The sequence below is a fragment of the Magnolia sinica genome, chromosome 12 (assembly GCF_029962835.1).
Source record: "Magnolia sinica isolate HGM2019 chromosome 12, MsV1, whole genome shotgun sequence".
NCBI lineage: Eukaryota > Viridiplantae > Streptophyta > Magnoliopsida > Magnoliales > Magnoliaceae > Magnolia > Magnolia sinica.
Window position 1 is genome coordinate 64,245,032 of NC_080584.1, and position 72,089 is coordinate 64,317,120.

Here is a 72,089-nt window from a genome sequence, read left to right on the forward strand (position 1 = left end):
CCCTCTTAGGTCTCCTCTTATATACCGGAATGGAATGCAATGATTTCTCGCATATATCAACGCCAAACACATCCTCATCATCCTTCTCAAACTCTTCCTTCTCATTATCTAACTCCTTCTCCTTCCAAAATTGAATCTTCTCTATACGAAACGCCTCCATTTGTCTCTTCAACTCCTTCTTACCCACCTCCAACTCTTCTCTCTCCTTCTTCTGTTCTTCCTTCTCCCTGACTACCATTTCCCTCTCCTTCTTCAAAACCACCCTCTCATTCAACTCTTCCTTCTCTAACCTCAAGGCTTCTTTCAGTTTTAGCATTAGTTCAACCTCCTTCAATACTACTTCTCTCTCCCTCTCCATCGATTCTCCTTTCTCTTTTAGCGTGCGTTCGAGAAGCTTCAAATTTTCCCTCTCTCTCTTCAACTGAAGCCTCTGCGCCTCCAGCTACTCCCTATCCTCCCTTGACTCCCCAGTCAATTGCAATCCCGCTCCCTCTCCCTCATCAGTACTCTCTTCCTCTCCCCCTTCTTCTCCCTCTCCCTGTCCTGATCTCTCTTCCATATCTTCATCATCTTCATCTTTAGTGCCCTACAAAATGAAGCAATGTATGTATCATATTATATAACATATCTAATTGAATACAAAATATCAACATAAAATAAGACGTTTCTGACATTTTACGTCAAATCTATCATGGACCAAATGAACAGCATCCGTACCCAGCTTGTCGGTGGAAGGTTCTAAGATAAGAATGATCTCAGTTTGCAAGAAAACATCTTCGTTTTTATATACAGAAACATATATATATATATATATATATATATATATATATATATATATATATATATATATATTTATATAGTTGAATGAGTGACCACTTAGCTTCATAGAAATTGACTTACATATTTACTCTCTAGAATTTGATGAATCTTCTTATACCTCTAACACTTTCATCCCCGATATTGTATGAATCGTGGAATTTGGGAGGGCACGTATGAAATTATACATTCTTGGAGAGCCGATACTCTCTCAAGGGCCCATATTTGTTACAATGAAATGATAAGGCGATCTTAAATAAATATAGTTTGCTATAAACTATGAATTAAAATAAACAAGGAAAGAATCCTTACTTGTATGAGAAATATGCAACCGGTGACATTGTAAAGAGGCCCCTGTGATGCCATGAAGGCACTCTCGATCCCTTCCGTCATCGTTTGAAAGGCCAAACTACCCCAAGGGTAGATATTAAAGGCTTCTAACGAGTCGACAAGGTTGATAAAGTCTGTACAGCATATAATCTTCGTGTCGGTTCTCCTAACAAACCACTCTACACATAATATTAGGGCTACCTTCACGACATCTTCGTGCTTATTGCTATCAACCATCCTATTGAACTCCTCCTGTATATGTTTCTTTAGGATAAGATATTCATTGAAGTATTTTTCTCTTATTGACTTCTTTGAACGATGGATATTGGGTATGGAGAGGTCACCAGTCTTCAGCCCTGTTATTAGGGTGAAGTCGATCTCGAAAAATTTTACACGGTTCCCCTATATCTTAAATACAAGATTGCCTATATATATCTCAATAAGTGAGTGAAAAATGGCTCCTACAAATCTAAATGATGGAATGTATAATAAAATGAGAATCGGGTCTGCCTAAATATATTTAATCTAGTGTTATTCATCTCTAACCCACACTTCACACTATCAAATCACCATGTCAAAGAACATCTGCATGAGATGGTGGGGGCTGACTCACTAAATCCCTTATGCAAGGGTTTATCATCTGCAAGGATGAATTGAAAATTATATTAATGATAACATTCAATATTTAATGAAACATAATGTGAAAGTTGACTTGTTATGGTGAAAATTTATAAAGTATGGTGTGAGTCTGCCAAGTCGGCGGTCAGTTTTTGGCGAATGCCAAATGGAAGTACAAGACTTATTAATGAATTTTCACAAGTTTTGGGCCTGTTTCACTCGCTTTGGGCCTGTTTCACTCATTTATCAGTCAATTTCATGTAGTTTGTCGGTAAATTTATACCAAGGTTGTCAGTGAAAAACATGTCAAAATCAAGCAGTCATCGACCATTTTGACGAATTTCATGTCAAACGGTCGACTCATAGGTGACATTTAACAAGTTGACGGCCAATTTCACTAAGTTATGGGTTAATTTTCAGAGTTATATGTTGCATTTTGCCCGAGAACGTCGTGAAATTGACCGTGAGTGGAGGGGATTGACAGTGAAATGCATGGAATTGACCGTGAAGTGAAGGAAATTGTCCGTGAAATGAGTGGAATTGAATGTGACGTGAAGGGGATTGTCCATGAAATGCATGGAATTGACCGTGAAGTGAAGTAGAATCACCGGAATTGACCATGAAGTGAAGGCGAATCACCAGAATTGACCGTGAAATGTAAGGAATTGACTGTGAAGTGAAGGGGAATGGCCGACAATGATCGTGAAATGATTGGAAATGACCGTGAAGTGAAAGGAATTGACTGTGAAATGCATGGAAATGACCATGAAGTGAAGGGGAATGGCCGGAAATGACCTTTAAATGATTGGAAATGGCCGTGAAGTGAAGGGAATTGACCGTGAAATGCATGGAAATGACCGTGAAGTGAAGCAAATTGACCATGAAATGCATGGAAATGACTGTGAAGTGAACCATGAAATGCATGGAAATGACCGTGAAGTGAAGGGGAATCTCCGGAAATGACTGTTAAATAATTGGAAATGACCGTGAAGTGAAGGGAATTGACCGTGAAATGCATGGAAATGACCATGAAGTGAAGTGAATTGACCGTGAAATGCATGGAAATGACCGTGAAAAGCATGGAAATGACCGTGAAGTGAAGGGAATTGATCGTAAAATGCATGGAAATGACCATGAAGTGAAGTGAATTGACCGTGAAATGCATGGAAATGAGCGTGAAAAGCATGGAAATGACATTGAAGTGAAGCAAATTGATTGTGAAATGCATTAAATTGACCGTGAAGTGCAAGGGAATGGCCAAAAGTGACCGTGAAATGATTGGAAATGACCGTGAAGTGAAGGGAATTGACCATGAAATGCATGGAAATGACCGTGAAGTGAAGCGAAATGACCGTGAAATGCATGGAATTGACCGTGAAGTGAAGGGGAATGGCCGGAAATGACCGTGAAATGCATGGAAATGACCGTGAAGTAAAGGGAATTGACCGTGAAATGCATGGAAATGACCGTGAAGTAAAGTGAATTGACCCTGAAATGCATGGAATTGACCATGAAGTGAAGGGGAATGGCCGAAAATGACCGTGAAGTGAAGGCATTTGACCGTGAAATGCATGGAAATGACCGTGAAGTGAAGGGAATTGACCGTGAAATGCATGGATTTGACCGTGAAGTGAAGGGGAATGGCTGGAAATGATCATGAAGTGAAGGGAATTGACTGTGAAATGCATGGAATTGACTGTGAAGTGAAGGGGATTGACCATGAAATGCATGGAAATGGCCGTGAAGTGAAGCGAATTGACTGTGAAATGCATGGAAATGACCGTGAAGTGAAGGGGAATGACCGAAAATGACCGTGAAATGTATGGAAAGGACCATGAAGAGAAGTGAATTGACCGTGAAATGCATGGAAATAACCATGAAGTGAAGGGGATTGACCATGAAATGCATGGAAATGATGGTGAAGTGAAGCGAATTGATCATTAAATGCATGGAATTGACCATAAGTGAAGGGAATGGCCGGAAATGACCGTGAAGTGAAGGCATTTGATTGTGAAATGCATGAAATTGGCCGTGAAGTGAAGGGAATTGACTGTGAAGTGAAGGGGAATGGCCAGAAATGATCGTGAAGTGAAGGGAATTGACTGTGAAATGCATGGAATTGACTGTGAAGTGAAGGGAATTGACCATGAAATGCATGGAAATGACCGTGAAGTGAAGCGAATCGACCATGAAATGCATGGAAATGATCGTGAAGTGAAGGGAAATGACCGTTAAATGATTGGAAATGACCATGAAGTGAAGGGAATTGACCGCGAAATGCATGGAAATGACCGTGAAGTGAAGCGAATTGACCGTGAAATGCATGGAAATGACCGTGCAGTGAAGAGGAATGGCTGGAAATGACCGTGAAATGCATGGAAAGGACCATGAAGAGAAGCGAATTGACCGTGAAATGCATGGAAATGACCGTGAAGTGAAGGGAATTGACCGTGAAATGCATGGAAATGACTGTGAAGTGAAGCGAATTGACTGTGAAATGCATGGAATTGACCGTGAAGTGAAGGGAATGGCCAAAAATGATCGTGAAATGCATGGAAATGACCGTGAAGTGAAGGGAATTGACCATGAAATGCATGGAAATGACCGTGAAGTGAAGCGAATTGATCATTAAATGCATGGAATTGACCATGAAGTGAAGGGGAATGGCCGAAAATGACTGTGAAGTGAAGGCATTTGACCGTGAAATGCATGGAAATGATCATGAAGTGAAGGGAATTGACTGTGAAATGCATGAAATTGACCATGAAGTGAAGGGGAATAGACGGAAATGACCGTGAAGTGAAGGGGAATTGCAGGAAATGACCATGAAATGATTGAAAATGACCGTGAAGTGAAGGGAATTGACCATGAAATGACGGGGAATGACCGGAATTAAGTCAGTTCATGGTCAATTTAACTCAGTTCACGGTGATTTTAGCTCAGTTCACGGTGATTTTAGCTCAGTTCACGGTGATTTTAGCTTAATTCACAGTCATTTTAGCTCAGTTTACGGTCCTCATCAATAACTCAGTGGGTCATCGGTCTGTTAACTCAGTCGATGCTCGGTCTCTTTCACGGTATTCGTTTAGTTTCACATCTCATTTCATTCTTTGTTTAAAAAACCCTCAATGTGGGCCATTTGAGTCCTGATTTTGCTCATTTATCAGGACATGCCATACCATTCAGTATTTTTTTTTAAATGAAAATGGATTGGGGACCGTGCGCATATATAGTATAATATACAATGGGGTCCACACAAAGAAAGCTCAATATTTTTTTAAAATGAAAATGAACTGTGGACCGTGCGCATATATAGTATAATATATAGTGGGGTCGACAAAACGAAAGCAGGGATTTGAATATACCTGCCATTCGAAGCTTCTTAGTTGGGGGGACCATTTTTCGTCCTATCTTGGGCTCAAAAAAGTTGAAAAGGACGTGTGTGGGGTGTGTATTCTCGACCAGATAAATGAGAAAGATGAAAACAGTAAAAGAAGAGTTTTAATGCTAGGGTGGACAATCATACACGGGGAGAAGTAATTAAAAAATGATAATCTATGGCTACAATGAAGGACCAGGGAGAGGAAAGAAGAAAAAATCAGGTTTTTTGGGTCGAGAAGCGGCTGACAGCATGAATAAGGTGCGTCTAATATAGGAGGGGCATTTTCGACCTTTGGGAAGCCGTCTGCATGTATGGGGCTTATTCTTGAGAGGTAAAAAGAAGTGAGTTTTAAAATGTGAATGGGCCATAAATGGGTTGTACAGTTGTAAATTTCTCAACATGGAAACGGATTGGCTACTCCCCCCAACAAGAGCCCCGTGGCTGGTGGTCAGTGCTCTGTGGGCCCCACCATGATGTATGTGTTCCATCCATTCCGTTCATCCATTTTTAAAGATCCTTTTAGGGCTTGATCCTAAAAATGAGAGGTATATAAATCTTAGGTGGATCACACCACATGAAAACAATAGTGATTGGATATCCACCATTAAAATCCTCCTAAGGCCCACTGTACTGTTTATTTGACATCCAATCTGTTGATTAGGTCATACAGGCCCAGATGAAGGGAAAAAACAAAAATCAGCTTGATCCAAAACTTTTATGGCCCCCAAAATGTTTTTAATGGTTGAGGCTCATTCAACACTGTTTCATGTAATGTGGTCCAATTGAGATTGGGATATACCTCATTTTTGGTCTCATACCGTAAAGTGATCTGTAAAAAAGATTAAGGGCATGTATGAAACACATACATCATGGTGGGCCCCACAGAGCACCGACTACCAGCCATTGGCTGGTGTCAGGGGGAGTAGCCAATCCGTTTCCCTGAAACATGGCCCCCAGTTGCGCAAACCGCGAACCAAGGTCTTTAGGGCATTAGACCTTATTCCAATTCTCAGAGACACATGCATGAAGTGTATGAATTCCCCGAGGCATGTGTTATAAAATACTAATTTCTGATTTTCCAAGACAATTAAGGCAACAATCCCATACTTTGTCACCTATTGCTAGTGGTTTTCCACACGTGTGGTGCAAACTGGACCCTGCACACGCAGGACTACGTTCCAGTATGAAATAGTTGTGCAAGATCTGAGCTTTCCATCAGGTCACTTACACTCCTTGGATCTTTTTTTAAAAAAAGATTCAGGCCTTTTCACACCTCGGGTGGGCCACATAATACAAAACAAATCAACAGCTACAAAAATTTCTAACGGTGTACCATATCTTGTGGCCCACCTGAGAAGTAGAAAGACCTTTTGTTTTCGAGGCAGACGATCTAAGCATTATTTCCAATAAAATGGAGAGCTTGGATCTCACACATATTGGCACGTGCACCTGTGCATATGGTACTAGAAAACCTCTCCATTTCCAAACCATAAGAGGCTGACATGAGATGCTATTACCTGTATTTTCTTCTAAAACAAGATTAATAAAGATAAAAACATCTTAATCTCCTTTCCCTTATAAATACCTCCTCTATTAATTGCATCAACTTCAAGTGTATCAATTTCATAGACCAAAATGGCTAAGTCTCATGCACCAATAGCCCTAATCAGATTAGTGAAATTGCATGTGCTATTTTTTCTTATGACCATAATGGGTGGCTTGGATGGCCAGATCTTGGGCCCAAAGGAGACCCACATGGTATTCTACCTTCAAGATTGGGAGACTGATAATGCGACCTCCGTCCCGGTGGCTGGGACCAACGGCACCCTCTCGAGCGTCCTAAACTTCGGGACCATCATGGTGGTGGATGATGCCGTAACGGAAGGCCCAGATCGGCAATCGAAGCAAGTTGGACGGGCACAAGGGATCTACGTGAACTTGGCCTTGGATGGATCTGATCTCCACCTTCTATTCTCTGTTGTCTTTACAAATGAGAAGTATAATGGGAGCACTCTAGAGATCCAAGGGGCAGATAGGTTCTTTCTGAAGTACCGGGAGGTTTCTGTGGTTGCTGGGACTGGCTTGTTCCGGTATGCACGGGGCCATGCTGTTTTAGAGACGGTCTATCTGGATCTTCCCACTCTCAATGCAGTGATCAAGTTCAATGTCACTGTCCATCATTATTGATTTTGGTCATTATGTTAGCTAATGTTAATCTATGAAATAATTACCTTTTAAGTTCTATAATAAATTTGGGATTTTTACCCCAAAATTCCTCCAGGAATTGAATTTTGCTAAATAGTGACTACTTTTAGAGAGAAATTATATTATTGCCCTTAAAAATAAAATAAAATAATAATAATAATAATTATTATTATTCTTAAATTTTTTTTTTTTTTTATCTTACAGCTAAGTAAAAAAGTTGAAAGTTGTGGCTTATAACTCATCCAACAGATGTACACCAACACTATTATCAGACAAATAAAACAAATGGCGGAGCCAATCTCAAGGTAGGCCAATTCATAAAAAAATAATATACACCGTTCAAAATATCTTAAATCAAGTATAGCCCACCGGATGATCTAAATGACCTGATATTTGTGGTGAATATTTATACACATATCATGTGGGCCCCACAAGTTTGGAGTCTCATTACTTTTAAAGAAAAAAATTTAATTGAGGGCATTTTTGTAATTTTAACCCTTAAAAGTACCTCCAAAGTGATTTCTAATTGTAGGGGTACGTATTATTTGATAAAATACTTATATACACCATTCAAAATATCTCAATTCAAGTATGGCCCACCTGATGATCTGATTGACCTTATGTTTGTGTTGCATATTTATACATATATGATGTGGTCCATCAAGTCTAGAGTCTCATTACTTTTAAAGAAAAAAAAAATTATTGAAGGTAATTTTGTAACTTTAACCCTCAAAAAGTACCTCTAGCGTGACTTCTAACTGTAGGGGGTATTATTTGATAAAATAAACCCCTCCCCACCCCTCTTCTCTTTTTTATTAAAATTAGGCAGATCCAGTGCTCAAGTGGACCACACCAAATAGTGAGCTTGTGTCGCATTAAATGCAAGAGCCATCTCTGGTGTGGTCCACTTGAGCATTGGATCTGCCTCATTGTTGGGCTCATACCTTAAAATAATATGAGAAAACGGATGGACAATCTGGATAAACATATACATCACAGTGGCCCCACAAGAACCCTTGTATGGATAGATTATTGTCCTCAGATGCAATCCACTTCCCGTGCTTGCAGCTTTCAGTGGCATATTATTCAGTAAGACTGGGCCCCAACCCATTTAATTTCAAGGGATGACATGACTCCCAGTCTCAACCGCTCAGCGCTGAAAGCTATAAATTGGTATGGATCGTGGCTCAATGTGGGCCCTTAACCTATAAATTGGTATCAGACATGGCCCAACCCATTAACTTTAATAAATGTTCCTCTTCCTCTGTTACTCATGATTAATCAAGGACCCAATACAAGAAGTCATCAAACATGAGTCCAACCTGAGCCATTTACAAATCAGGCTTGAAATCCAGGCTCAGACATTTGGGTTCTAAAGAAGACCAAAGCCTGGCCATAGATGGTTGGGCTGGGAGATCGATGGGTCAGCCCAACCATTGCACAAGGGACGACCAACCATACTGGCAGAATATATGTATATCAAATTTGGAATAGAATATAACCTGAAAATCGCGTAATTGAAACTATGCATTTGTTAGCCACCAATTGGACCGTTAAAACGATTCGAAGTGTTATTTTCTATCTCAATTCAAACACAGTGCCCTCATGATTTGGACCATCTGGATTAATCATCATCTCAGTGCAAGTAGACTGCCATCATTTCCCTTACAACGAATCCACTTTCCATTTAAGTTGATAGTGAGTGGCCAGCGAGAATTTTTGTAACACGTGTTGACAGTTGCAACAACATATTTATATCCAGGCACCAATGATAGAAAACTAGCCGCATATACTATCTTTGTTTAAGAATGTTGCTTTTGATAAAGAAATAAAGAAAAAAATGATAAATATCACAGACAAAAAGTAATGGGAACGTAATCGGGAAAGCTGAGGCACATTACAATAGCTGTATTGAAGACAAATATCCCCCCTACAAAAGTGAGTGAAATGGATTTCAACAATACAATTGCTCGCATCCAGAATAAACCCTTCGGATGAGGTGCAGGCACGATCTCAATATTATTTATTTATTTATTTATTTATTTTAAGTATACGCAGTGAGAAACGAGAAGCTTTTACGAAGAGGTAAGATGTAGACTCGAGGAGCATGTAGGTGATGTCATAATGACATTTTGGTACATGTCAATTCATTTATTATTGTATCAGTGCATGATAGCTCTCTGCTCATACATGTATACATGTAGCGTAATTTATAGAAGAAAAAAAAAATAAAAGAGGCCGAGTCTAAGACATACAAATCATGCTGTGCATGGCTTAAAGTTGCTCTCATGGCATATCCTTACTCCTAATAGAAACAATATACTAAAGAGTCTATTATAAAACTTTTAAAATTTCCACTCCTTTTCAAAGAGGTAGATCCAAATCTTAAGTAAACCACAAATAAGAAAACAGTATTAACTAAATTTCCACAATTAAAAACTTTTTAGAGCCCACTATAATGTTTATTTGCCATCCAACAAGTTGATAAGGTCACACAAAACTTATTGAAAGGAAAACAAAAATATCCACTTGTGACGAGCATTTAATCCCTAGTGCTTCCTTTGGTGTAGTTTGCTTGAGATTTAGATCTACCTCATTTTTGGTATCATACCAGAAAATGATTTAGGAAATGGATGGATGGCTTGGATAAAAGGGATAGATCATGGAGGGCCCATAGAGCTTTGATATCTCCTAGTTGGGTGGTGTTGGGTCGGTTGTGTCATGGGAATATATGATCAGTATATTTTAATTAACGTGTTCACCCATGATGCATAAGTAGCATCCAAACTGTGCATCTTGTCGGAGCATGAGCACACTCCCAAAATAATTCCTAAAAGTATCCTACTACTGGATGGTTGATTTTTATTTATTTATTTTAAATCAGGGTCCCTATCTAATAATTCAGGTGAAAACAATGTAAAATCACACCGAAAGTGCATGTATATTCACTTTCAATCACCTCGCCTAAGGTTTTGGAAGAACAGCGTATCTTGGTTACATCCTTAGAACTAGCGATGTGGGTGGTACATGACCACACTCCCACCTTGATGTATGGGTTGTATATATAGCTGTACACGAGTAGAGTAAGCTCGGTTACTCGCTCGACTCGACTCGATTCGGCATGCATTTGAGCCGAGCACGAGCATGAGTTTGATACTCGTTTTGATTACGAGTAGAGTACGAGCTGGGCAATACTTGACTCGGTACTCGACTCGATACTCGACTCGTGTGCTTGATTCGTACTTGACTCGGTACTCGACTCGTACTGTGTGGTGTTGATTTATTATTATTAGTTTTTTGTATAAATTGTTAATATATTTCAGAAATTGATATCATATATTGCTAATATATGTCAGAAATTGTTAATATATGTTAATATAGAAATTATTAATATGTTAATATAACTAATATATGTTAAATTTGTTAATATATGTTAATACAGCTAATATATGTTAAATTTGTTGCTCGAAAACCCTGCTCAAATTGGGCTTAAATTCGGACTCGGACTCGAACTCGACTCGAAAACTCGGACTCGACTTGTCTCGATTGCTGCTCGTACTCGGACGAGTAGAGCACGAGCAGGGAATCCATGCTCGATGCCCAAGCAGAGCCGAGTACGAGTAGGACTCGGGCAGTGCGAGCCGAGAATGAGCTAGGCAATACTCAGCTCGGCTCAACTCGTGTATAGCTCTAGTTGTATATCTACACTTTTCATATTTTTCCAACTCATTTTATGATATGACCACATTACATGAAATAGAGGTCATTAAATGCCCACCATTAAAAACTTTCTAAGGCCTATTATAATGTTTATTTGCCATCCAGTCTGTAAGATCATAAAGATTGGGATGAAGGGAAAACATGAATATTAGCTTCATCCAATTTTTTTTGTGGCTGAGAAAATTTTAAATGGTCACTCACCCCTATTTCTCGTGATGTGGTCCACCAAAGATTTGTATATGATTCATTTTTGGGCTCAGGCCATAAAATGAGTTGGCAAAATGGATAATTAGGGTAGATATACAAAGCATACATTGAGGTGGGCAATGGTCAGGGTACTATCCACATTGCTGGTTCGGAGGTCCTATCCAATCTAGCCATTTTGGAAGCTCTTAGGTTCCAGCGTCCCTTTATCCTCGTGGAGCGAACCTGATGATTGCGATAGACCACAAACACACGACATGGTGGCCTCACGTAATCAAATTTCATCTCATAAGTTTCTGTGGCGACCATCCTCCTCCTCAACGCCCCCATTCTTACCTTGGCAACGTCCCCATTCTTACCTACCATTTTTTTAAAATGTCCTATAACTGCCTCCAAATCTCCATCTGTTAATCTTTACTTGAGAAATTTACAGCCGTACAACCCATTTATGGCCCATTTACCTTTTTAAGCCCACTTCTTTTTACCTCTCAAGAATAAGCCCCATGCGTACGGACGGCTTTCCAAAGGTCGAAAATGCCCCTTCTTTTCCTTCCGCAAGAGGATCGGCTGGTGCTCGAAGACGAGCGCTGACGCGCCTCAAACTCCGAGCTATATGAACGGTTCAAAAGAGATCAAAGTTACGTGCCCAACAGTTATGTATTTGTTATATCCACTCCGTTCATCCATAGTTCGAGATCATCTCGGAGCATTTTATATGTATATAAAAATTCATATCCAAAGATCAACTGGACCACACCACAAAGAGCAGTGGGAAAATTGATTTTCACCTTTAAAAATTTTGTAGGGCCCACCATAACATTTATTTTCCATCCAATCTATTCATAAGGTCACAAAGACCTGGATGAAGAGGAAAAACAAATTTCATAATGATCTAAAACTTCTGTGACCCCTAAAAGGGTTTCAATGGTAGATGTTCAATCCTCCACTGCCTTTTACAATGTGGTCCACTTGATAGCTAGATCTGTCTTATTTTTTGTTTCAAGCCTTAATACTAGTTTTGCAAATAGATGGACGGTTTGGATATAACACACAACTCATAATAGGACCCACAAAAAGCGGTGGGGATTACAAGGGAAAAAAGAGAGTAAAAAAGTCATTAACCTATTGCTACGGATTTCCTATAGCTATGGATTATAACCGTAGCTATAACCGTAGCTTCCTACTATTTCTATATGTCCTTTGATATGTATCGAAGGTCTTTCGATATGTACTTCGACATGTATCGAAAGTCTTTCAATATGATTGAAAAAGGTCCAGAACTGTCCAGCGAGTTTGCCTAAAAAATCCTGCAATTTTCGATACATATCGAAGAGTATTCGATGTCTATCGAAGTTATTTTCCTATGGCTATGGATTATAACTGTAGCTATAACTGTGTCCGTTGCAATCTATGCACTTCCTTCTTCTTCTTCTTCTTGTTTATTATTATTATTATTATTATTATTATTATTACATGGAGAACTTTATTCTACCTACATTTTTCTCTAATACATATTTATATAAATATGTATATAAGCATATAATTTCTCTCTCTCTCTCTCTCTCTCTCTCTCTTTTCATTTCTTTCTATATTCATTTAACAAGAATATCTTTTAAACCAAAATTAGTTACTTGATATACCATGTATGATTTTGGGGTAGGAGAGGCTACTTTAGCCTACCAACTTGGTCATTTTCATAGATTCCATCAGGTCGATGGTCGAAAATCCATTTCATTCACTTCGCGGTCAATTTCATTCATTTCATTCACTTCGCAGTCAATTTCATTCACTTTGCGGTCAATTTCAATCAGTTCGTGGTCAGTTTCATTCACTTCGCAGTCAATTTCAATCACTTCATGGTCAATTCCATGCATGCATTTCATAGTCAATTCCATGCATTTCACGGTCAATCCCGGCAATTCCCCTTCACTTTACGGTCAATTCCATGCATTTCATGGTCAATTCCAGCGATTCTCCTTCACTTCACAGTCATTTTAATTCATTTCGCCGTCAATTGCCTTCACTTCATGGTTAATTCAATTCATTTCACAGTCAATTTCCTTCACTTCACGGTTAATTCCATGTATTTCATGGTCAATTCCGGTGATTCCCCTTCACTTCACGGTCAATTCAATTCATTTCACGGTCAATTCCCTTCACTTCACGGTGAATTCCATGCATTTCATGGTCAATTCCGGCGATTCCCCTTTACTTCATAGTCAATTCAATTCATTTCACGGTCAATTCCACTTCAAGGGCTATAAAGAAGAATTGGAGCCCAAATAGCTTTCAACCGAACGGGGTCGACCCCATCTAGACCTGGTTAACCCCATGAAATGCATGAAATTGACCGTGAAGTGAAGCGAATTGACCGTGAAATGCATTGCAATGACCGTGAAGTAAAGGGAATTGATCGTGAAATGCATTGAATTGACTGTAAAGTAAAGGGAATTGACCATGAAATGCATGGAATTGACCGTGAAATGAAGTGAATTGATCGTGAATTGTATTGAAATGACTGTGAAGTAAAGGGAATTGACTGTGAAATGCATTGAATTGACCGTGAAGTAAAGGGAATTGACCGTGAAATGCATGGAATTGACCGTGAAGTGTAGGGGAATCGTCGGAATTGACCATGAAATGCATGAAAACGACCATGAAGTGCAGGGAATTGACTGTGAAATGCATTGAATTGACCATGAAGTAAAGTGAATTGACCATGAAATGCATGAATTGATTGTGAAGTGAAGGGGAATCACCGGAATTGACGGTGAAATGCTTGGAATTAACTATGAAATGAAGGGAATTGATCGTGAAATGCATTGAATTGACCATGAAGTAAAGGGAATTGACCGTGAAATGCACGGAATTGACCGTGAAGTGAAGCAAATTGATCGTGAAATGCATTGAAATAACCGTGAGTAAAGGGAATTGACCATGAAATGCATTGAATTGACTATGAAGTAAAGGGAATTGACAAAGAAATGCATGGATTTGACCATGAAGTGAAGCGAATTGACCATGAAATGCATTGAAATGACTGTGAAGTAAAGGGAATTGACTGTGAAATGCATTGAATTGACCGTGAAGTAAAAGGAATTGACTGTGAAATGCATGGAATTGACCGTCAAGTGAAGCGAATTAGCCGTGAAATGTATTGCAATGACCGTGAAGTAAAGGGAATTGACTATGAAATGTATTGAATTGACCGTGAAGTAAAGGGAATTGACTGTGAAGTGAAGGGGAATTGCCTGAATTGACCGTGAAATGCATGAAAATGACTGTGAATTGAAAGGAGTTGACTGTGAAATGCATTGAATTGACCATGAAGTAAAGGGAATTGACCGTGAAATGCATGGAATTGACCGTGAAGTGAAGGGGAATTGCCGAAATTGACCATGAAATGCATAGAATTAACCATGAAATGAAGGGAATTGACTGTGAAATGCATTGAATTGACCATGAAGTAAAGGGAATTGACCGTGAATGCATGGAATTGACCGTGAAGTGAAGGGGAATCATCGGAATTGATCGTGAAATGCATGTAATTGACCATGAAGTGAATAGAATAGACCGTGAACTGCATGGAATGACCGTGAAGTGAAGAGGAATCGTCGAGATTGACCGTGAAATGCATGGAATGACTGTGAAGTGAAGGGGAATCGCCAAGATTGACCGTGAAATGCATGAAATTGATCGCGAAGTAAATGAAATGAATAAAATTAACTGCGAACTTATTGAAATTAACCGCGAAGTGAATGAAATGGATTTTCAACCATCGACCTGATGGAATCTTGGAAGAGAACCAGGTTGGTTGGCTAAAGTAGCTTCTCCTACCCCAAAATCATATAGGGTAGGTTAAGTAACTAATTTTTGTTTAGAAGATATTCTTGTTAAATGAATAAAGAAAGAAATGAAAAAAAGAGAGAATTTTTTTTATATGCTTATATATACATATTTATATAAATATGTATTAGAGAAAATTGTAGGTAAAAAAAGTTCTCCATGTAAAAAAATTAAAATTACATAGACCGCCATTGACTACAGCTATGGCTACGGTTATAGTCCATAGCCATAGGGAAAAATTCACCTTTGATACATCTCGAATACTCTTCAATATATATCGAAAATTGCCGAATTTTTTATACAAACTCGCTAGACAGTTCTGGACCTTTTTCCATCATATCGAAAGACCTTTGATACATATCGAAGAACATATCAAAAAAGCCGGGGCTATGGTTATAATCCATATCCATAGAAAACCTCAGCTTTTAGAATACACATTTCTGAAAAAGTAGGGGCATTTTTGACCTTTGGCAAGTCATATGTACGTATGGGGATTATTCCCGCAAAGTAAAAAGAAGTGGACTTAAAAATGTAAATGGGCCGTACAGTTGTAAATTTCTCCTTTACTTGGGTCATTTTTTGTTCATGTACCTTTGGCTCTCCATTTGACATTCTTTGGCCGGTGATGTTGTTACCTAGCAAGGGTGGCTAGTGGTCAGTGCTACGGGGACCCATGTATGTGTTTCATCCCCAGTCCATTCATTTTCTAAGATCATTTTCAAGGTTGATCCAAAAAAATGAGGTTGATGTAAATCTCAGGTGAACCACACCAAAGAAAACGGTAGTGATCACGTCAGCCGTTAAAAACCTCTTTAAGGCCCATTGTAATGTTTATTTGACATCCAACTTGTTGATTAAGTCATACCAACTTGGATAAAGGGAAAAAAACAAATATAAGCTAGATCCAAAACTTTTGTGGCCCCAAGAAGTTTTAGTTGTAGGAGTTCAATCAACACTATTTTTGTGATGTGATCCACTTGAGATTTGGATATATTTTATATTTGGACTCATATCATAAAATAATCTTAAAAAAATTAATGAATGACAAGAATGAAACATATACACCATGGTATGGGCCAGAGAGCACCAACTACTAACTATTGGCTAATGGCAGGGTCACTGGACATTCTTACCATGTGAATCTTAATCCCCCATGTAATGGATGGGTTGGATGGGTATAGCCAATTTCTGCACCGGTAACCTAGGTGGGGCTATGGTGATGTTTGTCATAAATCCACTTCATTCATCCATTTTAATTATGAGCTCATTTTAGGACATAATTTAAATAAATAAATAAATAATAGAAAACTGATCCAATGCTAAAGTGGGCTGCACTAGAATAAAAGTTGAGTAGGAACCATTGAAACCTACCTGTGGTTTACAGTGATGTCTACATTCCATTCAACATTGTTCATAGTGTCGTTACTACTAGGATGAACTGAAATGACAAATATTAGCCTGGTTCATAACTTCCGTAGCCTGCAAATATTTCAAACATGGAAGTTCAATCCTAACTTTTTCAGCCCACTTGAGTACTGGATCTGGTTCATTTTATATCTTTTTGTATTAAAATGAACTCACGAAACAGTAAGACAAATTGATTTATCACAGACATCATGGTGGGCACCACCTAGATTCCTAGCGCAGGGCTTTAACAGGAAATCCGCGTGTTGGGTGGCACTCATACAATACAGTTCATCCAAACACAACTAGAATGCATGCCGACTAATAATCTAACGAGACCTAATTAAAAGATTGAATGTCAAATAAACAGTACAATGAGCCTTAGAAGGATTTTAATGGCAGATATTTAATCACTATTGTTTTCCTGTGGTGTGGTCTACCTGATATTTATATTTCTCTCTTTTTTTGAATAAGCCATAAAATAATCAGTAAAAATGGATGAACGGAAAGAATGAAACACATACATCATGGTGGGGCCACAGAGCACCGACCGTCAGCCACGGGCTGGTGGCAGGGGAGTAGCCAATCGTTCTCGGATGTGACACCCACGTCTGACGCGGTTCTGTCGTTCAACCACTGAACAGTGGACACGTGGCAACACCTCAGCCACTGCTTTCCCACACTTCTTAGAAGCAGCTGCCAAGCACGCTCAGTTTTGTGGGTGTACATGGGGGACCTATATGCCACAAAAATATTGCTCTTACTTCGGCTAAAATAGACATAAGTAATTTCAACTGAAAAAGGTCTAAATACCGACCGTCAGTTCTTCAAATTCTCATCCTTTTCTGCCGTGTATATGAGACTCAATTAATCAATTGCATGTATTATTGAATTATGGGTCCAAATTGAAATGTAAACCAGTGTTTACCTTCGGGAGGCAGATTGAGTATTGTGATGTACGGGTTTTATCCACACTGTTCATCCATTTTTCCATATCATTTTAAGGAATAAAAGAAAAAATGAGGCAGATCTAAACTTAATTGGACCACTCAACCACCGTTGAAACGTTCATAGGGCCCACCGTGATCTCTAATTGCCATCTAATTTATTAACAAGGTCACGTAGGCCTGAAGGAAAATACAAATATTATCCTGGTCCAAAAACTAGTGGCTATCAATTTTTTTTAATAGTAGGTGTTTAAATTCTACTGTGTGGTCCACTTGAGCATTGGCACTCCCTCTTTTTTAGCTTGCATATTAAAATGTTATAGGAAAATGGATGGAAGGTGTGGATAAAACCCAAGGGGTCCCTCAAATCCCCTGTGCATTTGTACCTTCGGCATCCAGAATTCAGTTCGGGTGGCCCAAGTATGTACGGTGATGCTGACCTATGGGTACGTGAGTAGAGCTTTAATGACATCCATCCTATCTATCACATATATAAGGTACGCTGCCTCATGTTCACTCAGGAACCTATGAAGCGTGATAAAAAAAAAATTCAATTAGGCCGTTATCAGAAACAGTTGAGGATTTCCTTGAAAGCCAAGGATTCTGGGTGGGGGCCACTGCGATGTTTGTGAGAAATCCAATCTGTTAATTTATTTTTCGGGATCATTTTAATACATGCAACCTAAAATATTATGGATCTAAAACTAAAATGTGCCACGTGGGAGGAAACAGTGGGTATTTAGTGACCATCGTTGAAATATTTACATGGCCACAAAAGTTGTAAATGTACAATTTCTTATTTTTAATTTTTTAGTTTCATTTTTTATTTTTTTTGTTGCGTGTTTTCACTTCATCCCAAAGAAAATGACCTTATAAAAGATTTTGATGGCATATAAACATAAGGTCGAGCCAAGGATGGTTTCAACTCTAAGAATTTTTTTCTTACTGTTTTAGCTTGTATGGCCCATTTGAGTTTTAGATACTCAATTTTTGTTGCATGTTTTGAAATAAGTTTGAAAAATGGATGGATAGGTTGGATTTCTTGTAAACAACAAGGTGGACCCCACCTTGCTTCATCGCAGCTGCGTTGTAGGAAGCGGATTAGCTAGTGTACCAGACACCACCAACGTGGCTGGCGTGAATACCTGTCTTGCCAGGAAAAGCGCTGACGCTGCTCGAGCTCCTAGTTGTAGGAACCGTTAAAAGGATATCAAAGTTACGGGGGCTCAAAATAATGTATTTATTATATCTATACTGTTTATTAATTTGGAGAGGTCATTTTAGAACATTTACTAAAAAATGAGTAATATCTAAAGCTTAATGGACCACACCACAATTAGCAGTGGGACAATGATTGTCACCGTTAAAATATTAGTAATGCCCACCATAATGTTTATTTTACATCCAATTTTTTCATAAGGTCACATGGACCCGAATGATGAGTAAAAACAAATACCATATTGATACAAAACTTTTGTGACCCCGAGAGGGTTTCAATGGTTGAAGTTCAATCCCCCATTTTTTCCCGCGTGGTTGACTTGATCTTTGAATTTGCTTTATTTTTGGGAGAAAATTATCACTATAAATCTCACCTTTTATCTTGCATCTTTTATGAAAGATCTAAAACTTACCTTCTCAACTTAGACCTTGCCTGTACAGGGCATTTGAGGACGAAAATGGCCCTACTGATGATATCTATGGCTACGGTTCGTAGCCAAATGTCAACGGAAACATAGCTTTGAAAAGGATGGGTATTTTCATTCTCAAATGCTCGTACCGTACGTGCAAGGTCTAAGTTGAGAAGGTAAATTTTGGATCTAACTTAAAGACGCTGGATAAAAGGTGAGGTCTACAGTGGTAACTTTTTCATTTTTGGGCTCAAATATCATAACACGATCGCCAAATGGATGGACGGTTTGAATATAATACACACCGTATGATGGGACCAACGGAACTTGGCTCAAGCATTAATTGAAAAGCTATTAGAAGCCACTCTAATATTTATTTGACATCCAAGTCATTGATTAAGTCATACAGGATAAATAAAAACACATTTCAGCTTAAGACAAAACTTTTGTTATACCAAATAGTTTTCAACGGTGGGCATTTAATCAACACTATATCCTGTGATGTGGTCCAGTTGAGATTTAGCTCTACCTCAATTTTGAACTAGTATCATAAAATGATAAGAAAAAATGAATGAACAACACAGATGAAACACATCCATCGTGTAAGGCCTACAAAGCAATGACCCACTATCACTGGATAGTGCAACGGTCACTAGTCTATTGGCGTTATTTTCAACCCATACGCGCGTGTAAGCCTAGCCACCTAGGCGTCAGCATACGCAGTACTATGGAAATTTTGTGAAAGGTGAATCGCACTTCATAAACCCAAGAAGAAAAAAAGAAAAAAGAAAGAGCAAGTCTACAGCAGATGCCGATCTAACCGTCCATTTATTTCATTATTTATGGCCCCACCTTGTCTGAGTTTTTGCACACATGATCTACTGGCTGCTGTTGTCCTCGCGAGTGCAACGACCTTGCACGAGTTTTCAGGAAAACGGATCGGCTACTCCCCCCGGTGGCACTCATGGTCGGTGCTCTGTGGGCCCCACCATGATGTATGTGTTTCATCTATGCCGTCCATCTATTTTTATAGATCATTTTATGGTATGAAAAAAAAAAGAGGTATATCCCAATCTCAAGTGGACCATATTATAGGAAACAGTGTTGAATGAACGTTGACCATTACAAACGTTTTCGGGGCCATAAAAGTTTTTGATCAAGCTGATATTTCTTTATCCCTTCATCTGGGTCTGTATGACCTAATCAACAGATTGGATGTCATATAAACAGTACAGTGGGCCTCAGGAGGATTTAAATGGTGGATATCCAATCACTATTGTTTTCCTGTGGTGTCGTCCACCTGAGATTTAAATGCTTCTTAAATTTCTAAGATAGAACCCTAAAATGATCTGTAAAAATAGATGAATGGAATGTATGAAACACATACATCATTGTGGGGCCTTTTCTCTCGGTGCAAATCAATTCCTGCCCACCCACTGGCTCCACACAACCCGACATTGATCGCTACGCGAGCCAAACACGGACGCCTCGTGCGGGCGCCATTTTAGTCAACACCTGACCGAATTCGGTTAGGTCGTGACCGTGGGGCCCACCTTGATGTACTTTTTGTATATCCACGCCGTCCATCCGGTGTTCAATATTATTTTAAGATTTTTAACAAAAAAGGAAGCAGACCCAACTCTCAGGTGGACCACACCATAGGAAACAGTGGTGATTGAACGTATACGATTAAAAACATCCTTCGGCTCACCCTAATATTTATTTCCCATCCAACCTTTTGTTAAGGTCAAAATGATCAGTATGAAGGGAAAGTGCAAATATCAGGTTGATCCAAAACTTTTATGTCCCACAAGAAGTTTTTAATTATTAACTACCATTATTTCCTCTAGTGTGGTCCACCTGATTTTTTGATCTGCTTATTTTTTGGACATACATTCCAAAATGAGCTTGAAAAACAAATGGATGGCGTGGATATAAAACATATTCATTAAGTTGGGCCCTACGTTCACGACCTGACCAAAATCGGTCAGGTCCCAACGAGGCTGAATCCGTGCTGACGTGTAAGATAGTTTGTGGCTAGAAGAGGAGACTTCCGGTATGTCACAATGGATATTAGTCCGTCAATCTCACTCATCACACGTATTCCTAGTCATTAAATCCGACCATCCATCAGGTGCTCCACACACAAAACAAACAAATTACGAAATGGAGATCCAATCATCTGATTGAAATTGTCTTTAAGTTATAAAATCTGTTTGAAGGCCATGGATTGACTAGATGGATATTTCTCATATAAAATAAACCATCTAAAGAAGGAATAAGTAAGGCCCATTAGAGGAAAAGGGAAAAACGATTGATCGTACACCAATTAACGGTTGAGATTACTAGAGACGAATAAAAACTTAGTTAAGCGCGACGAACAAGAGCTATCCTCATTTCCTAAAAGTCACGGCTTCTTTCAGATAAGCGTGTCTGTACGGAAATTCAGGGAGCGAGTAAAAGGGCTACGACCGTTAGAGATCTTTCCGAACCCAAGAAATGCCACGTCTCAAAACCAGCTCTCCCAACCGCTACTGTATCGCCACGTGGTAACCATTTTTTTCTGTTGAGAGAAGGAATAAAAACGAGGACCCTAAGCCATCGTTTCAGCTCCAAAGCTTACACACCAAACACCAAAAGTTCACAGACAGAGAAAAAGAAATCTGTGTGATCTTCAAATGTTTCCTTTTTAATCTGATCTTTGTATGTTCAGATCAGATGGCTGAGAAAAACCCACAAAAAAATCGGCATTTTTTGGTGTTTTCCGGTGCTCTGATGCTCTGTTCCTCTGTTTCTTCCCCGAACTGAATTTCCCAATTCATATTTTCTCTCCATGAACTCATCAAGAGAAATCTCAACCGTATAATCGAAGATTTCTTTCATGGGTCGGATACATTCATTCTGTTGGTGCAGGATTGACCGTTGGATTCAGTAGATCTTTTGTTAATTATGGATCCATTGTGCGATTTCTGTGGAGTGCAAAGAGCGGTGGTCTATTGCTGATCGGACGCGGCCCACCTCTGTCTGTCTTGCGATGGATGAATACATTCGGCAAATGCGCTTTCCCGCCGCCACCTGCGGTCGCTTATATGTGACGGGTGCAGCTCGCTGCCTGTGATCATTAGGTGTTTGGATGTTAAGGCCTCGCTGTTCCAGAACTGCGAGAAGACATGTTGCTCAAGTGTGGTGCCGGCACACCAGCGGCAGATGGTGAATTGCTACTCAGGTTGCATGTCTCCTACAGAGATCTCGAGGCTGTGGTCTTGTGTGATTGATTTTGGCGATTTGAAAGAGGCGGATGGAAGTTGGGGAATGGAAATTGTGGCAATGAATGAGAATTATGGGAGCAGCGGATGGGCGCAAGATGAGAAAGGAAGTTCGGTTGTGTTGAATGATTTGGATTCTTGTGGGAAGTTGGAAAGTTGGATGGGTCCGTCTTCTATTATGCAGAATGCGAACTCAATGCCCGTCGGTGGAGATCAACAAGTGTTGTTGCAGAAGGAGCCAAACCCTTCAAAGGTGATTTCTTTATCTTTTTAATATGATGAATGAATTGCTAGAATTATAAATGACCGTGTTTGTTCGTTGGCTATGGGTGTGTTTGGATTCTCAATCAAAGTGAACTGCAATATATTCAATTTGCTATAAAGAAAATGGGCAAATTGTGGTGCGCCATTTTGATTCATGATTACAAGCCGAGCCTCATTTGCAATTCTAAGTATTCAAGACTTACTTGCAACTATAATAATTGCAAATTGGGTGTGAATCCATCTATCTTATCAGAATGGGGCTAATCTCGCTCCTCGCTTTGTTTATTTACTCCATTCAATTGGTCTATTGCAATCTATTTCAATTGAACATCCAAACATGGCATAGAATGAAGACATTGTTATGCAATTTCGGGAGCTGCAACGGCTTTGTGTTCTAATCTGTTTATGATTTAAAATACAGTGTTTGTTCAAGCAATTTTCTGAGCCAAACAAACAGTACAAGTGGGGAAAATTTTTTCTGATCAAAATTGTTCCTGTGATGGGCCCCATTGTGGATTGAAGATGCATCAAAATCTTCCGATTGGGTGGTCCTAACCATCCAATCAGTCCACCCTCAAATGTGGACCTTTGGTTGTAGTTACCCATTTGAAAGCTAAAAAGGGGATCGCAATGAGCATCCATTTTCGGGTAGATTTGTTCCCTCTCATGATTGAATGATTGAGATTCACAAAACTGGGTCCCGCCGAACAAGCTCTGGTTTCCTTTTAGAGAGCAGAGCTTGGTGCATGTTGTTTATATGGCGTCTTCACAAATCACGTTTGATATGTTCATGTGTATTACTAGAAATCTCTGAAATGATCAATGAAATGACAGTATGTGTTACAATGTACTATGGCCACGATCAAATTTTTTTTTTTTTTAATAGTCCGAACGGACTTGGTTAATCAATTAATTAGATGTTGTTATTGTGGTTTGATCTGAGCCACGATTGCTTTTACTGTAATGTGCAGGCGGGCTGTCTTCCTCTTAAAGAGCTTGGGGTATTCGATGATGATGATTTTTGTGAAAGTTTTAACATTGATGACATCGATTTTAATTTCGATAACAGTGATGAGATGTTAGGCTGTGTACAAAGTCAGTCGAGACATCTTTTTGAGGATGCAGGTATGGACTGCTTATTCATGGATAACAACTTCTCAGTTGCTGAATCGAGCAGGCTGAATGAAAATGTTGTAGAGGTTTGCTTCATTTCTCAAATTTCATGCTTTTCATTTACTTCTTTCAGCTTTTTTTTTTTGGGCCCAAGCTTTCCCCTTTTTCTGACATCAAGACTTCAATACTCTATTTCACATCTTTATTTTCACAAATTTCTTGAAAGTTATCTTCAATAGTTTCATTTATTCTCCAAATTAGTTTTCATTTTGGATAGTTTAATTATGTATGGGGTTCGTCATTTCTTTTTTAAATGTCTATTTGATGTTTTCCGATTGGATGGTTGGGAACTATGTCTGAATTTACTGGATATGCTTCACCCATGGGGTGGACGCATGATTTGGATGGTTCTGAATCAATGTGCATGTATTCTACATGGTGAGTCATCAGCAGTCAGGAAATTGTAGAAAATGCACAATAGTAGTCTATCCCATTTTGAATTTGTTCTGTCTTCTGATGACGTTTGGATGGTTTCAAGGATATTGTGTACTCAAAATTGTGATATTGTCCTCCAGAATAACTCGGCATAGAGAGAGGTCTTATGCTGAATAAAGGGAGAAGAACAAAGAAAGGGTATGAAATTAGAAGAAAGCACACATGCAACCTGTACGGTGGATAACAACAAATAAAATCTCTTAAATTGGATTATTTCCACCATTTGAAATTTGGCCTTTTGCTTTGAAAAAGGGATGGTGATTATAACCTTTGTGAAATCTAAGGTTTGATATATTCAATCTAAGAAATGTTTTGGGCATTCCCAATCAAAATGGAGCCCTATCATATAAACAGCTCGGGTTATTGGAATAAAAACCCTGATTCTAATGGATAAAAGCCCTGACATATCACATTGCAATACGCCTGCAAATAAAGATGTATTCGATCAAACAACTTTGTAGAATCTCAAATGCTTGTCTATTTGTGTAGGAATCACCTACAAGCTAGTGGGCCATAATATAAATCCTAAAATTCTACCTGATTGGGAGATCCCAATCCTTCAATTGATAGTGATGGCTAAAGAAATATACAACAACGGTCCAACTTCAGATTCAGCCAGAAAAAAAAAAAGAAGCCAAAGATTGATGGGTAGAATCTTCCAATCTCGGTGACATTTGGGGCATCCTCCATCCATGGTGGGGCCAATCAGACCAACTTCTGGACTCAAGAACTATGGGTCCTATCCCCATCCTTCAATTGATGGCCTACAACTAGATGGCTAAAGAAATATACAACATTCAGCTTCAGAAAGAGCCCAAGCTCAGATGGTTAGATTCTCCAATTTCAGTGACATTTCAGGCATCTCGCATCCATGGGGCCCATTGTACCAGCTTCTGGATTACTGAACTATGGACCCTATCGCAATCCAGCAATCAATGGCCTACAAATAGATGGCTAGATAAATATACAACAATGGTCCGAATTTCACATTCAGCTTCAAACTGAGACAAAGATTGGATGGCTATAATCATCCAATCTTGGTGACATTTGGGACATCGCCCATCGATGGTGGGGTCTGCCAGACCAATTTCTGGACCAGCAACCTATGGGCCCTACTTGTAAGGGCAGAAGTGCAGTAGGACAGTAAACATCCTGCAGAAAGAAATAGGATGCCTATGTATATTCAATTTTTTGTGCAATTGGAACTTGGTTGTGGAGTTTTCCATGATTTCCTCATCAAAAGTCTTGAAAATGAAATCTGTCATAGCTAAATCTTCTATGAGTAGTGTCAAGTTTCTACGTGTCTTAGGAAATACTGAAATCATTGGACTTTACCTTATATCATATATGGCTGATTTTCACTCTTCTGTTTTCTATCAGGCATCCTCTTCAATCCAACATGATTGCGTTGGCCTTCAATCTTCCCGTGTTCTTGGGCTGGCCGGTACTATTCAAGCTGTTTCCAGTGGTACGGATAGAGTTCTGTTCAATCCATGTGGAAATAGAAACTTCAACCTCTGTTTCCCTACCACACAGGTCCAGTCAAGCATGTCGCTTTCAGCCTCCAACCTCACTGGAGAGAGCAGTGCCACTGATTATCAGGATTGTGGAGTATCCCCGATGTTTCTCACTCGCGAAATGCCTTGGGATTCGAACTTGGAAACTCCTTGCCCACAGGCCAGGGACAAAGCAAAGATGAGATACAATGAGAAAAAGAAAACCCGAACGTATGTATCTCAACCTCATAGTAATAGATCTAGTTGTCCACTCTCATTTGAAAACCATTTTACTATGATTTCTTCTAGAGATTTGAATGAAGATATTTGAACATGATTTCTGATAGATGATTACAGTGTGCAAGATCCAGGCAGTTCACCAGCGGGGCTCAATGTAAACATACCCTGGCCCAAAAATCAGACTGGCCTACTCATGAGGTTTGTCACACATATGAGAAAAACGACTGACTAGAATGAAATGGAGACTGATCCATAATCAAGGCAGATGTGTGGCCTACCAAATGAAGGACTAATCTGAATTTAGGCCAGGGCATTTTCACTGCAGACCCCCAGCTGAGGAATGACCTACACATTTGCATGATGCCATGATGGCACATGTGAAGTGAAGAAAACCTTTGATATCTTCATGTGAACCCCCATAGCCTTACACATAAATTGAATTTTAAGTTTCTTACCTTTCTACTTATAAGAATAGCCGCCTATCTGTAGTAGGCTATTCAATTCAGATTAAGCATGACTTTATAATTAAATTTCATCTTATTACTAAGTTGGCTCCTATTTCGATGAGTGGGGAATCGAATGGATTTTGTGAATGTATATCCAAACACAACATGAAAATGGGTCTGGCTCAGTAAGGGCATTTAGGCATCAAACTCCCCTTTTGGAGGTGTGTCCAAACCCGCCCTAAAAGTAGGAAACAAAAAAAAATCCAATTATACATTAACAGTAGTGTGTACATTTTTGAAAATTTGAAATATTGGGAAATAACTAAGTACTTTTTTGCTTGTATGTCCTCAAAACTAAAATCTTAGGATGTTTTTTTTTTCTCTCCAAGGTCATTTCATAATTTCTAGAAAATAGAGGAATCTTAATCCAGATGCCTAGTTTTACTTGCCAAAACAGAAATATGCCACATTTGCCAATGGGGCAGTGTGCTGGATCTGGTGTTCATTACCACATTTCTGTTCCTTTCAAAAAATAAAAAAATCTATCCAGTCTACTTATCAGGTGGGCCATACCTGTATGTAGAAATGGATGTCTGGAACATGTTAACCAATGGTCTATGATCAACATGCATTTGATGCTCATCCAATGAGTGGGCTGCTCTTGTGTTTTAAGAAGGGATATGTGCACTGAGGTGACTGTCTGATGACTATCCAGATCCCAAACAAGTGCCACGATGGCACGTGTTGTACATTTGTATTTTGTACTTGCAGATGAATCCTGTGGAATTAGCATACATCCTAAAGTGCAATCTTAGTAAAAGAGTTGAAATTCTGGCTTTTCCCCCTTTGGGATCACAATAAGTTAATCATGTTCAAAATTTGCTTTCAAAAAGCCAAAATACTTGCAGAATCTGCTAGTTGTAAAATAACAAATTCTACTTTTGTGACTCCATTTAATAGTTTGGACGAGGAATTCTACGCCTAATTTGGATGATTGGTGAATTGCCCAAGTGCAGGTGCACTTCTGTGATGTGGGAATGGGCCCCACATGGGCACTTGATCAATCATGGCAAGCCTAGAGGCAGTTTCAGAGGTGCGAGATTTGAGCTTAGATATGTTGTTGGAAATTTGATCATCTTCATGAAGATTATAATATCATATATCGTAAATTCTGCTCATTAAGTTTTGTAAAAATAGCTAATGTATGCATTTTTACAGGTTCGGAAAGCAAATACGATATGCTTCTCGTAAAGCAAGAGCAGATACCAGAAAGCGTGTGAAGGGCCGGTTCGTGAAGGCTGGTGAGGCTTATGACTATGATTCTCTAGTATCAAGAAATTGCTGATTTACAAGATTTCTTTGCCTTAGGTTTTTTTTATTTTTTTAATTTTAAATTTTTTTTACAAGGCCTGCTTGTATGGAGGTAGCAAAACCGCCTGCCGCCAACAAGTCTCAAACATTCATTCTCCTCTCCTCTATAGTTAAAAATATAGCACTAGGTTCATCTACAAAAAGTAGTATCTTTAACAAAAAAAAAAGAAGATGATTGATTGCTAAGGTAGCTTTATTCATTTAAGCTTGTAAGAAGGAAATCCAGCTATCTTTCTCCTTGGTTGGGATATAAAGCTTTTAAAAGATATGTTTTGTTTCCCAAGTGAGTCACTTCTATTTCATTGATTTTAGGGTGGTTGTCCTTTTTTTTTTATATATTACTTTTAATTATTTTGGCTTGCTCGTTGGCTCAGCCTGGCTTTTGGGGTATCCCAATTTCATGGAGGGGCCTGTTAGACTGATTGGATGCTCCACACACACCATTTTGGGTCCATATACAATTAGTTACATGAACATTTCATCAACAACTAGTGTTGATGTTCTAGACATGAACTTGGTCAGAACTATTGAAAAGGGTGAGCTCTCAGTCCTGGGGCGTGTGAATAGGATTATGCCAAAATAAAAAAATGCTGAACAGAAATATTAAATATAATTGAATCAATCAAAGATCTCAATTGTAATTGTATTGAGAAATTGATTCAAATCTTGTTCAAAGGACAACCTTACACCAAAAACAAATGTTTATGGTAGGACAACCTGATTTCTTACATTTATATACATAATATTCACATTAAATGTTAAGTAGGTTTACTTACACGAGTACCCAACTCTCTTGATTTCTAAATATGTTGCAAGTATTAGATCCAAACCCAACCCAAAACCTTAAGTACAAAAATGGATCAAGATTCATTTAAATTATGCCAATTACCAGCAAATCTGAGCACTCATTAGCAAACCTTACTTCAAGAAACATACCTTTAACTGTTTCAAGTCCATCAATGGATAAATTTTTATTTTCAAAAGCTAAGGTTGAACCATGGTAATTTGGATCCGACCCATCAATACATGAGGCTAACCCTTGGGCTGTGCCCACTCACCTGGGTTCGAGAGTAGATATAGTTACACCATTCTTAGAATAGATTTTAGCATTCGCAGAAGATTTATCCGATTCAACAACAGCCCTTGGAAAGAAAAATCCTGGCTGTGTAGGTTGGGGAAGTTTCATAGATTCACTTCCGAGCATAAGAATGACGGAAGACATGGTGGGCCTATCTGCTGCATCTTGTTGAACACATAACAACCCAATGTGGATCCATTTGAACACCTCATTGGTGGGACATGACTCCGCTAACAAAGGATCAATCAATTCCATCGCTCGTCCATCACACCACAATCCCCATGCCTGCAATGTCAAACTTCATATGAGAAAATAAAAATAAAAAGGCAAATTTAATTTCTTTTTAAGTAAAGCCTACACAAATTAGGAGGCTTTGAGCGCCATTGGGGAGATGCTGACTGTTGTTCCTTTTTCCGCTTATGATCTCCAACAGTAGAACTCCAAAGCTGTAGACATCAGATTTCACAGAGACTAGCCCTCCCATTCCATACTCCGGTGCCATGTAGCCACTGTTGGCAATGAGCAGATGCAAACATGGATTAGAAGTATTATAGCTATCAAAGGGGGAATGGACCTTAGATTCATTCACATGTGATAATATGCATGGCAAAAGCGTCTTCCCATTTATCAGTTGAATCTCACTATTTCAATACCATGGTTAGGAAACCAGACAGGTACAATCAACTAGCATGTTACACGTTTATGTTGAATCACATAGGTTCAATCAGCTGATGAGAAACGAGTCTTGCTAGCAAAGCTCATGGGGCATTAAATGTATGTGGAGAACTAGAACGTTGCATGAGAACTTACTATGTTCCGACGGGTCTATTGGTATTGACCTGACTTTGATTCCCACCCAAAAATCGAGCCATGCCAAAGTCAGAAATCTTCGGGTTCATCTCATGGTCTAACAAAACATTGCTAGCTTTTAAATCCCTGTGGATGATTCTGAGTCTTGAGTCTTCATGGAGATAAACAATGCCCTTTGCAATTCCACTTACTATGTTACGACGTGTTTCCCAACCTAATTGAGCACTCTTGATTGAATCTAAAAACAAGGTGCAAATCAAGTCAGATCATGTTTAAGTTGTGTTTCTTAAAATGCAAGTGTAATTAAATTTTTTTAGTTGTGTATCTTAGAAACGCAAATTGAATGAAGGGCATGTTGAGATGTGGAATCTGTGCCACGACAGCTGGGGCTATTTGGATAGACAGAAACCCACAGATTTTATGACACAATGGTTGGAGTTATCTATAGTGGCAATTCCTTGGCAAAAGAAACATGATGAGTGTTGTATAATAAAAATAGAATTTCCATTTGTATCCAAATTACTCCCTTAATTTTAGAATCAAATTTTCCACATTCATGATAAAACTTATAGCAAAAGTTTCCAGCGCGAAACAACCCTCCTTTATCTAGGCTTAGGAGTGGCAATTAGAGCACAATACTCCCATGAGCTCTATGTAATATAGATTAAAATCCGAGACTTTAATGATCAGATAATCATTACGTTATTGACAGAATCCAAAGTCACATGTGTCAGTTGATTTTGGCCAGTATATTCCCCTGCTATATCCACCTTTCAAATGGTCATCTAGAGTGATTGGAACAAATCATTTGGTAGCTCTCAATTAGCGGCAAAAAGAAATTGCATCATATAGTCATTAGTGCACAAATGGAGGCTAAGGAAATTGCCTAAAGTTCATTTATTTATAGGTTAATCATCTTTAAGCCGCTACAACATTTTGTTGCATACACTGGGTCCTTCTTTTTCCATCCTCCATTGGTGGCCTTCTGTTCCTAGATAGAGTGGGCCTTGGCTCGTGGGCCTGCTTCCTTTTCTTGGTAGGCCCTCTCGAAAAAAAAAAAATTCTATGCCCACACAGCTGTACTTACATATCCTATATATTCATATATGCTGTCTTTAAAAAAAAAAAGGTGGTAGAGAGTTGGGAGAGATGTGACAATTCAGATGATCTGAGCAAACTAGAGTTTTAGTGAAATCAGGTGGCGTTGTTGAATTTTGGGGAATTTCAGAAAATAGCTACTGGAACAGGAAAGTCATTATGATTAGACTCTAGGTTGGTAAATCAGGAAAGCCATTATGATTAGACTCTAGGTTGGTAATTCTGCTACAGGTGGTGTTCTAGCTCTCAAAAGTTGTCCCAACTGCTGCAACACAGTGCCAGTTCTGCTATCATTTCTAAATAACCCAGCAATAGCTGTTGTTGCTAGCTTTGGGGCCCTGTCGAGTATCTCCAGTCTACTTAGAGTTGGGGCTCCTGACTGTCGGTCCAAATTTTTTTTGTTTTTATATAGCCCTGTTGTGAGGTGTGGCTCAGCTCTTTTGCCGGGAGGGTCTTTGGAAGTAATTAAGAGGTTTGGCTGCTTTATACGATATGTGAGGTCCGTTCTTTTTGTGGCACCCGCTTGAAGATTTGTAGAGCACCTTTTTCTTTTTTTTTTACAATTAACAAAATTACGGGTGGTGTACTCCACGTTTCTCCAAAAATAAAATAAAATAAAAAATAAATAAACAAATAAGTGATTTTTTAAACACTAGCTATGTTGTGAATATTTTAGGCCCCATTTCACTTGGATGTATTGTGTGTAGTGAAATTCAGAACTAGAGAAGGGAGTAAGAGTCCAAACCAAAGAGGAAGACATCAAGGCTGGTATTTGGCATGTATTCATAAATGAGCAATTTCTCTCCTCTGTCCATGCAGCAATACAAGAGCCTCACAAGGTTCCTGTGTTGAAGTTTGGCAATCAATGTGACTTCATTCTTGAATTCTTCCAGACCTTGCCTTGAGCTCCTTGATAGCCTTTTAACTGCTATTTCCTTCCCATCAGATAGCTTTCCCTAAAATCATTTTCAATCCAATGGTTGGTTAATAAGAAAAATCTATGTATCCTATTCTATTTAAGCAGTTCTCAACTACTAATAAGTAATCTTGCTTTTGGATGCCCAAGCAACTTGAACTGCAAATGTTCAATTGAGTTAAAATGGAATAACATAATTAATGTGGTTTTCTACCATTCATAATAAGGTAATAGCCCTTAAATTATTCCAATTACATTGAAGCTTGTTTGGATTGAGGAAAACAAATGAAAGGAAAGGAAAAGTAAAAACTTTCTTCACTTATAGGATGTTTAACTGTGATTAATAAAAAAACCAACATTGGATTCCAGTAGCAATCAGTACACTTTTCCATAGTCAATTTCCCCAATAAAATATATGAGGTGAGTATTGCCTCATATAAATAAGATTTTCACTCGGTATCCAAACAAATCTTGAAAATATGCCTGGCAAGTGATCGAGAAATTAAAACTTGCCATATTTCTATTTCCTAAGGTAATAATCCATACTGAGTTCGATTGTGCATCGAAATCACCTTAAGAGAAATGCATTTACCTTATATACAGGTCCAAATCCACCTTCTCCGAGCTTATTTTCATCGGAGAAGTTGTCTGTAGCAGCTTGTATTGTAGCTAAGTTAATGATTGGCAATTCTGAAACTTGATCATCATCCATGGCTGAACCATCTGGAATACCCAAGTAATGTTCTAATTCTTGGCGTTCTCCTTTCTCTGATGTAAAAATGTGAAATTGTGATGTTAGTCCTTACAAGACGATGATTCCACTAGATGGTGATTGAGGTCCCTTGCTTACCCTATCAATGGGCCTATGGCTACATGCTTTGATGATCTAGACCATTTATATAACTCTTAGTGTTATTGGTGCTTCATTTTGGACCTTCAAAAAATGATGACAATCAATGTCTATTTACAGCAGGAAACTAGTTCCTTAGATTTATCATCCTATGTTTCAAAACAGGTCTATCATGGAAGGGCTCAACACATTGATGGTATCAGTCTTCCATATTTCAGCTTCGGTGGGCCTCATCATGGATAGGTCAAGTGGAAAGGACGACAAGCACAATTAAGGCAAAATATATATGATCTTTAACAAGTGCATTCTAAATCTCTAAATGATATGGCCAAGGTCCTCAGCTGGCAAGCTTGGGTCGGGCCAAAAGTACATCCTGACGCCTTCCCATTGAATTTCAGGCCTGAAGTTTAATATAGGCTAAAGATTGGGCTAAGAAGATGTAAATGTGCCTAGCTTCAGGCATGGGCTTAGCTTTGACTAGAGAATGTTGTTAAATTAAAATATGAGTGCTTTTTATTTATGTTCTAGGTCCAGAAATAGAACCTTAGCCTGGCCCACTGGGCTAAATGTTAAACCCTATTCCAGCCCAAGGGTGATTTTCTTGATATATATATATATATATGTGTGTGTGTGTGTGTGTGTGTGTGTGTGTGTGTAGGCCTAGCCTATTGAGACTTCAAGGAGGCAATGACAATATATAAGTTTATTTAGTTGCTTTACCTTTGTATGGTATCTTTCTTCGCCATAAGTAGTAGCAAATGCAAGAACTAGAGAGAGCCAGTCCCAAAACTGAAGTAACAACGATGATGATTATAACCCTTGATTTGTTCCCTGTTGTAAAAGAAACCATTAATCATTTCCAATGCAAAGCACATAGTTACGGCTGCGTTTATTTGTTTACTTAAAAAATGGTGCAAACATGGGGAATTAGGCTTTGTGCGGCTCATGGAACCAAAATTGATAGGTGTGTGTACACATACTTTGGTGATGGTGGTGATTAGTTACCTCATTTACTCCTAATCAATGAGAAAAGAAAGGGGAGAAAAACGGGTGCTCAGGAGAAAAACGGGTGTTCTCAAAACATTATAGAGAACCTCATCAGTGAGACATAAACGGATCGAGCATAAGGCCTTTTTATCAAGAGTATTCTAATCTTCATCACTCATAGTCGGCTTTCGCTTCTCACGAGCACCATCTTCACCTTATTTGGTTAAGGAACTGATCATCTTGATCTTCCATAACTCAAAATTATTTTTACCTGGGTACTTTTCAATATCATGCCTAACGCTTCCCATTATTGTCAATCCTGCAGATTCAAGCCTGTGCCTCGACGATTGCTTTGATACTACTTGTTGGGATAAAGGGCAGAATCACACAGAGATGAATCTAGGATCGCAATCCAAAAGCACCAAGCAAACACGAAGAGAACTTAGTGATTTAATGTGGAAAACCCTTTCGGGAAAAAACCACGGCACAAAGCAACAAAAATTCACTATAAAAGCAGAAATTACAAAGAGAGAAGGCTTACCCAATTCAATCTACCTCGAATCTCACCCTTGCTACACCCCTTTGAAACCCTAGAACTATTTAGAAACCCTTGGAATACTTTAGGAAGCCTTAGAATATAGCTAGGAGCACCCCAGGAACTCCTATTTATCGTTGGGGAACTCTAACTTTCTCATCGTCTTGTAATAATCTAGAAACCACATCAAATTTACGCAGTCTCGCACAATTTGCGTAACCTTTGACTGGTTGAACCAGAGCTCGGGCTAGTCGAACGACACGTCGACTAGTCGAACTTTTCCTTCGACTGGTTGAATTTCTCGGAAGTTCCAAAATAAATTGTTGCTAGATTTTCACCTGAACTTTCTCGGGCTAGTCAAATTTTCTCAGATTTAAGACATCTGTTAACAACAGTGAATTATGCCATAAGTGTAATGAGACCAATTAACTACGAGCAGAGATATCAAAGGGTGAGACAAGTTTGGACACATGCCACTTTAAAATGGGAGAGATTATGCCACGACCGGAACTAGCTTCGAGGTTTGGAGGGGTTATTCTTTTGTGTCGATTGGAAGCTTCCACAGCCTTGCCTGAAGCTCCTTAAATAGTCGCGAGGAGCTCTTTGAGGACCAATTTTATGAAAAAATCTCTACCAGCCGCACTATGAAGCTACGCCGAGAACCAAGAGCAAGGCATTCAAAGGCATCAGAGTCTCTTATTGGACCACATGAAAGCTATACACAGAAACGGACCTTGGAAGATCGTTTTACCTAGAAGCGGGCTTTCCTGGTCCATTTTTAGGTAAATAATTTGTTCCAGTGATCTGTGTGCGTTAATTGGTGCTCATTCAAAATTGACAAGTAGGATTTAATCTCACTTAAGGTGGGGGGGCCACAACAAGAAATGGACCATGCAGGATCGGTTCACCTAGAAACAAACCGTGCAGGACCGTATCACCTAGAGACAATCGTTGCTGGACCGTTATCACCCAAAAAAAAATCATTACAGGATTGTTATCAGTAGGGGTGTACATCGAGTTGAACCAAGTCGAGCTGGCCTCAGCTCGACTCGGCTCGGCCACTAGCTGACCTCAGCTCGAACTCGGATCGGCTCGGTCCTTGAGCTTAATTGGCCAGCTCGGCTCGGTTCGATCAGCAACTCGGGCCAGTTCGAGCTGAGTTTATCATTGCAACATTTTCACAAACACCTGGACTGCACCTTCAAAATTTCACTGTATTTGAGAGAGCATCAATGGTTTTATAGGTATTTTATCAAACACCTTCTAAGCAACATAAAAATCAAGAAAAAAAGGGTGTTGGTTTCATATACATACCTTCCTTGCCATCAGCCACACTTCTTTGAGTCATTTCATCAAACGCTTGGTGTAACGTCTCGGGAAAATCCGTATAAAGACCTGAGTATCACCTCAGGCAGAAATCATTAAGGACCGAATTCTGTAGAAATTAGACGAAAATTAATTAAGTACTAAACTAAATTAATCGGTGAATTAGCTCGAACCATTATCTATACGAACTGAAAGACCCAAAACCATTAAAATCACTGACTCAACATTACCTAAAAACCTAGGAGAAATCCCAAAACCCAGTTGCTCTCGGGAGTACATTGAAACTTCGTATTGGACTTAGACCGCACATCAAAAGTCCGATTACCGCGAAACTATAAGGTTGTTACCACCTTATTGGGCTTGACAACCATTGCGAGAATCGAGCCCAAATAGTATCCAGAAACGCACAACTAGACCCGTGATTAAAGTGTGTGAGAAACGCGAATATCTTTTGAAAATGAGGCAGAACTTAAGTGAATTGGATCATTCGCTTACGGGCGAAATTAAAGGTTTCAAACCGTCAGTTTCTGACCAAACTATACTCGTAGATCAAGAAAATTTTCCTGCTCGTATCTGTATACTTGTGGCCCTGATCGAGGAATGACGACTGTTGAATAGATACAGGTCTGCCACGGTTGATCGACCTATCCAAATGCGTTGAAATCGCATCCTGGCCTAGATACATGGTTAGGGAACTTACGTTATAACATAGACAGGTAATGGACCTCTATATGAGCTCCGTTTGCCTGAAACAGACGCCTTTTGGCTATACCCTAAGTATACCATGGCCCTAGGGCCATTGACATTACTACTGAGCCTATATAAGGCCCTTAAACCACCTCACCCCTCTCTCATATGAATTTTCTCAAACCCTAGGTGAGAGAAGAGAGAAAAGAGGAGAAAAGAGAGAGAGGAGAAGAGTGAGAGTTTAGGAGATCGTGGCAGTATTTCTCTCTTGCAACTACACGCACTAGATTGCCTCTACATCTAGCTACACGAATCTTTCCAATGACGATTTGGGTAAGAAATCTTAACCCTAATTTTGTTTTAGGAATCCAAATAGAAGAATCGACGAAATAGCTAACCTGTTTTGTGATTTAGGTACTCGTTGTGCTATATTCTGGAACGTAGTGTACGAATCGAGTTCGTAACGGGCGTACTGACGAAAAGTGCGGACTATAAATGTTTAGGTTATGGTTTTTAAGGCTTTCAATGTCAGTTAATGATTTATGACTGACTTGATTGCTACCATATGCACTTAGATACGACGCTTTTCATATATCACACATGTATAAACTATGTTGAATATATAATGCATTCCATATGTTTGTTGAAATGTTTAAATGAAATTGCTATTATAATTTGTGCTTGCCATGACTATTAATCTAGGTAATATGTTTGTTGTATGTAGGACAACTCCTTTGTGAAAGAATTTGTCATAATATATACTATAACTAATTTAAGTCATGTATGTAATAATGTATAGCCTAAGTGTTTGATAAAATGTTTGAATGAGAAATTGTTGGACGAATTCCATTTAATAAGGGTGTTGAGATAGGATTCTCAATTACCTTATCTATAGGTACAGTTTCCTTCATGTAATCTATCTTGCTACTGCGTGATTTATGGATGAAATGCATATGTATGATAACATGTTTAGTATGTTTGTTAAAATGCTCAAATGAGAATTTTATTTGAATTGGTTGTTAAATGCTGTTACGACTATCACATGTGATCACCTATTGCAATTGAGTGTGATTGGGACTACTACGTAGTCCAGGCAATCGGTAACGGTTCTTGATTGAGTGACCGAACTAGTCTCGCCACACTGGATAAGTTCAATGAATCCGAGTCGTATGGTGATTGTCGACAGTGGTTAGGCCACGTAGAGTGCTTATGCGCTCCATGTTAATTAATTCAGCGTGCGTTCATACCAATCGAACTTGTCAAAAACCCGATTGGCCTATCGTATGTTTACCATGTATGGACGCTCTTACTTGAATCTAAGGTACCACTTACCAATGCAAAGCCCATTTCAACCATGGTACCTTGATCCGCTAAGACTCATGAGCCGGGCATGATGGTGTGGGATACCGTGGTTGAGCTGTCGGCCTACGCTGGGGTGACGAGTCTCCCCGTAATGTCCAGTGAGCAACCCAAACTCGTGAGCCGAATACAGTGGTATAGGACACTGTATTCGAGCTGTTGGACTATGTTCAGGTGACGAGCCTCCCGTAGTGACCTTGAGTATAATCAATTGAACTTGCCTGTCCACTGCTTCCACTAGGAGTGAGGCCCTACAACTTGTCTATCGTATGTGATTAACTAGGACTGACGACCCTAGATGGATCCCCGTTTGGATTAATGATATAAAGGGAGGTACCTTAGCTTCCCGAATCTGCTGTATGAATAAGCCTGATCAATTACTCGGCTAACACGACCATGCACCACATTGCATGTACTTTGGCGAGGAAGCGTACGTTTAGGGAGTTTGTCATGCGTGACCTTGAGATGAAGTCGCTAAGGGAGTGCAGGAGAGGGCATGCATCATTACAGCATACCATTCCTGTATTAACAAGAGTACTTAGGATATGATTGTTGTACTGCTTTATCATTACTACTTGACTAAATTGATAACATGTTAACATTTGCCTTATAGTACTACTGAGTTGATCACTCACTCCCACGTTGGGACGGTGTTTTAAAACACCAACTAGACTCTGTTGTAGTTGCAGATGATGATAAGGCTTACGCGACGAAGCCGAATTTCTTTGACGAGGAGGATGAGTTTTCCTACGTGCAGCTCTCAGGCGAGTCTATGTACACCTAGAGCTGCGTCGCTGGGATTACAGGGCTATAGATTAGTTAGACATTTACACTTGATATTTTGTGAATTTTAAAATCATACATGTATACATTCAGCCTGGTAACATACTCGTACTCTGGGGATTGAGAAACACTTATATACTTTATATATGTATCTCAGTCTTCTGCTTGTCTAATTTAATTATCTCTGAAGTATGATAAGCTGATTTAGTATAATCCCACTCATGATCAAGGCACTAATATGGACAACATTTAAACATCATTATCTATTTTGCATAAGTGATGCGTTGGATCTCGAGAGTTAAGCTTTGCTCGACCCTCAGAATTCAGGGCATTACACTTGGTGAGCAACATCAATATTAAAGTAACCGAGTCACCGAACTGGTTCGATCCGAGTTCGATTTGAGCTGGGTTTGATCCGAGTCGAGTTGAGCTAGGGCCAGCTCGCCCGAACTCATTTTCGAGCTCAAAAAATCAGCTTGACTTGGCTCAAACTCAGCTTCAAACCGAGTCTAATCAAGCTTTTTCGAGTCAAGTTGAGCGAGCTAACCGAGCTAACTCGGTTCGTGTACACCTCTAGTTATTAGGTAGAGTGGGGTGTCTACGGCCCCTAATTACTATAATTCTTTTCCATAGACAAGCTACATTTCTTGCACTAGGACTATTCACATGGTAATCAAAACATGCAATTACATGAGATACTTATTCTCTCACAATTTGACTAAAATTCAGTTAAGAAAATTATTATATGTGACAGAGGTCGGATCCAATACACAACCTTCTAAGTTAAACTTAACATTAAAAAATAAATAAAATGAATGAGAGTGCATCTAATTTCATTTAAATGTGTCCAAGTCTGATTTTTGAGCATGTCTAATTCACCAAGGTGCAATCTACTTGGATGCACTTATACAAACTTTTAAAAATCCATCCCTAAGTTATAAAGGGGTACATGTAGGGCCACCAACATGAACCACCTAATAAAAATCAAATCTTGGGTTACAAGAAGGCATATTCAAGATAACTAATGTAACTTATCCAAGTCTATATAACCCAACAATGGGTCATTCTTGTTAAACCATATAAGACTACATTATTAAAATTATAATTAATTTTATTTTATTAATAATACAGAAAATACATAGAAGAGATGAAAATTTTGTAGAGAACTTGAGAGATTTTAGTAAATACAAAACTTTAACAAATATAAAATATCCTAATATATAAGAGATTTTAGTAAATACAAAACTTTAACAAATACGAAATATCCTAATATATAAGATTACTGTAATTCATTTTAACATTTTCCTCAAAATCAAGTTTCTCTATAAAATATAATGTGAATTTTGAATTTTGAATGATATAATAAACATATATTCAAAATTAAAATAAGAAAACAATAAATAGTATGTGGCAATGAAACCACGAAAAACATGAGGTAAGTATGCACCTTTGATGTCCACTACGATGTGTATCATTGACACTTATATGGATGGACGGATGATCTAATGGAACTTTCTGTGGATGAGAGTTCATCTGTCACCCATTCGATGGCACACTAGATGATTTGACTTAAAAAAGAAAAAGGAAAAAAAAAAAAAAAAAAACAACTCGGTTCCAAAGTGGCTGGTACAATTACAGGTATTGTCCAAAACACCTGCTACAAATGAGTTGGGAGAAAAAATAGAGATTTTGACTGTACCGGCCTAGATGTATGGTCAAATTCTCAAAAGATCGTAGACATTTCAAATATTCCGAGGGTGGGCTTCTGATAAGCTTTGAAATTCCATCGGACCAAAATGCCCTTGTCCTTGGTTCAGTAGTCGTACGATTTTTGAGTGAATAAGAAGTTACGTCGTATTTAATTTTTGAGAAAGTGAAGTGGACAGAAGCCTTTTTGAGTGTGGGCAAGGCCCAACTCGTGGGGCCCACATTGATGTATGCGTATAATTCACGCCGCCCATCCTTTTTGCTATGTCATTTCAGGGCTACGACCCAAATATCAACCTAATCTAGAGCTCGTGTGGGTCACATAATAGAAAATAATGGTGACAATGGCACCCATTGTTGAAACTTTATAGGCTCACTGTGATGTTTGTCAGAAGTGAACACTACCCAAGTAAGGACTTTTTAGGCCCGCGGCGAGTTGGCCAACATGGTCGACGGAATGGATCACCCTATTGTGGGCCTCAATCCCTATTATTTGTAAATAATCAAGTTATTAATTACATCAAACTAGCAACTACAACCCTTACTACATTACAACCGTGACCTTTACCACATTACAACCACTACCCTTACCAATCGAACCTACGGAGAGATGGATGGTCTTATTGGGCCCATTGTGATATATATATATTTTATCCACGCCATCCATTCATTTTAAAAGATCATTTTAGGGAATGAGCCAAAAAAGAGCCATATCAAAGGCTCATGTGGACCACACCATAAAAAGCAATGAAATTAAAAACCTACCATTAAAAACCTTTTGGGGGCCATAAAATTTTTAGATGTAACTCAATTTTTAGCCCATGACATTAAATTAAATTCTAAATTTAATGGATGGATTCGATTCGACACATAAATCACGACAGGATCCATGACCCTTATAGTATGACAACCTCAACCCTTATTACATTACAACCACGAACTCTACACGCCACATGACAACCTCGACCCATGTAACATGATAATCACGACCCATATAACATGATAACCTCGACCCATATAACATAATAATCTCGACCCACTGAATAATGATATGTAACAATTTAGTGCATCACCCTTTATGGTCTTTTAAAAATGGTGAATCAATGTCACACCATTGACTAATACGGTATCAAGTTTAGAATAGAATTCTGTGAAGTATGTTATAGTTCTCCCGCTACCATCATACCTCTTGATCTTAGGTGCCTCTCAAAAATTTTGGGTACCAAAGAATCTATGAAGGGACAAAAGGTCCCTAAAATTTATGAACGGTATATTTATGCTTTGTTACCTCTGTGGCATGTTCTCCATGGCTCCAAACTATTCTTAAATATGCTCCCAGAGTGGTTCGATCTCCGAGGAGCTAGACTGAAGGGGTGTTGCACCTTTCAATTCTTGCATCACTTCTTCATAGTGCTCGACTGCGTTGATGCCACTATGGCTCTGTTAGGGGGACAGTGGATGTGACTCTCATTGGGCGGAGGTTGTTGAACTCTCCCAATTGCTATAGGTTAAGACTGGAACTGACTCTCAGTTGCTATAGGATGTTGCAACTGCATCTCGTTAGGGAGATAGACCTGGATCTCATAGGGGGAAGATATTGGAACTAGGTAGAAGTAAAATCGAAAACTAGGGTAGAAGTAAAGTTGAAAACTTTGTTAGAAGTAAGAGACAATGTAAGAACTAGAAGAGAGTATGATGAGTGATTGATTGTAGCGCTTAATGTTTGCATCGGCGTAGTTTAGCCAACTGATATGGCCCAGCCCTAAAGGGATCGTGTCATTCGGTCCTCAACCCTTTTGATATTGAGGGTCATGTTAGCCAGGAAGAGCTTGTTGAGGACTCATCAGCCGGATGCCTCGATAATTCCAGAGCAGATGAAATTGCAAGCATGTCCTCTGTTATATGATGTCCACACGAGATTGAGTGACGATTAATGAATCATTACTACTGACCATGAGAATGTGGAATGCATAAATTGTTTTTAGATACACACGCACACAGACCTATGTGGGCCCATGATGATTTGCATATATATATATATATATATATATATATATCACACACACATACACCGACCTATGTGGGCCCATTATGATGTGTGTCAAACATCATCCCTGTGCATTTGGTGGGTCCCCTTTAGGTTATGGGATATTCCAAAAATCGGCCATATATGGAACTTAGGTTGGCCATACCATCTAAAACCGTGTTAAGGCATGCCTAAAACATGTAGAAGCACTTGGTGGGGTCTACTTGAGTCTTGGATGTGGCTGAAACTTGGTATGACCCCTCATCCAAGTTGGACACGTACAATGTGTGAGCTGGATTTTTGAACCACATCTCAGTAAGCCCAATACATGGTTATGGATGTTTTAGTAGGAGGATAACCCAGCTCAACTGTTGTATGTGATGTGGCCCACCCAAGTTATGTATTGACTTGATTTTTAAGACTGTGGCCCACCATGGAGGAATGATGTATCTGACTGATGGGGTTGATGCTAGACACACATCACGGTGGGGCCCACACAGTTCGACCTCATGGGAAGTTCCCATGAGGTCGACCTCATAGTACTATTTCCATATATATATATATATATAGAGAGAGAGAGAGAGAGAGAGAGAGAGAGAGAGAGAGAGAGAGAGAGAGAGAGAGAGAGAGAGAGAGAGAGAGAGAGAGAGAGAGAGAGAGAGAGAGAGTCTTGGTCTCCTGCGCACCTTATCTATGGTCTTAAGGTGTGCCGATAGAAATGTGCCTCCCCATGATGTTTAAATGAAATCCAATCTGATCACTAGGTGGGTCACCCTATTTTAACTGTAGGGCCCAAACGACAATCTGGTTCATAATTCAGGTGGGCCAATCAAAGAGGAAATAGTTTGGTAGAGGGATGGCCCCCAAATTGTATATATACATCATCGCAGGGTTCTCTCGGTTGGCTATTTTTTTAGCCTTTTGCCTAAATTTGGATTACTCTCCTAATGCTTGGAGTGGATGTTTCAAATACATAATACCAGGGCCCACATGAAAAACCACCGGTTATGGTCATTCACCAATCCCTGACCTGCAACTAGTTGGGTGCTAAAAAAGCTCCTAGGGCCCATTATGAGCTAGGGCATGATCCCAAAAATGAGGCATATCAAATATTAAATGGACCAGACCACTTAAAAAAAGATGATTGGACAACCACCATTAGAAACTTTTTGGGAGCCACAAAAGGTTTGGATCAAGCTTATATTTGTGTTTTCCCTTCGTCCATGTTTATGCGACCTTATCAACAAGTTGGATGACAAATAAACATTACAGTGGATCCTAGCAAGTTTTTAATAGTGGGAATTCAGTTACCACTTTTTCCAGTGGTGTGGTCCACCTGAGATCCAAATATGCCCAATTTTTGGGCTCATACCTTAAAATGGTCCAGAGAAATAGACGGGCCATGTGGATGAAAGACATCTATCATGGTGGGCCACTGAGCTTTTCTAGCACTGACCTACCGGCACATCAACATGCATGTTAGGTATGCCAATGGATGACATTTATGGAATGGCTTATATCGCTCAGGTGGGCCCCACCATTACGCATATAAAAAATCCATTCCGATCATCAGGTGATTCAACCAATTTTAAGCATAGGGCTAAAAAACCAGCTATTCAAGTAGACCACATGATTAGAAACAGTGTAGAAGGCCATGCCCACCCTTCAAACTGTTCTCATTAGTGTGGCCCACCTAAATCACGATGGATCTGATTTTTTAGACTAAGACTGAAAATTTTGTGTGCAATATAAAGGTTTGGATAATTTCACACACAATCATCACCATGGGCCTTATAAAAAAAATCAATGGTGCAACTATTTCCTTTGATGTGCCCCACCTGAATCTATCTGGGCCCTAGCTCTAATACGAGCTAACACAGCTGATGGTAAGAATATATTATCGAAAACATTGTAGTAGGGCCAACCCAATCCACCAGTCAATCACCTCTTGGTGCGCACAAAAGCAAGTTGCGGCCTAACGGCAATGTTATATATATAGATATATATATAGGTCTAGCTGTGTGGGCCCCATCATGATGTATGTCAAACATCAACACCGTGTGTTTGATGGGTCCCCTTTAAATTATGGGATATCCCAAAAACTAGCTGTATAAAGAACTTAGGTGGGCCATACCATCTAAAATCATGTGAAGACATGCCTACAACATATAAAAATACTTGGTGGGACCCACCTGAAATTTGGATACATCTGAAACTTGGTCTGTCCCCTCATCCAAGTGGGACACACATAATGGATAGACTAGATTTGTGAACTACATCTAAGTGGGCCCAAAAAATGATTATGAATGTTTTAATGGAGGGTAAACCCTCTCAACTTTTGTATGTGGTGTGGCCCACACAAGTCATGGATTGACTTGATTTTTAAGCCTTAGGACCACTATGGAATGGTGCATTTGACTGATGGGGTACATACATCATGGTGGGGTCCACACAGCTCGACCTCATGGGGAGTTCTCGTGAGCTTGATTGTATAGAACCTTTTCCCATATATATATATATATATTGATGCAGGTGGATGTGATGAGGTCGAGCACTGTCTTCCTCATGGATGACTATTCTGAATTCATGGAACTTCTATGAACTCCTCACAGAGATACCTCACAACCACAAGGAAAATATGAAAATAGAAATAATTTCTAGAAATTTATAATAAATTGATTGGTGATAAAAAAAAATTAAAAAAAAAGAGAGCTTACAACCTCTTAAATAGGGACATGAACCCTAAGAAGTTTTATAATCAAACTATAAGTAAAAAATCACAAAAATCGTGACTTACCATAAATAATAAACTTACTATTTATAGGCAGTCATGATTCTTACTAGACATCATGGTTTTCGGTGAAAAATAGTATCATATATGGCTTAACCATGCTATTCTCCTAATTTTTTAAGCTCTTTTTTTTTTTTGTTGGTCACTACTCCCAAAGCTCAATGAATGAAGAGTTAAATTCAAATTAAATCTTACTATAAATAGTAAAAATGAAAATAAAATGGGATTTCTACTGTCGATCTAATTGAATATAGCAAATTTGGCATGGGTAACCCGGGATAGTGGGGGTGGGTGGCTAAAGTAGCTTCTCCTACCTCAAAATCATATATGATACGTCAAATAACTAATTCTAGTTGGCGAGATACGCCTATTTCAAGGTTCTAACGGTATGGATCACTTCCGCCTCCAATTGAGCCTTTTCTTGTCCATCTTGGCCATGACATTGTACGCGATCCACTATACATCTTATATATAATTCTTATAATGTGTTGAGAGTGTGGATTGTATAAATGTGACCATGGCTCCTAAGCTCCAATATATTCCCTAAGAAATAAGTACCTTTTATTCTAGAAATAAATTTTCAAGTACATGTTTGGGGGGTGCCTTTTTGATGCCTTCTTGGTAGTAAGATGGGAGAAGAATTCTTTTTGAGGCTAACAGGTCCCCATAAGACTAGTACTCATAATATGAATGGCAGTAGTGTAGGGGCTCCCAGCTAAAGAATATAGATGTAAAAAAGTGAAATGTTGAAGCCTAAAGGGCAATGTAAAGTGTTGAAATGTAAATAGACTTGTACCAAAAATTCTTCAAATCCCGTATTTCAAATCAGGCCCAACAGTGGTTAACAATTTCCAGTAGAGTTGTCAAATCTATTAATGAGCGCATAAGAAGGCTCGTGGGCATCTTTGTTAGCTTTGTGATGTTTGGGAGAGTTAACTCATGAATACCACTTTCCTGACTTGGAGTCATCACCATCCAATTTAGCTTGTAATATAATTATTATTAATAAATTGCCTAATTTAAGTTAGCCAAGAAACATTTTAAAAATACACTTGAAAAACAAAAAAGAAAAAAGAGGTGGAATTACCTTTAAAACCTTGAAGGGACGGAGCTAGGCTGGACAAGACTCAGGCTGGGCTTTTATATACAACAAAAGCCTAGCCCGGCTAACAAATTGGCTTCACTTTTAGGCAAGGGCCCAACCCTCAAGCCACCTAAGCCAGCCCAAGTCCAACTCCAAGTGTACAAGCCGGCCCATTGGCAGACCTACTTTTAAGAGCCATAGGCCGCCTATTCTGGATTGGCTGGTGTACAACACACCAGTTATATAACTCCTGTAGGTACGATGTCGTACGAAGAAGAGCGCTTATCTCCTCGAGCTCTGTGTCGTACCAACGGTTCAAAGGAGATCAAAGTTACATGGGTCCTACAGTTATGTATTTATTATATCTATACCGTTCATCTACTTTAAGAGATTATTTTAGAGCATTATCCAAAAAAATAAATCACATCCAAAGATCATCTTAACCACACCACAAATAGCAGTGGAGATAATGATTTTCACCGTTAAATGAAGGAGAAATTTTTTTTCTTCGTATTGAACTTCCGTGACCCCAAAAAAGGTTTCAATTGTAGACGTTCAATCCCCCGATGCTTTTTGCAGTGTAGTTTACCGGATAGTTATATATGTCTTATTTTAGTCTCAAGCTTTAAGACGAGCTTCCCAAATGCATGGACGGTCTGGATATAACATATACCTCGTGAACAAACTCACGAAACTTGCTGACGTCAATATACAGCTATAGACGTGAGGTACACCAGCGAATCCGCTTCGACGACCGCCACGGTCTTGGCAGCCGTCCCATTGATTAGTCGTGTTGACTAAGAGGACAGAGGATTCTTCCAGACAATTTCTCCTTGGACCGATCGTGAGTGGTCACTGACAAGAAAACCAAAGCTTGTGCCATGTCATCTTTCGTCCGAACTAGACGTGGTTTGGCTAGTGACCCTGCCTCGGTGGTTAGTAGTCAGTGCTATGTGAACCCACCATGATTTATGTGTTTTATCCACACTGTCCATCCACTTTTACACATCATTTTAATACAGTAATTTACAGATGAGGCTGATCAAAATATCAGGTCAACTACACGGTAGGAAAACAGTAATGATTGAATGTCTACCATGTGAAAAAAAAAATAGCTTTATCCAAAACTTTCGTAGTACCTGAGAAGTTCTTAACGTTGAGAGTTCAATTAACACTGTGCGGCTCATTTGAGATTTTTATTTACGTCAATTTTGGATTCATTACGTAGAATTATCTGCACATATGCGACAGTACTTGATGACTTAATGCCTTGTTTTTTCCCGAGAATTCTCCCAAAGAGTTCGGCTAATCTGGGGGAGGCTGAAGTGGATCCCAGGGTCCATCTGAGGTGGGTGGGGTCCTTACCATGATGTATGTGCTTTATACTGTATCAACTCTGTCTATCCATTTTGAAAACTCATTTTAGGGCATGATCGTTAATGTATGTGCATGATGTGGTCACTTCATCCAGCTTTGTGACCTTATAAACAGGTTGGATGGCAAATAAACATTTGGGTGGCACCTATAAAGTTTTTAATTGTAGGGATTTAATCATGACCGTTTCATGTGATATGGTCCACCTAAGGTTTGGATCTGCTTCATTTTCCCGATCATGCCTTAAAATGAGCTGTCAAAATGGATGGACGCGCCAATATAAAACACTTATGGGAGATCTGAAAATTTCCTTCTGTGTAGCTGATTCTCAGCTTTTCTGCTATAAACATTAGTTTCAAGAGGCCCTCAATGGAAAAATTAATCTGACGGTGAAATTAGATCATAAAAGAACCTGAATCACCGTCTACGAGGAACTGTAACGTGTGTGGTCCTGAACTGACTCCCGTACATCTATGGGATTCTCACGGCAGATTGGATGGACCTTACAAAAAATGGGATCGCATCTAATGTGCAGTTTGGATAGTAAGTACAAAATAACAGTGGCCCCACACGCTCGAACATTAGGGAACTCACATGCGTCGGAAGCCATCTGATCGTTTTCCACTTTATTAAATATTAAATAATATTAGCAGTAAAAATTTCAGCAAGAAACATGAAAAGTCGACTGAGTGAGTTGACTCAACGAGTCAAATCGAGTTGAGATTTCCGACATTTTAAACCTGATCCTGAAATGGTATAAAACGGTAATACTGAAAACTATGAAAGTGGATGCAGATGTAAATTAGTAGCGGTGAATTACGCTTACCATCCGTTTTGCCCGCAGGCTGCGAAGGAGGTGGAGGAACTGCAATTGGCAGTGGCGGAGACGTCTGTGGCGGAAGAGGCAGCGGTGGCGAATTATCAAAGAAAAGGTATGGATCATACCTTATGTTACAACTCACACAATAAACATTTCCTCCCTTTTTGTTCCCACAACATTCCGGAATCCTGCTGATCATCCCTTCCAAACATGCCCTACAATCACCAGCCGATAAGTCTCTAGTGCACTGGGCCAGACCATTTATGGTCTCGAAGTCATTCATAGGGATGTTCCCAGTCGCGAATTTGGACGGCTTTGAATCGGCCTCAGATGCCAGACGCATCATCAGACCTCCTAATTTCAGATTAAACATGGTTGAGGTTGAGGTATCCTGAAGTAAGATAAGCTCTATCCTAATGGTAGTGTCCTCTACGGAGAAGAATGGACGGTTGGAGTAACGTAAGATGCACCTGTAGTATCGGATGACAGCTTCCATTCTGTTGGAACACCGCCTGATGATCTCTTTTGTTGAATTTTTGAGGCATTCTTTGCAATCTTCTTCAGTTGCACCAGACATGCACTGAGAGTAGCCGTAGATGATGTTGGGGTATTCGCCATAGGTTTCATTGTAGTAGCCATTGAGATTGATGGGCCCATCTGGGGATAACAAAGGGAGTAGACGGTTGAGATTGGTTTCAAATTGGCTCCCCAAAGTGTAATTTGAAGTTTCCGGTGGACAGACTACGAAGGTCGGATCTTCGGCTGAGATGGGATCTTGAGAAAGAAGTAGTAGGGATGAAAATAGAAGTAAATGGATGTATTTTGATACAAGAAAATGCATTTTGGAGAGATAATCATAGAGAGGTGGGGAATGTTAAGAGCTTTATAACAAAAATGAACCCTTTCCTGGTTGTTGCGCGTGATGACCCAGTCACGGTCTGTTGCAGCTCTACGTTTACCGGACGCCGACACATGAATCCGCGTCCACATGTACCACGAGTACACACTCACGCCTTGGAGGGATTTCACCCACCTATGGGTATACTCTCGTAAGTCTACCACCGACGACTATTCCGATTGAATATTAATGGCAGGCTATATATATATATATATATATATATATATATATATATATATATATGGGAAAAGGTATTATGCGCTCGACCTCACGAGTCCGTCTCATGAGGTCGAGCTGTGTGGGCCCCACCGTGATGCGATGTCGAACATATACCCCATCAGTCAGATGCACCATTCCATCGTGGGCCTAAGTCTTACAAATCAAGTCAATCCGTGACTTTTGTGGGCCACACCATATACAGAAGTGGGGAGGGGCTGTGCACCATTAAAACATTCATAATCATTTTTTGGGCCCACCGAGATGTGGTTTGCAAATCCAGCCCATCCATTATGTGTGTCCCACTTGGATGAGAGTTCAGACCAAGTTTCAGCAGCATTCAAAACTCAGGTGGGTCCCACCAAGTGCTTTTATATGTTTTAACCGTGTCTTCACATGATTTTAGTTGGTATGGCCCACCTGAGTTCCGTATACAGCTGATTTTAGGGATATCTCATAATTTAAAGGGAACCCATCAAGTGCATGGTGTTGATGGTAGATATGCATTACGGTGGGGTCCACATAGCTCAACCTCACGGGAGCTTATCGCGAGGTCGAGCGCATAGTACCTTTTCCATATATATATATATATATATATATATATATATATAGATATATATATATATATATATATATATATATAAACCTTTTTGGAGATTGGGATTGGGATTACGACCAAAGTAGCTTGGTGGTATAGCCAAGTTTCCCCAAAATCAGGGAAGATTAACAAATGCCTTAATTGGCCCCCAATGCATTAAAAAAAGAAAAAAAGAAAAATGAACGAATTCCTTGGAGCTCTGCGCCCAGGATGTAACGATGGCGAGATGAGTTTTGGAAGTTGACTGCTTAACTTAGTTCCGTGTGATTGAAGTCTTTCACATGGAACTGTGAGATTGATGTCTTTGACACGATGTATCTAAAAATTAAGTGGACTAGTCCACATGAAAAAAAATTGTAAATCACATGCTATCATTGAAAATTCTTGGTGGGCCACAGACTTTTTAGATACAATTAAATTTTGGTAACATACCCTTAAATAAATTGTAAAAACAGATACACAGCATAGATCAGACACGTACATACATGGATGGCTCCACATAGAATAGTGTGCACGATTTTGGTTCATCGCACGTTTGTACGAAGGTAGATTCCGTGGAGGAGAAGTTTGGATTAAAGCTCTTCTCAGTTTTTTATGATGAAGCATTGAACGAAACTTCATGATCACGGGGCCCATCAGAAGGTAGATCCAATCCTTTAATCCTTTGGTAATGTTCATGGCCTCGGGTTTCTTTGGAAAGATGGCATCTTCACATTGTTACAAGCTATCTGTGGCCTACAATAAGAATAAACTCTCAATGTTGGCCAGAACACTGCCTACTACTTCGTTATGAACGTGGTCCACCTGGTAGGAAGATGCTGGTCATTCTCTGGGCAGTGTACTTCTTCCTCAAAATTCTAGCAAAAATGGACAGAGTGGATTCGACTTAAAGGGAAAGATGGAACCCACATACGGTATATATATATCACTTAAGCTGACCAAGGGTCCCAGTTTCAATCCTGACCTCGAACATTGAAATCCCTTTCGAAGCTTCCTCTATGGGTCCCACCACCACCCCGTCCAACACCCTTCTCCAGAGATATTTTCTCCGGTGTCATCTTCTCTAGAATCATCTTCTCGAGCATCATCTTCGGACGAAAAAAGTGATCTTCTGCAACCGATTTCTACACAGAAGTGTTGGAAGGCCAGACCAAAAAGGTGCAATCTCATAGACAGTAATTGCTAAAAGAAGATTCCAGCAACTGGCGTTCTCCTCCATGCAACCGTTCAGTTCCTCCATGCGACTGTTCGGTTCCTGATGCAAGCTATTTAATATTTTATTTTAGTTTTTGTTACTGTAGTAAATATTATGCCCCAATAGTGTATTTTAAATGAGCATTTGTGTCTTTTGACATTGGTGGGAAAAGTCTATATAAAAGAGCTTTTGTAGTCGTTTGAAACCAACTCAATCAACTTGTAAGCAATAAAATTATTGGAAAAGTTTCTTCTTCTCACGTGTCCAGTGAGTTAGTTTCTCAGGCTTTAATACAGCTATCAAACTGGTATCAGAGCATCGGTTGTTTTTCTGGAAGAAGCATCCAGCAGGCTTTTCAACCAAGTACAGATTTTTTCTCAAAAAAATCTGTTGCAAAGCCAAGTTTTTTGAGTTCCTGGCTGGAGTTGTCAGCAGTTTAAAAAACAATCAGATTGCAGTAGTTTTTTCAGATTTCAACAATTTAGTCTTTTCAGCCAAACAAATCTGTTTAAAAAAAAATAAAAAAATAAAAAATCAGATTTTAGAAAATTTTCAACTAAAAATCCGTTTTAATAATTTTTTTTTTTTTCAAAAACAGATTTCAAAAGTTTCTATTAAAAAAAATAAAATCAGTTATTCCTTCCTTAAAAATAGAAAAGATGGCCAGCACAATCCAGCCACAGGTTCCTAAGCTATCAAAGGACAACTATGAAATGTGGTGCAATCAAATGAAGGCGTTGTTCAGGTCGTAAGAACTATGGGAGATCGTCACCGATGGGTATGTAGAACCCACTATGGAGGAAGAAGCTGTCTTCACCAATAAAGAAAAGACTGCTCTTAAAAATCAAAGGAAGAAAGACAATAGTGCTTTGTTCCTCCTCTATCAAGGGTTGGATGAATCAACCTTTAAAAAGATTGCCGAAGCAACATCAAGCAAGCAAGCAAGCTTGGGATACTCTTGGCACCATCTTCAAGGGTGTTGATCGAGTGAAGCAGGTTCGCCTTCAAACACTAAGAGCCGAGTTCGAAGCAGCACACATGAAGGAAGGTGAAAGTATCTTTGACTACTTCTCACATCTAATTGTTATTATTAACAATTTAAAAAGAAATAGTGAAAAAGTTGAAGGCATACGTGTCATTGAAAAGGCCCGCGATCTCTCATAACCAAGTTTAAGCATGTGGTTGTGGCGATCGAAGAATCAAAGAACCTTGAAAAACTGTCCATTGAAGAATTGATGGGATCGTTGTAAGTGCATGAGCAATGAATGTAAAAGAATGCTGGTTCAACGTGCATGAGCAATGAATGTAAAAGAATGCTGGTTCAACGCTTGAACATGCCTTAGAGTCTAAGTTGACTCTACGGGCGTGTTTGGCCGGGCGCTGGATGTGGTATTAGATGGGATTAGGAGGGATGGGATTGGCAATATCCTGGGATAGGCATGACGAGCCAAACAGATCCGATGCACTTGTCCAGGGATACGAGCAATCCCATTGATCTTAAGACAATCCACTGACATCACCATCATTATCTTAACAGTGATCCTATCCCTTGGTTGAATGGATTGGAAGGTAAAATCCCGGAATAAGCGGGCGTGCCAAACAGACCCGGTGAAATTCCACGGGATATAAGCAATCCCATGGATCTTGAGACAATCCACTGACACCATCATCATTACCTTAAAATTGATCCCATCCCACCAAATCCCATGGGATCGGTCCGGCCAAACACGCCCTAAAAGAACAAAAGAATGGCCATACACAAGAAGGCGGCCGTGCCATTAGCAATCGTGCAAGAGGCAAAGGGCGTGGATATCATCCAAGCCATTAACAAAATCAACAAAATTTTACCAGTTTCCGTGGAAGAGGAAATGGTAGAGGCCTGTCGTGGAAACAAAAAGAACGTTCAATGCCACAATTGCATGAAATTCGGCCATTATGCCTCTAAGTGTTGGAGCAAAGTGAATCAAGATGAATGATCCAACTATGTTGAAGCATCACACCATGAACAAGAAGACTCCACACTCCTCCTCGCACAAGAAAAACATGCGAACGACCAGATGTGTGGTATTTCGACACGAGTGCAAGCAACCACATGACTGGTAACAAAGAACTGTTCGTGGAACTCACAGGAGTTCGTGGCGACGTGAGTTTTGGCGACTCATCAAAGGTACCCGTGATAGGTAAAGGTAAAATTAAAATCTATCAGAAGAATGGTGAGCCAAATTACATCTCTAATGTGTATTATGTACCAAACATGAAAAATAACATCCTCAGTATTGGCCAACTCCTTGAGAAGGGGTATGTCATACACATGGAGAACCATTCTCTCTCCATAAGAGATGCTCACAGGAGACTTGTGGCTCAAGTCCAAATGGCGAAGAATTGCATGTTTCCGCTTCATATTAACATAAAGGCTGAGAAGTGTTTCTATGGACTCGTGAAGAATGATTCATGGAGATGACATCTTCGCTTTGGGCATCTCCATTTTAGTGGCCTGAAACTCTTATCCTCATCAAGCATGGTGCATGGCTTGCCGGCTATTGAAGCTCCAGAACATGTGTGTGAGGCGTGCACACTCGGCAAGCAACAAAGGAACTCCTTTCCAAGTGAGTGTCTAGAAGAGCAAAGGAACCACTTTAGTTGGTTCACACTAATATTTGTCGACCACTTGAAACACCCTCTCTTGGATGTAATAAATACTTTATTACCTTAATTGATGATTTTAGTAGAAAACTTTGGGTGTTTGCATCAAAGAAAATTCTTCTGCTTTCACTATCATTAAAATTTTCAAAGCTCGTGTCGAAGTTGAAAGTGGTCACAAAATTAAAGTACTCAGATCTGATAGATGTGGAGAGTACAACTCAAATGCATTTCGAGATTTTTGCAAGGAACAAGGCATCAAGCAGCAATACATTGCAGCCTACACGCCACAACAGAATGGAATTACGGAACGGAAGAACCGCACCGTCCTCGACATGATGAGGACTATGCTGAAGGAGAAAGGCCTGCTAAAGAGCTTCTGGGCAGAGGCAGTTGCATGTTTTGCCTACTTGCTCAATTGGTGTCCAACCAAGAGCATCAGAAACATGACACCACATGAGGCATGGAGTGACTACAAACCGAGCGTGGCGCACCTAAGGATCTTTGGGTGTGTTGCCTATGCTCAAGTTTTAGAAGCAAGAAGAAGGAAGCTTGATGATTGTAATGAAAAATGCATCTTCATCGGTTACAGTGAAGCATTTAAAGCCTACAAGCTCTACAATCCACTAACCAATAAAGTAGTGGTGAGTAGAGATGCGGTTTTTAGTGAGGAAGAAGCTTGGAAATGGAACGATGAAGAATCGACTAAAGATATTCTAGTCGAAATAGAAGAACATGAAGAAAGGCATGACCGTCAAGAGCAAACGCCCGCAACACCTTCTTTGGCCGCATCATCAGTACACAAAAGTCTAGGAGTACATTCCATCACTCCTAGAAGTACTCCATCAAGTCAAAATTCGGCCAGCTCGTCCTCACCAATGGCATCTATAAAAATGAAAAGCTTAAGCGACATCTATGAGCAAACTGAAGAGGTCAATCTTTTCTGCCTGTATGCAGATCTTGAGCCTCTGACGTTTCAGGAAGCCATAAAAGAAGAATGTAGGAGAATCGCCATGAAAGAAGAAATTCATGCCATTGAGAAAAATGACGCATGGGAGCTGACTACGCTTCCTAATGGCCAGAAAACTATTGGTGTCAAATGGGTATACAAGATCAAGAGATATGCTGATGGTGAGATCGATCGCTACAAGATAAGGCTCGTAGCAAAGGGCTACAAACAGAAGTACGGGGTGGACTATGAAGAAGTCTTCGCTCCTGTTGCTCGCCTTGACATTGTGGGGATGATTATCTCCCTTGCAGCCCATCACAGTTGGATGATCTACCAACTGGAAGTGAAATCTACATTCCTGAATAGAATTCTAGAAGAAGAGGTCTATGCTGACCAACTTGAAGGCTTTATTATATAAGGGGAGGAACACAAGGTGTATCGACTGAAAAAAGCCCTCTATGGGTTGAAGCAAGCTCCATGTGCTTGGAATGCACACATCGACAACTATCTTCAAGAGAACGGCTTCGCCCAATGTCCATATGAGCATACAGTTTACATCAAGAAGAATGCTCATGGTGATATGCTTATAGCATGTGTTGTATGTCAATGATTTGTTGTTTACAGGAAACAGCCGACCGATGTTTGATGAATTCAAGAAGGCCATGTTTAAGGAGTTCGAGATGACCGACGGAGGTCTGATGTCCTTTTTTCTAGGCATTGAAGTGAAGCAACAACATGGTGTCATCTATATATCTTAGAAGAAGTATGCCAAGGAATTGCTTGAAAAGTTCAAGATGGCCAATTGCAATGCCGTAAACACACCTGTAGCAACGAGCTTAAAATTGACAAAGGAGGGAGAAGGAAGAAGCGTTGACTCGACTATGTTCAAGAGTCTGATTGGAAGCCTAAGGTACCTCACAATCACAAGGCTGGATATCGTCTAAAATGTTGGGCTTATAAGTAGGTACATGGAAACACCAAAAGAATCACACTGGCTAGCCGCAAAAAGAATCCTCAGGTACGTCAAAGGAACAATGGAATTCCGTCTTTTCTATCCATACAATGATGAAGCAATGCTATATGGATACTCAGACAGTGATTGGGGAGGTGACCAAGATGAAAGAAAGAGCACCACTAACTATGTATTATATCTCGGAACGACTGCTTTCACATCGAATTCGAAGAAGTAGAGTGTGGTTGCCCTGTCCACATGTGAAGCAGAGTACGTAGTAGCATCGTCCACTGTTTGTGAAGGAATTTGGTTGAGAAACCTATTAAAGGAGTTGAAACATCCACAGGAAGGATCTACAGTCATATATGTGGATAACAAGTCGGCAATCGAACTAGCCAAAAATCCAGTACAGCATGGAAGAAGCAAACACATTGATACCTGATATCATTTTTTAAGAGATCACGTAAAACAGAAAATGATAAAATTAGAGTATTGTCATACTACGGAACAGGTGGTGGATATTTTTACAAAGGCATTACCGACAGATGCATTCAAACGACTAAGAACGATGCTTGGAATGAAGCTGGTTTTGGTTTAAAGGGGAGTGTTGGAAGACCAAACCAAAACGGTGCAATCTCAACGGCAGTAAATGCTGAAAGAAGATTCCAGCAATTGGTGTTCTCCTCCATGCAACCGTTCAGTTCCTCCATGCGACTGTTCGGTTCCTAATGCAAGCTATTTAATATTTTATTTTGGTTTTTGTTACTATAGTAAATACTATGTCCCTATAGTGTATTTTAAATGGGCATTTGTGTCTTTTCACATTGGTGGGAAAAGTCTATATAAGGGAGCTCTTGTAGTCGTTTGAAACCAACTTAGTCAGCTTGTAAGCAATAAAATTATAGGAAAAGTTTCTTCTTCTCACCTGTCCAGTGAGTTAGTTTCTCAGGCTTTGTAAAGCCAAGTAAATTTTTGGCTAGTACAACCATCAGATAGTGGCCTCTAGTAACTAGAGCATATTTAAGATTAATTTTTGTTGTTTCTTGTTTTGTTTTCTGTATAGATTTTGTTATGGTTGTGAGTTGAGGGTGGAGGTCGAGGTTGTTATAAATGGAAAAGTGATTTTGATAAGGGTTTTGAACTCATGATGTAATGTGGAAGACAATGAAGGAGGAAAAATAATGATTTTTTAATTGATTGAGTTGGTTGTCATGGTAAAGGGTGAAGGAGATGGTCAAGGTTGTATGTAGAAGAGTCGAGAATATCATCCAATAAGGGTTGAAGTTGTCAACCTGTCTGAAGACAACCTCGACCCTTATTAGATGATAATCTTGACCCATAGTAATTGATTGTCAACCTTGACCTTTAATGGATGATAACCTCAACCCGTATGGATGACAACTTCGACCCTCGACTCGCAATGCATGATAACCTCGACCCATGTTGACAGAATGTCAACCTTGACTAGTAATCTTCACCCTTAGTAGATGACATCTTCGACAATCATTACTGGTAGACAACCTTGACTGTTTGGACCAATGTAGTACAAGTCCTGAAGAAATAAATAAGAATACCCACACAATTTTCCCAAAGTGCTCTGCGAAGTTTTTGAAGGAATACATGTTAGAAGATTTTCTCATCTCTTCTACAAGAAGAGAGATGTTTAGGAAGAGGTGTTTTGGATATTTGTTAGACTTTACACTCATTAATTACGGGACTTAGGTGTGGACCCTATTGTTGGAGCAGAAAAAATCTGTGAAACACATAAGTTTGGTGATCGTGTAACTAGAGTAAGTTGTGTGGGCCTATAATAGGGAACAATAAAAGAAAGCCCACACAAATAAGTCATTTAGCTAATATTTTTTGGAAACAAGTTTCACAACTGCACAACTTAAATGAGTCATGTGGCTGCGTAAGTTGAAAAAAGTAAATGTGAAAGTTAGCTCCATACAATTTGAATAGATTGTGTGGAAGTTGAGCTTGACACGTGTGAGTACCTATAACTACCCCTCTTGTCTTCTCCTTTGCACACTTGTTGAAGAACTTGGAGCAATCGAAAGATCTCACCTAGTGAAGAGAAAGGTATCGACAAGCATTCGTGCAATGATTCCTCTTTGGGAAAGATACGCTGGCTATAGTTAAAGCTACGGAAGGTCCCAAATAAATTGCGCAACCGCACAACTCATCAGTCTAGCATGGACGCACAACTTCTTTATAAGAAAAAGATTGCTTTACGCATATTCCTTAGTTATAGATAATGTCTTTTGGGAGTACATAGAGAGCTCAAAACCTGCTAAAATTTACAGTTGTTTGGACGGATCTTCAGCATGGAACGAAATACTGCCGACATTATTCTTTTCAATCATTATTCCATGTTAATAGCACTTTATTTTAGAATTAAGGACAATTTAAGGAATGTAATAAGGACCCAAATTAATAAAGTGACAATGAATATTCTTCTATCCAAACTTGCTTATTCTTAGAATGTAAATATTCGAAAATAAAATGACGAGTCACTTGGGGATTGAACCCAGAATCTTTGGTTGGAATATTTATAGCCTAAGAATAATGTAAGTATTATTAAAAGATATTTACTGCCAAAAAGGCTCTATGAAGGCGCCAAAATTGCGACTCTCGAACATTTTCCCGTTAATCTCTAAAATAAAATGCATTTCGAATTGGTCAGAATGACTAATTATGGTTTGTCTGGATCCAAGTATTGTACCTCAACAGAATTGCAATTGTCGCAGCGCTTCCTACTAATGTGACCTTCTATTTCACTGCCAATGGGTTTGTCATAGCATATAAAGATGAAAACAAATAGCCTTCAAAGAATATGGTGAACAAAGGTAAGAGAATTGTAAGGAGAAATGCATAGTCTTAAGCGACAACCGGAGTAATCACCGCCTCTCCCTTAGCGTAACAAGCAGATGATGGATGGACATTAGTAACACCCAAGTGAAGAATAACTTAGTCTTCCTTTAAAAGCCCGACCCCGTTAAGAGTATGCCATCTTTCTTTGGCTCCACCTCTACTTTACCCATAGAAAATTGAGACACTTCTCACCCTACTAAATTTCCTCGCATTGCCAAGTACGACAAAGAATATGTCCTCCGCAACCTCATCGCAAACTCAAGGAAGGAAATGTGAAGCTGTTACGACTAGAAATGTTTCTCTAATAAAGCTAACAACATAAAATTCACTCTAATATACAACCCAGAAAATGGTTCAATCCAGATAAGCTAGTTTGTCAAGACTACGGTGCGTTTAGTCTGAATGAAGCAATGGATCATTCTCCTTGACATCACTCTTAACAACATACTCATCTACTCCTCCCTTATCAGGACAATTGAAAGGTAAGAAAGCAATAGTCTTTATTGCAGGGACTAGCCATGCCCACTCATCTTCAACAGATGAATGTTTAGCTGAACTGGCGCGTACACAATACCTGCTAATGGAAGAATGCATGAACCTCGGAGAGGCATTAACAGCCTTAACCTGCAATATGACTTAAGCTACCTCTCCTTAAGCGCTAGCTATTACCAATGATAACGGATAACAAGCAGAAGAGTCACAATCGCAGAGGGTCAGATCTCACAAATTTGTGCCCCCTGACGTCTGAAGAACAACACAAGAAGAAGTTTAGCAAGTCATCGCCAAAGTTGCTCACTTAGAAAGAGAATGGGAACAGAAATGAAAATTCTAGTTTTAAACACCATACCCCCATGAAATCGAAGAAATATTATTTCCCACCATCTTCAATTATCTTTTTTTAAAAAAAGAAATTTAATGGGAATGGTTTGCCGAAAGAACACCTGATGCATTTCATCATGACTATGGGGAACCTCTCTATAGTACCACAATACTACCTAAGGTTGTCCGGGTCATCCCTAACAAGAAAGGCTTTCAAGTGGTATTTAACCATAGATCTAGAATCCACATGCATGAGGGATCATATGTAAGACTCCTTTATTACGAACTTTTTCTCATCCGAGAGAGATGTCAACCTAACTGAACTAGCTTTTGCTTGACAAAGGGAAGGAGAGCCTGTTGAGAAGTTCATTGATCGGTGGAAAACTTTGGTAGCGTCATGGTGGAAACTTTCAAGAGAGCTGGAACAAGTAAAAATGTGCATAGGTTCCATAGAACTGGAAGTATCTTTCAGCCTAACAAGTGCCAATATACAAACCTTTCACAATCTTGCCACCAAAGATTATGCTCTTGAGATTATGGTTAAGAAAATGTCAGCATTCTGAACAAATCAACATGGCAAAATACCAGTAAAACATTCGCAAACATCACTGACAAAGAGAAAAAGAGAGAAGATTTTATAGGAAGGCAAGACATGATAGAAGAGAAGGGAGAAACAATTAAATGGGGAAAGTGGTAAACAAATGGCCGAGAAGAAATGCAGCAATGTTTGAATTGCAAGAAATGCAGCAATGTTTGATGGGTCAATGCCTATGAAGCCCAAAGTTAATGTACGAATTGAGTGGTGGATCGCCTTCTGCCTCTCCAGCCGAATGCGATCTAAGTCCCGGCCATTAACTTCAGTGGGGCCTTTGCCAAGTCAGTCTTATTCCCATGACCTCTCAACTCCATCTCTCTACTTGGTGGTGAAATGGAATCGGCCCCCTACAGGTTAGGTCAAGGTCAACGTTGACGGATCAACCTTAGGGAACCCAGGTCCATCTGGTGGTGGGGGCATTTGCAGAGGGGATTCAGGAAATTTTATTTTCGCCTTCTCTGAAGGTTATGGGTTTAGGTCTAATATTCATGCGGAGCTTAGAACCATTCATGATGGTATTCAGAGGTGTCTTGACAAGGGTTGAACAAGATTATTATTGAATCTGATTCTCAACTCGTGGTCAGTTTTTTGCAAGGTCATTTCGATCCTAGCTTGAAATGGAGTTATTGGCTAGCTAGGATTTAGCTGATGATCGGTTCTGGGCAAATGGTGTTCTCTCATATTCTCAAAGAGGGCAACGCCCTGGCGGATGGGATGGCTAGGATGTGGAGTGGAAATCAAGATTCAGCTAGCTTTTCCAATTTCGGCGATCTGCCTCAGGAAGTCAGGGGTCTTCTTTTTTTCTAGACAAGTTGGGATTAAGCTCCATCAGAAAATGTTCAAGACAATATAGATAAGCCGATTGCTCTCCTCTTCTCATTTTTTTCTTTGGTTTTGGTCTGCTTTTCGATAGTGGTTGAGAGATATTTTTGGTATTTTTGTTGGCTCATAGTCTCAGTCCCAGTTTTTTTTGTCCCCGGGGTTGGGTGTAAATTTTGGCAGATATATACAAAGATCAATCTTTTTGGTGAAAAAAGAATGACCGAGATGATATGCAGATCACATAAGCTACGTGTTCACAAGAAAAGATCTGGTCCCCATGATGAATCAATTGTTAGCAGTTGAGACAATTGAACTACCCCAGCCAAAGTGTCTTGAGGATGCAGGAAAGACAAAGGAAATAAACTATTGCCATTATCATCGCATGATCTATCACCAAATTGAAGACCGTTACACCATCAAAATCATACTTAAAATATGATCAATAGGGGTGAGATTGTTATCGAAAATATATAATGACAAGGGAAAGAAGGCCATGGAAAATATTGTATTTGTATAAGATATGTCGAATACTATGTCTCACACATTTCCTCCGGGAATGTTTCATTCGGACGTTGAGGCTAAGAGAACAAAAAACATCGAAGAAAGAAGGTTGATGGAAAATTCTCCAAAGGACATCCTGTACAAAGTATGATTACATTCGTATCTTTTGATGACCACCACCAGAAAAGAGAAAAAACGATGTTGGGAACCAAAGCTCATCCTACACTTGTTTACAACCCCAATGCAAGGTTGCGATATAGTAATAACTCAGTGAGATTAATATCGAATCCATAAGGAATGGGGAACACGGCCTAGAACTAATCTAAGTCTAATGGTTTGTCTGTGTTTTTAATCCAACAATTTAGAAAATATTTTTAAATAATAAAAATAAAAGCCTAAGGATCTAGGAATCCACTCATAGCATTCACAATATATATTTTATTGATTCAACGATTATAACTCTATTGGAATCAAAGTCCTAATCTATCCAATCAGAAGATAGAATGGTTAAACCATTCATAAACAATGTTATAATATGAATTTAACTGAACAATTATCTTATAAAGCACTCAGACATTAATCACAGGGAATCAAAAGCATCCAAAACACTTTTATGCATCATTGGATCAATCAATTATGTAGATTGATTCCTTCTCTAGGTCAAGGTTAAACAATTGTTAAATCAAGCATTCATCAAAACCAGCGTGCATAACAAATCAAGAAATAAATGACTCATAGACTTGAAAGTAAAATCAAATCTATTCAATCTAATATCATAATTCCAACCATTGTTTGCTAAATCAAATAAACTAAATAAAGCAATGAACTACAAGCTTCATCCCTTAACCCTAGCTAAGAGATTAACCTAATAAGACTAATATCTTAAAAGAAAAATAAAAGAAATATCAACTAGAACCCGTGAACAAATCGAAGTGGAAGAACGTTGTCGGTGCTTTACCTAGTCCTTTTCTCCCTTTCCAAACCATAGAAGATGATTTAGAACGTCATAAGGACTTATATTTATAGTTGTGGAACTCCAACTATCTCTTCATCTTGGAGAATTCGTAAACCAACCTTCGATTTATGCACTTATGTTACGCTTCGGTCGCATCGAAGTTGCCTTTGGTCACACAAAAGTTGCATCTGAAAAATCTGTGCAGAATTTGTTAAATTGGGTCCCACCTAAGCTGTCTAAGGTGGGACCGAAGTTGGCTTTGGTGGGACCAAATTAGGTCTACAAATTACGATTTCTCACTTGACTGTTTTGTGCACTTTTAGTCGGACCAAACAGACCTTAGGTGGGACTAAACAGTCTATTTTTTTCTTCTTCTGTTTAACTTGTGGTTTTGCCAGTCTTTTCTTTATCCTATGCACTTGGTTTTCTTAAATTTTTGACATGTAATTTCTTCATCAAACACCTCGAAATTTTCAACTCTTCAATATATTCTTTTGAGCTCTAAATCTATCCTTTTAGGCGCATATTCATCTTTTGGGTTCAAAATCATCTCGTATGATGAAAGCATACATAATTATATTAGATTAACACTTAAATACCAGGAAAGCTAATGTTATTGAAGGGATAAATATGCAATATTTAGGTCTCAACACACACCTCAACCAACATTTTGCTAGACCCGATCAAAACATGTGAAGGATATATGGGTCTATGGCTACGCCTTTAATATGTAGCTATAATGCGTCGGATATAATCAGTGGCTAAAAACTACCACCCACCATCACGGAACTATAAATTCATGGTCTCATAAGGGTCACTATGGAGCCCATCATAATGTTTGTGTTTTATCTAAGTCGTCCATCTATTTTGATAGCTCATTTTAGGGCATGAGCCCAAAAAATGAGGCATATTGAACCTTAAGTGGACCACAAAGTATTAAATAGTGGAAATTATGCGCTTATCATTGAAAGTTTTTTGGGAGTGGTGTGGTTGACTTGGGCCTCCGATCTACCTCATTTTTTATTTCATACCCTAACCCTAGTTTCCAAAATGAATGGATGGTGTGGATAAGGCACATCCATCATGGTGGCCCCATAAAGCCCTGACAGGACCGTCTAAAAAATTAGCCGTAGCAAATTAACTGGCTATCACACACCAATGATGTGACCAGTGTATTAACGTAACCAAGTTACGTGGGTCCCGTCATGAGGTATGAGTTATATTAGAACCCTCTGTCCACTTGGTTTGCTCGCCGTAAGGCTTGAGCTGAAAAATAAAATAGATCCAAAAATTAAGTGGACCATACTGTAAAAAGCAGTGGGGGATTGAACGCATGTCATTGAAACCTTTTGGCGGTCACATAAATTTTGGATTAATATGATTTTTTTTTTTTCTCTTCATCCCGGTCTTTGTGACCTTAAGAACAGATTGGAAGGAAAATAAACGTTATGGTGGGCCTTACAAATGTTTTAACGCTGAGAATCATTGTCCCATTGCTATTTGTGGTGTGGTCCACTTGAGCTTTAGATATCACTCATTTTTTGCATCAAGATCTAAAATGATCTTGCCAAATTGATGAACGGTGTATATATGATAAATATATCATTGTGTGGCCCATGTAGCTTTGATCTCCTTTAAACCATATGAAACAATGAAGATTAACCGCTACTGTTTATATCTGGTGTGGTCCAGTTGGGCTTTCGATCTATCTCATTTTTGGGTAATTGTATTGGAATAGAATTTATAAAGGAATGGATGGAGCAGATGAATCACATACATCACGGTGGGCCCTATGGAGCCCTTGACAGGATCATCCATCTCTATGTCCACGGCACGCCCAAAAATATTCGGTTGCGCCTTTTTCCTGCCCTCTCTCTCTCTCTCTCTCGCTCCACAGCCTACCCCCTCTCTCCCACTCCACCACATTCTCTCTCTCTCTCTCTCTCTCTCACTTTCTCTCTCTCCATCTCTCATCTTCCACAACTGTGTGTGTGTGCAGGATTACCTCAAATTCGAGAGAGGCTCGATTATCGTGGTCAGAAATCCATGTAAGGAAAACCCTAACCCTAACGTCTTTATTTCTCAATTTTCTCCCAAGGAAGACACAGATTGGTATAACCGATTCATGCCTCTCTCGGAAATGATAATTTTCCTTCTTGCGTTATTTTTTACATTCCGGGATTTCAGGTATTGGAGAGAGGATGCATCTAGTTTGGGATACAATGGTGGTAAGCAACCTTAATTTGATTTGCAACTGGTTTCGTAAAATCAAATAATTTAATGTTTTTTCTCTTGCAACAAGTCAACTTCTCTAAAAAAAAAAACACTTGTTTAGGTGCAGGAATCTGGTAGAATATCAGTAACTGATTATGTGAAAATCACAAGCACTGAATGGTATGATTTCATTATGACCATGTCATTGTACACACATATTGCACAAATATATTTACATTGATAACTTGAGTGAATCGAAGTGCACATATATTCAACATGTACCCAAGGAAAGGAGCAATACTTGTCGGATCTAATGTCGATATAATCATTCTAAACCCTAATTCAGTAGGGTGAGGAAATTTCATCTTTGCCCTTTCCAATTTGCATCTTTCAAATGGATAAATCTTTTCACAACCTATCCTGAAATTTCCAAGTTTCCCCATCTTTTATCAGAAGCCATGATTACTGGATGACAAGAAAAAGATTATAATTCATAGCAAGAGGCATTGGATCCTTAGCATTTGGGGTCTAGAAACTTCACCTTTAGGGCTCTTTTGTATATTGTCTTTAGTTGTACATGCTTCATGATGCACTAGAGATCTTACATTTGTAACAATATGAAGATGTTGCCCATACATCTAAGAAGATGCAAACGAAGTTTCCCCCATGTAGTGGTCTTATTGTGGGGCCAGTTGATGCGGGCACCAAGCCATTCAAATTATATCAATGCAGGAGGTGTGCATTACCTATATCAATGTGGTTAGATGACGGGTACGGGTCGGGTCTCTAGAGGTTGAAGATTTACACATTTTTTTTGTGACATGTATAAGTTGCTTGAAGGAGACATTTGGACCGTTGGATCGCGAAATGGTGTGATCGGGACCGTTGGATCGTCAAAGCCCACCTTCATTGCGTTACCTTCGCGATGCTATTATCAGGGCCCATCGAGCATCTTATATTTGAATTTAGTTTATGAACATTTGATTTATTTACGTTTTGAGATAGTTCGCGCACAATTTTGATGCGAATTTCTATTTTTTCAATTTTTAGTAGGGGTATTTTGATAATTTCATGTAATTTCGAATTTATAAGAGTATTTTACCCTAAACCTATGGAATGTTATGTTATGTTTGAACAAAAAAAAGAGAGCTTTTGCTTACGACGATTTCGTCTTTGACTTCCAGTGCTCGGAAGAGGGCGTGAGGCCCATGGAAGTGATTTCTCATCCTTTACTTCTCTCTCATTCTTTCTTTTCTCAAGGTATTCTCTTCTTTAACCCTATTCTTTTCATTTTCTCCTAAAATCTTTAGATTTAGAAGCTGATCCTGCTTCCTTTTATCTAAATCATTAGATCTTAAAAGATTTTTATTCCCACATTTACATATTTTGACATTCTTCAAAATCCATCACCCAAAGCCTAAATTTGAATAGCCACCAAATTTTTTTCTAAAATTTTTAGATTTTTCAATCTAGAAAATTCTCATTTTCTGGTTTAGAAAATCCACTTGGATTGTTAGGTGGACCTATTGCAAGACGAAAGTACTATCTTTTGCCAGATCAAACTAAATTCAGATTTTAAGATTCAATACTTCGTGTTTGTGATGGATGACCATAATCATTGCTACATTAACCTTATTTCTTTCTTGCGTTTATGATGTTTAAAAATGATATTTTATTTATTTTTAAAGATTGCATAAATCTGCCCCTTTCAAATACCACATTCATTTAAGGTTGGATTAGGCCGTCCTACATCAATTTTTTGGTATCGAAGCCTGGTTCTTACATTGGGTTGTCTTACATCGAGTTCTCAAGAGTCTAAATTTTTATTTTTTATTTTATTTTTCTAGGGTTTCATGCATAGCATATAGAGTTTAGATTTGAAAATTTCAAATTTGCATCATAAAAAAAAAGTTTACATATGAATTTTTTCACATTCGCATCATTCTAAAGGTTAGGATCGTCGGTGTCCATAGTCTTGTGTCAAAACAATCTCCTAGAGTCGTGTTTTAGGAAATCTAAGTTGAGTCTTATTGTGTCTGCCCACTCAGACTGGTAGAGGGTTTGGTCTACACCCGATCTTGAACATAGAGTAGTTGACTGAGATGACGAATACGATCAGCCAATTGTTGGTCACCATTGAGGCACAATCTAGGAACATGAATACCCATATGGATCAGATAGAAGCGTCCCTAAGAGAAATCTCTGACATTGGAGCGGATGGACAATCTCGTCCATCCCACGTAGGGGGAGTAGTTAAAGAATGGGTAGGGAATCATAGTGGAGGTCATGAAGCAAGTGGCTGAGGGGTAGGATGTGGAGGTGCGTGAAATCTGTAGCTCACTGTCGAGTATCAAGGCCGTTATGATGCAAATGTGAGGGTCTTAAAGAGTGTTAAAGTAGATGCTCCTAGTTTTGATGGACGTCTCGACCCAAAGGCATTCCTTGATTGGTTAGCAGACATGGACCATTATTTCGAATGGTATGAGATATCCGAGAACCGTCAAGTGCGGTTTGTGAATATGAAACTTCTGGGTCAAGCTAAAATGTTTTGGACAAATACAGAGCATAGGATCGAGAGATCAAGAGGTGTCCCAGTCACGCATTGGTAGAGATGAATGAGTTATTAAAGAAAAAATATCTTCCTCTCTCTTACCATCAAAAGCTCCTATATTAGTGGCAAGCATTACACCAACGATCTATGTCAGTTGTAGATTACATCGTAAAATTTAAGGAGTACATAATGCGATGTAATATTCAGGAAGATTATCCTAAGGAACTTAATGAAAAAATAAAATAAAACCATGGCCAGTAGGACATTAAGGCACCCTTAGCGCTCCCAGCCCCACCTTGTCTAAGAAGAGGAGCCCTCTAAGATGGGGAGGGAGGTTAGAGATGCGAACATTAAAAAAAGGGGGATTGGCGATCGCTGTCCAGGCACGCTAAGGCATTAGCTGGGGTGTTTCCTTCCTTGTATATATATTGTTCTCTACACACTCTCTCTGTTATGATTAAATAAAACATTTTCCAAAACCAAATGCATTTGTTTCTTCTCGAAACAAAATGACGACTCCACTGGGGATATTGTCTTATCTAAGATTAACATTGAGAAGGTTACGGGAACTTTTGTCATAGTTTGGCGTCTTTTTTGATGCCAAAATGGCGACTCTCAACGGGAACATCCTCCCCTTCATCCCTAAGATAGAATGTTTTAACATTCGAATATTAATTGCGATTTTGTATTTTGACCGAAGGTAAGAAGATAAAACTGCAAATTACAATCAATGGTAAACCTAAAAAAGAAGGTGAATTTCTATTTCACTGCGACTGGATTTGTGGTGTAATATGCAACGAATAGGCTTATATGTCATAAAGCCCAATCTCCTACAAGCAAGAATGACAAACCCTGAGCCATGGCAGGAGTTATGTTTGTTTCACCACCAACACCAGAGTGATAACGACTGGATTGTCGTAGCATCTCAAAGAACTAGGATCCAAAATCCAGTAATCGCCAGGGTGAACTCATCTCCATAAAGAGTCAGAGGGCTAGTAACACGAAACACAACTAGAAAGAATCCTGAGCTCGTTCCTCCAGCGATATACCCTGAGAAAACCATTCCTCCGCTGACATCGCACGACTTCCTAGCCCTACCTACCATGAGGATTCAATGGACAAAAGAACAGAAGGGTAAGTCACTGCTGACAAGCTCAACAACTCCCGCATCATCCTAGTCAACCGATTGCTGTGGAAGTAGAGGAAAATCGAACGGAACTCTTTTTGTAAGCTCCATTGCATCGATATATTCTCATTATACCCCAACCACAGCTTCATCGGGCAATGGAGAGGTCACCGTGTGTATGGCCGGAACAAGTCAAGGATCCTTGCCGACTACAGAGGACCGTATGACTGAAATGGCACAAGCGCAGAGAACGTTAATGGAAGAATGCAGAAAACTTCGGGAGGCCTTGGCAACTCTTGCACATATGTAGCCCAGATGACAGTTCCTCTAATGATGGGTAACATGAACGGACGAGAACAACAACCTGAAGGCTCCCAGCCGTCGAGAATAAGATCACTCGGGTCCACTCCTATAGCAAGGGCGATAACTCAAGAAGAAGTGCAACAGGTCATCGAAGAAGCCATCAGAATAGAGAGAGAACGTGAGAATATCGGAAGGTTCAGATATTGGATGTCGTATCCGAGAGAAGTGGAAGATATCCCTTTTCAGTTAATTTCAAGCATCCTGATTTTCAAAAATTCAATGGAGATGAATCGCCGGAAGAACATCTGATGCATTTCATCACCAGTATGAGAAACTTCTCTACAATACCGCAATACTGCCTTCGACTATTCGGATCTTCTTTGACAGACAAAGCATTTCGATGGTACTCCAGTTTGGCACCAGGATCAATGCAGACTTGGGAGCAGATGCAAGATGCCTTCATGTTAAACTTCTTTTCGTCAGAACGTGACATCAGTATCATAGAATTAGCCTCAGTACGACAAAGAGAAGGGGAGCCCGTGGAGAAATTCGTAGACAGGTGGAAAACATTAAGAGCTTCTTGTAGACAATTGCCAGAAGAGAAAGAGCAAGTGAATATGTGCTTGAACTTTGTGGAGACAGGAATTGCATTTGGTCTCACCAGTGTCGATATCAAAACTTTCCGTAACTCAGCCATAAAAGCTCACACCTTGGAATTGATGACTAGGAAAATGATAGTGTTTCACTATGAAATGGCTAGAAGGGGATCTAATAGGTTGATTATGAATGTGGTTGATCATGAAAAGAAAAGTCACGACATGAGGGAAAGAAGAGGAAAGAAGATCGAGCGGAAAGAAGAGTCAAATCGCCTTAGAGGTAGATTTGGTGATAAAAGGCCCGGGTCACTTCACTCTCATGAGGGGTTTGCATTCGAAAAGGAAGTTGTGATCCCTATGATGAATTAATTACTGAAAGGTGGTATGATAGAACTACCTCCATCCAAACGCCCCAAGGAAGCAACAAAGACAAGAGAGAGATTTTTGTCATTATCATCGTTTGATAGGACACCCAACAAAAAATTGTTTCACACTAAAGTGCATAATATAAAGAATGATAGATAGAGGTGAGATAATAATCAGAAAATAAAAAGAGGGAGATGCAAAAGCAACGGTGAATGTATTAATTGCCTGAGAAGATACTCATAAAAGAGCAGGAAAAGAGCATCGTAAGATGACAGGCAAAGCTGCAGTAATCACATTACGATAAGGAAATCCCAAAACACCAGGTGATTAAAACCCTTAAAATCAGTTAGAACATCCTAGGGTTTTGGTTAGAAAACGTTTTAAACAGAATAGGAAAATCCTTAAGTTTTTTGCCTTTATTGATTTATCGACAAGTGGTTCGATGAAATCGAACACAGGTGTCGATGTCCTCGAAACTCAATCGATCTTATCGAAATAAGGACCTAAGATGTCCAATAACCACAAAGATATTTGGAATGAATTATCGATGAATCGATGGACTCATCTATATCATCGAAGTTTGAATCTCGAGTCCATCGAGACGACTCGATAAAATCGACATCTGGTCTATTGTGTGCAATATGCTACTAAGGCAACTCAGGTAAACCTAGATATATCGAAGAACTCCTCGATAACATCAGAATTTTAATCTTGATGATATCGGAATACCGTCGATGATATTAGACTGGGACAAACCTATCCAGCAAGTTTTCAGGTTATTTTCTCTTGGATCGAGAATCACTCGATAAAATGATATTCAAATATTGATCATATGGAGGCATGGTCGATTTCATCAAAATAGGACAAAAACTGTCCAGCAAGCATATAAGAAAATTCCTTGGAATTATCGATGAATCGACATTGTCATCGATATCATCGACATTCAAATTCTGATGATATCGAGTGATGCTCGATCATATCCCATACCTAAAATATTTCAAAGGCGCACTCTCACATTTTCAAATGTCGAGGAATTGAACCTCATGTCGATGAAATTAGAGTTCAAAATCCGATGACATCGACGCTCGTTCGATCACCTCGACCAGTTGTCAAAAAGTTTTCAAAAGTGTTTGACAGTTATGTTCATGTCATCGAGCGGCCAGTTGATGTGATCGAGAGTATACGCTCGATGATATCGACTCTGCTCGATGACATCGAACTCTGTCATAAATGTGATCGTTTTATATCCATTGAAACTTTTTGCCTATTTATTGAGAGCTTGCCCTTGGTTGTTGGTAGAGAAAATAGAGAGTGTCTTTGAGTGTTTAACCTTAGATGATATACCCAAAGCCTTTTCTCTCATGGGAGTTCATCCTCCAATCCACCCTCATCATTTTTTGAATAAAGTAGATTGGGTAATGAACTTCCGCATTCAAGGATCCTTCAGCTATAACCTTAATGGTAAAACCATAAGCTGGGATGCCTTGAATGCCTAGATGATTGGAATCGCTCTATCTCCCTTATAGAAAAACATTTAATAGAGTAGGATTCCATCATATCCTTGACCCAACCCGTCGCCATGTATTGGCACATCTTCTGAGTTGCGGATCAAAGAAGCTGAAGAGTCTTCGTCATCGAAGGAGGAGATCTTCAACAACGTGCTGAATGGGGCTCATCTACTTATCTGTAAGTCAATAGAGTCCAGAGGACCCTTGTGATCATTCCTTCTGTAAGATTGGGTCTAAGGTGTTTCTCACCCCTTGCAAGCCCTCACAGGAGGCCTCCAGCGGGAGTGTACGTGGTGGGTGCTTTGTGTTGACCCTTGCTCTATGGAGAGCATAAACTCTTAGGTCCTTGTATAGGTCCTTGACCTGTGTGGTCTAAAACTTGGGTGCTTTGTTTTGACCCTTGCTCATAGGAGCATAAACTCGGGTGTTATGTGTTGACCCTTGCTCATGGGAGCATAAAGTGTGTCGTGTAGACACGTTGTGTCAGCCTAAGTGTAGGTTGTACTAGTTAGAAGTGAATCTAATTTAAAATCTTCGGTTTGAGGTAAACCTATTGTGAAACCTCCTTTAGTGAGATCCGGTACACTCAAGGGTTGAGTGTGTCCGCCAGAAGTGAAGTAGACAAGTAGTCGAACCACTATAAAAATGATTGTGTTTGGGATTTCTATTGTCTTTAATTACTTATGTGATTTCCTTAAATGCTTTCATATTTGATTATCTGAGATCACATCCGCACATAGTCACATCCACCATAAACTATGATTTACATCTTGTTTATCTTTCAAATAGTTCGATGATTGGATCCTCTATTTGGATTAGAAGTCAGTAGAGTTACTCTGAAGAATTCCTGATACATGCATATTTACTCAGGATTAGATTGATAGGATTTTAAATAACCATAAAATATTAAAAAGTCCTATTCACCCCCTCTAGGACATATTGGCATATTCCCACTTCAACTAAAGCGGTCTTTACTACAATTTCACATCTTGCCATTAGTATTTTCCAACCATAGACGCTTCTTTATTCCTAGCCGCTTCAAGTCTCTGCATGGGTTGGCGTCATCCTTAGTTTTTCCAGTTGTGTCCAACATCAGTGCAATAAGAATTTCATGTACATTCTTCTCAATGTGCATAACATTAAGGTTATGGTGTATAAGAATATCCTTCTAGTACTCCAAATCATATAATATGGACTGCTTCATGAAGCATGCTGATTCAACATCATTAGCTTGTTCCCGTCCTCCTTTTGTACCCATTTGTTTCCTCTTTCCGATCTTCTCCCACTGCACATTTAGTTTCGCAGTGATGCTTCCGACCTCAATCCCAGTCAGACGAATCGGTTGTGGTCGGGGCTCCGCCTTCTTATTGAAGGTGCCCGCACTTATGT

General features: G+C 39.3%; 2 protein-coding genes and 1 pseudogene across 3 annotated transcripts; 2 read left to right on the plus strand and 1 right to left on the minus strand.

Annotated features, from left to right (window-relative positions):
* Window positions 1-6,856: 6,856 nt before the first annotated feature.
* LOC131220167 (dirigent protein 2-like) lies at window positions 6,857-7,333 on the plus strand. Its single transcript, XM_058215131.1, has one exon. It carries the CDS (start codon window positions 6,857-6,859, stop codon window positions 7,331-7,333), a length of 477 nt encoding a protein of 158 aa, XP_058071114.1.
* A 14,323-nt stretch (window positions 7,334-21,656) lies between these two features.
* Window positions 21,657-28,051, plus strand: LOC131221523 (putative zinc finger protein CONSTANS-LIKE 11; annotated as a pseudogene).
* Window positions 28,052-28,751: 700 nt separating this feature from the next.
* Window positions 28,752-48,889, minus strand: LOC131221524 (cysteine-rich receptor-like protein kinase 10). Of its 2 annotated transcripts, XM_058216812.1 has the most exons (8): window positions 48,110-48,889; window positions 48,029-48,076; window positions 33,264-33,374; window positions 32,286-32,461; window positions 31,523-31,733; window positions 29,680-29,917; window positions 29,228-29,378; window positions 28,752-29,154 (listed from the first exon to the last, which is right to left on the minus strand). In XM_058216812.1, the coding sequence occupies exons 1-8, from the start codon at window positions 48,861-48,863 to the stop codon at window positions 28,846-28,848; spliced, it is 1,998 nt and encodes a 665-aa protein (XP_058072795.1). In that variant the 5' UTR covers window positions 48,864-48,889; the 3' UTR covers window positions 28,752-28,845. The 2 variants fall into 2 exon arrangements, with proteins under 2 accessions (XP_058072795.1, XP_058072794.1); XM_058216811.1 differs by having other exon boundaries at window positions 48,029-48,889.
* Between the last annotated feature and the right edge of the window lie 23,200 nt (window positions 48,890-72,089).

Excerpts from the sequence above, each read along its gene's own strand:
- LOC131220167 (XM_058215131.1), top strand. The coding sequence starts at position 6,857 with ATGGGTGGCTTGGATGGCCAGATCTTGGGCCCAAAGGAGACCCACATG.
- LOC131221524 (XM_058216811.1), bottom strand. The coding sequence starts at position 48,863 with ATGCATTTTCTTGTATCAAAATACATCCATTTACTTCTATTTTCATCC. Across the intron at positions 32,462-33,263 it reads AAGAAAGATACCATACAAAG|AGAAAGGAGAACGCCAAGAA; the intron begins GTAAAGCAACTA and ends TTTTTACATCAG. Across the intron at positions 29,379-29,679 it reads AATAGACCCGTCGGAACATA|TGGCTACATGGCACCGGAGT; the intron begins GTAAGTTCTCAT and ends CATTGCCAACAG.